Below are 68,041 nucleotides of genomic sequence, written 5' to 3'. Positions count from 1 at the left end.
TCTTCAGAACCTGGTACATGCATCAGGTGTCTGTAGCTGCTCTGTACTTGTGATGAAGGCTTATGAGCGATATTTGGAAAAGGCAACAACTGTAAATGATGAGTCGAGCCCCCTCTTCCTTTTGCCCTTTAATGAATGGCTTCAATTTCAATTATTTCAAGGGACTTCCCAGAACTGGATATTTGCAAGTGCAAGACTCAAATTACCACGACAACCCCATTGTCAGGGTAGTAAGACAATTATTAGGGATTTGTTTTGCCTTGAAACCTAATTAATTGGATTCATTGACACTAAAAATCTACTCTTTGACACAATTTTTACCATTATAGCTTTAACAGAAGTAAATATGGGTTCTGCTGTATTACTTCAAATGGTGGCGGCCATTTTTAAAAACACATATATTTCAGAAATGAAGAGTGATCTTATTTGTCTCTTTGGATCATTTATTTCTTAGTGCCCTAAGGTACTTCCATACCAAAGGGAAAAGTAAATCAAAGTTTTAGAGGAGGGGGGTCATGGCAATTAGTAAAGCATTGGGTATTTTGCATTGCAACCTATTTAATTGAATTTCTCAACCCCAAAAACGTACAATTTGACACCAATATTATTACTATAGCTCTAACAGGAGCAAAGATATGGGGTCTGGTATAATAGTGGTTAATTGTCGTCAGCCTTTTTTTTAAAAACGCCTATATAAAGAAAATGAAGGGTGATCTAACTTGTCTCTTTGGATATTTTTTTTCCTATGGCCCTAAGGTACTTCCATGACAAAGGGAAAAGTAAATACAAGTTTTAGAGGGAGGGGGGGTTAAGTTACCCTGTTTTTAGCCGCTTGCTGAAAGCTGGCGGCTCTACAGACAGACTAAGACCTAGTCCGACACCCAAGCGACACCTGAGTGACACCTAAGTGTCATTGGCTGTCCTGGCTGTCCTTCACTCCTTTAAGCCAATGGCGTCACGAATGGGGAGACGGCCCGCCCCCCGCAGTAACCGTGCTCCGCTGCCTCCCCTCATTCACAGACAGTGCAACTTTTACTGCAGCCTCAGGCAGGAGGGTTAGCCTAAATGCTAGCGTGCTTCATTAGACCTAGTTTGGCTATTAAGTTATAATTTGGCCATGTTCACACTGACTTCAATCTTAGCTATTGTTGGGAAGACCCGTGTGGTGTCACAAAATGTTGCCACCACTTATATAAAAAGCATTAGAGCGTTTAGCGTCGCAGATTCTGTGACGCTAAATGTTGCCAGGTTTGGCGAGAGAAACAAGCAATCCAAAAAACAAGTAATCAGGTCTATGAAAAGATTGGGGCAAAAAATGCCTGCCGCAAGCGGCTATATTATGACTTTGGTCATTTCTTGTTTTTTTAATGAAATTAGCATATTTTACCCCCCGCTGTCATGGCAATTAATGAGGTATTTGTTTTTTTGCATTGAAACCTATTTAATTGAATTCCTTGACCCCAAAAATGTTATATATATATATAAATATTATTATTATAGCTCTAACAGAAGCAAATATATGGGGTCTGGTGTAATAGTGGTTAATTGTCGACGGCCATTTTTAAAAAACGCCTATAAAAAAAAAAAGAAAGGTGATCTAACTCGTGGCCCTTAGGTACTTTAGGTACTTCCATACCAAAGGGGACCTTTGCATCATGACTTGAAGTTAAATGTGTCTTAGCACCTCCACTACTAATGCACGCAACTGTTTCGCCAGGTTTTATTTGTGTTGTTTCTCATAAGCGTGCATCTGTTGTCCGTCAACAACACAGCTGTCTGTGCCTTCACTTCAGAGCACTGACTCTCTCCCCACCCCACCCCCCCCGCGCTTCAACAACACAGGAAAAGGCTGTTCTGTGCGACACCTCTGTTATACACTATATTATATTATCAATTCATTAGAACTCTTTCGAACTTCTCCGTGCTGTGTCTGTGTGGCAAGGGGGCGGGGGCCAGGTGAAGTCAAGGCACAGACGGGTCGCCTATGTTGTTTACGGACAAGGCATGCACGCTTATGAGAAACAACAAAAATAAAACCTGCCTTAACAGTTGCGTGCATTAGCGCACAATCAGGCTAAAGGAAACATTCAGTCTAAATCACTAAATGTCCAGTTTGCTAATTCACAACTACTACTACTACTTTTCTATTTGAAACTTTCAATTTCTCTCAATATTATACACTTTCACGCCAGCCTACCCAGCCAGCACGCCCACTGCGTCCCATATGGTTTCAAGGTGGGCTAAACCATATGGGCCCCATGTCGGCAATGTGAGCGGGATCCACTTGGGTCCCAACTGGGATGCCCATGTGGGATATAAGTGGGTTCTATCTGGCCCTTAGGTGGGTCCCACCTAGGCAATTCTATGTGGGACCGAGGTGGGTACTAACTGGGTTGCCCATGTGGGTTATACATGGGGCCTACCTGGGCCCATGTTGAGCACCAACTAAGCAAGTCTATGTGGCACTGAGTTGGGTCCTAACTGGGTTTGCCCATGTGGCCTTTAAGTGGGTTCTACCTGGGCCCTAGGTGAGCCCCAACTAGGCAAGTCTATGTGGCACTGAGTTGGGTCCTAACTGGGTTTGCCCATGTGGCCTTTAAGTGGGTTCTACCTTGGCCCTAGTGGGCCCCAATTTGGCAATTTATGTGGGACTGACATGGGCCCCATATGGTTTCAAGGTGGGCGGAACTATATGGGCCCACTTGGGCTTGCCCATGTGGGCTATACGTGGGTTCTATCTGGGCCTTAGGTGGGCCCCACCTAGGCAATTCTATGTGGGACCGAGGTGGGTCCCAACTGGGTTGTCCATGTGGCCTTTAGGTGGGTTCTTCTACCTGGGTCCTAGGTGGAACCCAACTAGGCAATTCAATGTGGGACCGAACCTTATTCGACAGACAGGGGGACAGACACACAGGGACAGAGGAAGAGGGGAGCGCAGGACACTCAGCGTTGCCATGTCCTCTGATTATAAGCGCATTTGCCTTACTTTTCACCACAGTGTTGCCATGTCCCAAAATTATAAGCGACTTCGCCCTACTTTCACACAATACTCTCGCTCACACTGTGAGGTGGCTGTAAGGTGGATCTGCGATGCGAAGTGTACGACGCGTCACGCTAGATGTGAGGGCCGCGCAGCGGCCCGAACTTCTAGTTGGTTCAAAACGGGACGATGGGACTGGTCGTTAACTTAGCTAATTATACTATTAATTCTAATTTATTGATTGGCGTTTTGGTAACGCGTTACCACAATTTGGTAATATATTACAGTAATGACGCGTTACTGTAACGAGTTACCCCCAACACTGTCTAGTCTAGATTATAGTCCTTACAGAGGAGATACACTCTGACCAAAATTACACATCACCCCCATACTGGCTTCCCTTCATTGACTCCCAGTCAAACAATAGAACTGATTCTAAAATTGTATTATTATTTTAAATCCCTAAATGGACTGACACCATCCTATATATCTGAGTTACTCCATCAACACCACCAGGTCACTGAGAACTGCTGACCTTAATGCTCCTGACTGAAGCTAAAAGGAGACGTGGCTTTTCAGGTCGCTGCTCCAAAACTGTGGAACTGTCTACCTTTAAATCCAGACATAAAACACGCCTGTTCTCCTTGCCATTTAGAAAAGTCTTCATGCCTACACAGATAAATTACTCTTTTTTTTTTTACATATTGCTACTGTTATGTAGTAGCAATTTTATGATTTTATGATATTTATGTTCCTTTATATTTGTACGCTGTGACTCTTACACTCTTGCCTGATGTATTTAGTATTTGTATGCTGTGCACCACTTTGGTAAACCTTGTTTTTAAACATGCTCTATAAATACAATTACCACTATGACCACAGCATTATATGGAGTTGGTACAGGTTCAGTAGGTTGGACCAAGGTAAGACAACCAAACACAACTCTAACCAGCCCCGGCAACTCCACCCCATGCCAACCTGTGCCAACCACTCACCTATCTCCAATCAAGCTGACAACTCCTCCCCTGCCAACCACTGGGGTATTTAAACCCAACTTTAAAAGATGGTGGTGTGCATAGTTTCCAGTAACCCTCCCTCCCTTCTTTTCTACCTCTATCCTATTCTACAGGTTCCAGCCAGCGTCCCTCAACCAAGTAGCCTACCTCCACACAGGCTTACGGCCTCTTGTCACATTATTCTGCTCCTGTAGATGGTCACACATTTTCATTTTGCACACTAATACAGTAGATCTGTTTTCTCTGCATTAGTTTATCCACTGTTATTTAAGTAATAAATACATGAATAAATATCAGTGAGCCATGGATCAGGTGCACCTGGCTCTTAAAGGGTTAAAGACATGATAGTATTTACCCAAAACACACCTATGGATAATTCAAAATGTCTCATTTCGTACGTTAATCCTAGGTTACACGCTGTATACCCAGCAGGACATACACTGAAGGCTCTGGAACCACTGCAGACCATAGACGGGTTTCATGTTTGTAAACATGAGAGGATATGACCGCGCAGAGCCGGGGGAAGCCTGTAGAGGGCGCCATTACCCGCAGCAGCTCTGGTCAAATGTCCATTCATAAAAGAAATGATCTTCACGGGGTTTAATGAAAGTAGATTAAATTATGCAGTTTGTAATACCTTGTTTACTCAATAAAAATGATTTGTTGGAAGTTGGATCTGTTTGTATATAATAGCAGCATTATGCCTATTATGCCTATAATAGCAGAATTATGGCTATCTAACTCCCGAACATAACAACAGAGTGAACGGCGCAACAATTCGTTTCCCCCGAGCATGCGCAGATTTCGCATTCTGCTCTGTGATGACGTCGCGCGGAAATCCGTCTATAGAGCGTCTACATGTTAAAGTTAATATTAGTCTTAATGTTAACATTAATGATATAGTCTTAATATTGATGTAGAGAGAAATAAAGCACTGATATGTTGCATTTAAAAGCTATACTGGGTATTTTATTATAATTGAATAAAAGAAAAAAAAACAATAACACTGTATATTAAGGTTTGGTTTATAATACATCAGTTATAAAGTGTCTTTGTTATAAGTTGTTATGCATAATTATATACATTTATATCAAGTGTTATGAAGCCATATAAGTGCATTATAAGTGTATTATAGACACAACCTTTAAGTAAAGTGTTACATAAAACAAGTTAAAACAAGGTAGTGAAGGTACAAGGAAATGGACATGAGACAGAGTATAGTAATAATAGTAATAAAATGTGTTTGTACTCACAGACTAGAAGGCAGAGAGATGTTCTCTATAATAATAATAATAATAATAATAATAATAATAATAAAGTGTGTGTACTCACAGACTAGAAGGCAGAGAGATGTTCTCTATTATAATAATAATAATAATAATAATAAAGTGTGTGTACTCACAGACTAGAAGGCAGAGAGATGTTCTCTATAATAATAATAATAATAATAATAAAGTGTGTGTACTCACAGACTAGAAGGCAGAGAGATGTTCTCTATAATAATAATAATAATAATAATAATAATAATAAAGTGTGTGTACTCACAGACTAGAAGGCAGAGAGATGTTCTCTATAATAATAATAATAATAATAATAATAATAATAATAATAATAAAGTGTGTGTACTCACAGACTAGAAGGCAGAGAGATGTTCTCTCCATGCTGTGTTGTTGCTCTCTGACTGACTGACTGTGATGACACACTGACTGACTGATGACTCCTCCTACTGGGAGGAGCTACACTGGAGGTGGTCCACTGATGAGGGGGGGGGGGGGGCTGCAGGAAGACATGCTGTAATGACACCGTTATATTATACCTCTATGAATGACACAGAAATACCATATGATAGGTGTTGTCAGAAAGACTAAACTTACCACACATATTGCAAATAATACACTCAAACATATAACATCATATTCATGTAATAAAATGCTTCTTACTGTGAGGTGAGCAGAGTGAAGAGTGAAGAGCTTCTTTATTGAACTCTGTCTCAGCCAGAAGAGAGTAGATCTACTCTATGTAATATCTGAGGATAAAGAAAGACAAAGAACATTTTCATCAGTTATTAAAATTACACAGACATTGATATTGTTCTCAATTTTGTTCTGCTGACAAAGATCCGCCAGGGGAAAAAAATCAACATTAGCAGCCCCTCACCCTATTCAGTTGTAGCCGACCACAGAAAGTCGCCTTTGTTTTCAAATGGGGCTCATTTGCATTCAGCCGAATTGTTAATGAGTGGCCATTAAAAAAACAGTTTAGCCGTCAAACCGGTTTCCTGCCAGGTACACAGTATAAAGTGTACCGTCCTTCTCTCCATTGCGCAGAGACGGCCACCTCTCTCCATTCAGAAATGGAATAGAAGAAGAACCGTCGCCCTGAAACACCCTCGGCACAGGTCTAAACCGGCGGCCTCAGTCCGCGAAAAAAAATGGGGCAGTGTGTTTTGGGACGAGCGTTCCGTTTTCTACCCGGAATGTCTCCGTAATTCTCAATAGATTTATCAGCCGTTGTTGCACCCCCCCCCCCCCCCCCCGGTTTTGGCCCGGTCAACGTTAGAATCCATCAAATGCCACTGGCCAGAGTTACTTAATTGTGCAGTGTAATCGGATGCCATCTTCTGCCTTCTTCACTGACCACTGATCACTTGTCAAAGTTGAAAAGGTGACGTGACTACAGGTGGCAACAAGTCAAAAAGTATTCTTGTCATAAACGTATTTATTTTGAACAGTGGTGGAAAAAGTACTCACATTTTTTACTTAAGTAAAAGTACCAATTCTGCAATGTAGTAATAATCTGCTACAAGTAAAAGTCCAAAAGTACAAAATCTACAAAGTAACTAGTAACTAATGTTTTCAAATAATTATAGTGGAGTAAAAAGAATATTTGGATCCTAGATGTAGTGGAGTAGAAGTAAAAATATTGGAAATTGGAAATAGTCAAGTAAAGTACACAAATACCTCAATTGCACTTAAGTAAATGTACTTACTTACTTAGTTACTTTACACCACAGATTTTTAATTTCAATGTTATCTCTATGCAAATTTAAAAGAGCTTTTAAAAGCGTAAAGTGTGCTTTTTTTCTCCCCAGGCCCCTGCTTTGAAACTTCTTTTTTTTTTTGCCTTTCGAGATGTAAGCGTTTTAAAGCTCAATTCTAGCCAATCAGAGCACAGCATGATCTGAGTAGGCGCGGACTAGTTCATTCAGCCAAAAAGAATGTCAGCCCTCTGCTCGCAGCAGGCGTGAAGATAGGTTTCCGAAAGAAAAAACTTTTTTTTTTAATAACGGCTGTATATGTAATATTAAGTAAAAGTACCAATTCTGCAATGTAGAAATAATCTGTTACAAGTAAAAATCCTGAATTCAAAAAGTAAAAGTACAAAAGTACAAAAAAAGTACAAATAAAAGACAACCAGATCCAACTATGAAATATAATTTTTATTGAGTCTTTGAGTATTTAACAATATTTTACAAACTATAATTTAATCTACTTTGATTAAACCCGGTGACCATTTTTTATAAAAGTAGATTTGGCCAGAGCTGCTATATTTCGTCCGTACAACTGTGTTGCGCGGTGAGCATAACCGATCTAAAAGACCTCAAAGCCCTGAGGATGCGTCGCATTGTGGGCTTGTAGATCGGCTAAGTTCACCCTGTGACACTGTCGTACGGACCAAAGTACAAACCAGGTTTTGCCGTAATTCCTCCAACAATCGTGCATGGTTCTTTACCGTATATGAAACCCATATCTTACACCAGCAAGCAACCCTGGCTGTGGCAACCAGATTCTTTGTAGCCACAAATCACAGTATAAAAATAATATAATTAATACTTTAAAAAAAAAATACATTCATTTATTAATACAAATTTCCTCTGGTGGTCAAATTAAATCATTACATCTTTCAAATTGGAAAAGTTTTTAGGAGATAGGCCAGTGCAAAACCTCTCCCAGTGTGTGTGTGTGTGTGTGTGTGTGTGTGTGTGTGTGTGTGTGTGTGTGTGTGTGTGTGTGTGTGTGTGTGTGTGTGTGTGTGTGTGTAAAATGATAATGCGTGTAAAAACAAAATCAAACATTTGGCACATATAAGGCCAAGTCTTGACACATACACTGGAATGAGTAATCTATTACATTGTATCAGACACAGAGCAGTGTAGCAGACAGACAGGTCTTCATTGTATCAGATAGAGAGCAGTGTAGCAGACAGACAGGTCTTCATTGTATCAGATAGAGAGCAGTGTAGCAGACAGACAGGTCTTCATTGTAGCAGACAGAGAGCAGTGCAGCAGACAGACAGGTCTTCATTGTAGCAGATAGAGAGCAGTGTAGCAGACAGACAGGTCTTCATTGTAGCAGATAGAGAGCAGTGTAGCAGACAGACAGGTCTTCATTGTATCAGATAGAGAGCAGTGCAGCAGACAGACAGGTCTTCATTGTAGCAGATAGAGAGCAGTGTAGCAGACAGACAGGTCTTCATTGTATCAGATAGAGAGCAGTGCAGCAGACAGACAGGTCTTCATTGTATCAGATAGAGAGCAGTGTAGCAGACAGACAGGTCTTCATTGTAGCAGATAGAGAGCAGTGTAGCAGACAGACAGGTCTTCATTGTAGCAGACAGAGAGCAGTGCAGCAGACAGACAGGTCTTCATTGTAGCAGACAGACAGGTCTTCATTGTAGCAGACAGACAGGTCTTCATTGTAGCAGACAGACAGGTCTTCAGGTGAAGAGTTTCATCAACTTCAGACGTCAGATCATGACACTAGGAACAGGTCTGGACAGAAGATAGAGGGGATGGTGGGGGGGGGGATATACAAGCTCATAGTAGATCTACTATTTCATAAAATTTGCGCAAATCTTTGAATATCTATATTTTTGAACATTTTAAAAATCAAATCTTTGCTTCAGGGGGTCCCTGGAACAACATATTTTCAAATGGGGGTCCATGGCCAAATACATATCATTCTGGGGGTCCTTGACATGTTTGAAACCACTGATATAGAAACATATGTTTTTAAGGAAACAGTAAGGATTTAGAAGACATTTGTAATGGGTTAAAGTGTAGAATAATTCAACCTTTTATTATAATGTGATGAAAGATTGATTGTAAATAACAGAGAGATGAGTTGATATGAAATAAAACATGAAACATTCTGTTCCTGTTCTTATTACCAGATGCATCTGCAGAATCTGAGAACAAACGTCTTCGTCTCTTATAAACCAGGACACATGTTGATGGTGATGATGATGATGATGGTGGTCATAGGACCCAACCAGGGACCAGGTCCAACTGAAGAAGACGCTAGAGACACAGAATAAAAGAAGAAGAGGAAGAGAGAAGTGTAATAGGAAGAAGATTTAGTTCAGATTGACTCCTTACAACTATTGTTACAACTCAATCAATAGCTTTTATAGAGTGATTTACCACTCAACATGATACACAAGTATGTACGTTCCTGAATAAAAATACATCTTTTAAAACTTTTCACCAACAATAGTTACACAATTTTGATACAAATAACATGTATTGATCAACGACACATTTTTGCAGGTGTCTTTGCCAGACCCAGGGGGTCGGCCTACAGAAGGCTTTGTCTGTCGGTCTGTCAGTCTGTCAGTCTGTCCCTCTTTTCCTCCCCAGCCATTAGAAAGTCCATTCAAACTGTAAAAAATCCAGCTTACTGTGTAACATGGGTGCTTGTATTTTTAATTTTGAAATAATTTGTAGTTTTTGAAATATTTAACTTTAAACACCCCAAAAAGACCCCGTCAACGACAGTCAAGTTTTTCCTAGCCACGATGCCGGCGCTACTAGTAGTAACCTCAATCAATGTTGAGGGCTACACCAGAACGAAGGCTGATGTGCTAGCAGCTAGTTGCAACGGAAGCGACATCTTCTGCATGCAGGAGACCCACCTGGGTCAGACGAGCAACCGGCCAATACTACCAGGGAGGAAACTGGTAGCTGAGATCCGTCACACCAAGTACGGATCAGCCATGTTTATGAAGCCCCTGCTGGACGTCAGGGACATTCACGTTAACAGCTCAGACACCAACATAGAGACTGTTACGATATGCCTGCCAGAGATCTCTATTACCTCGCTGTATAAACCACCTGCCAGCCCCTTCGAATGGCCTGAACTACCACCTAAATGCAGGAAGAAACATGCCGTGGTGATTAGGGATTTTAATTCCCTTCACACAATGTGGGGATATGACTCAACCAACAGCGATGGCGAACTAGTCGAAAGCTGGATGGAAAACACAGGCCTGCAGCTGGAGCTTATTCACAACTCTAAACTCCCCAAGTCTTTCAACAGCTGTCGCTGGAGAAGAGGCTACAACCCTGACCTGTGTTAAGTCAGCCAGAGCCAGACGATTATATAAGTAGAACTAAAATGAGTTCAACCATATTAACAATGTAGAACAGTAACACTTTTGTTTACACGTTTATTATAATTTCTCAGAACAATTGTCTTACCAACAGTGAGTTGAACGGTGGATTTCTTCTTGAATTCAAGGACTCTGCAGGTGTAGTTTCCTTCATCAGATGGTTTCACTCTGGTCAGTTTGAGGGACACGTTGCCTTTCTTCACTTCATCCTGGAAGAGAGAAGTTCTTCCCACGTAGGAAGGATCCTTATCGTGAACATCTTCACCCCCGTTCCTCTGGTGGTACACAAGTTGATCACCTGGTCCGGTCCACTCTACAGTCGGGTCAGTGAGGTTGATGGTGGGATGAGTGGTAGGATCAACCTCACATGGTAGAACAGCATCATCTCCAACTGATGATTTCACTCCCACACTATGTCCTGATGAGAAAAGAAAAGAAAAGAAAAGAAAAGAAAAGAAAAGAAAAGAAAAGAAAAGAAAAGAAAAGAAAAGAAAAGAAAAGAAAAGAAACATCTTCATTGATACCTTAAAGGGACATACTGGTGTCACAGCAACAACAGCAATAAGAATGAAACACAGCAGATGTTCAGGTTAGACAAGAACCAAACAAGATAAAATACAGTTCTGCCAATTTTGGTTCATGATTCTTATTTCTATTTAGTTATTTACACTTCTTAAAAAGCTTTGTGAATTAGACCAGTGCTTCTCTATGTTAGACCATGTTTTCAGGTCCGCCACACCCAAGATAATCATATTTGAACTGTGACCCCCAACCCTGACAAGCACTTGAACTGTAGGAGTTGAGGTATTACATTTAGTTTGACTCGGTTCCATTGTGAAAATAGCCGATCTACAAGCTCACAACGCCTCGCAATTTCTGCCTCTAATATTTGCCAATTTGGCCAATGTTTGACAATTGGCCAAATTAAGACAATTTAGATTTTTAGAGGAATTAAAAAGGTCTTAAAAGTCATTAAATTGTCACTTTATAAATGTGCAAATACCCTGTGTAAACTTATACTGTATGTTGGTTTGTTTACTGTTGAGTGAGAAAACTATGTTGCACATTAAGATAATCATCTGGGGACCCCCTAAAATCATATGGGGACCCCCTGGGGGCCCTGACCCACGGGGCGGTGAGATAAGATACCAAGAACATTACAGTAGTTAAACTAATTAATACAAATAAATATAATAATAATATGATTACACAAAGTAGTGTAGATACATCATGATGGAAAGACATCACAGTCAAAGCAACACCATCAGTAAGGTGGCAAGACAAAATAAAAACACAAATTATGCACTTAAAATATACACAATACAACACTATAGACACAAATATACACAATACAACACTATAGACACAAATATACACAATACAAAACTATAGACCCTCAGTGTCTGTTGAACTGCTTGATTCCTACAAATGACTGACTGAGCGAAAGTAGACGTTACATCTTTTAAACACAAGGGGGCGATATTAAACAATGTAAGTAGTGTACATGTAACAATAGCAGCAGATTTGCCCACATAGGTGTAGAAATGTCTGCCTTTCTTTATCTCTATCTTTGTTTATGTTTTATTTATATTTATATTTATCTCTCACAGGCCAGAAGGCAGACATGAGCCCTGCAGTTATCAGTATTGATTCATTTCACATTGGAGTGTTTATATAGACTATTCACAGATAGGGGCAAGGGCGCCGATACCGTGGGTGCTTCGGGGCTGAAGCACCCACATGAAATGGGGAGCACCCACTGGGTGCTGGTCCCCAAAAAAAAAAATATATATATTTTTTTTTTATTTTTTTATTTTTTATTTTTTCAAAATCAGTAGTGGTGGGTGCCCGGATTTACAGTACCATAACCATTACAGTAGCTACTAGCTGTCTAGCTCGGAGATCCACTCATTGGTGGGGGGGGGCGCGCCGCGCGCGAGTATGAGGGGGGGGGTGCACGCGCTCATACTCGCAGGCAACGCGCAGCCGCTCGTACTCGCAGCGCGCTCCCATTTGTTTACGTTTTGCCGGCTCTAGTAGACAGTCTTCACCTAGCAGGTAGCAAGATGAAGCCACCAGCACCTTCAGCAAAGTCGAAGAGATTCACCCAGCAGAAACTCAATTTCCTCAAACCCGCCAAGGCCGCCGAGGCGAACAGCACAGTCAGATCCGCCGCGGCGAGCAGCAGCGGTAGCCGTGCCCGTGACCCGGCCAACAGTGAGGAGGAGGAGGAGGAGGAAGCGGAGGATAGCACAGCCAGCTCCGCTGCTGGTGGTCGTGCCCGTGACCCGGCCGACAGGGAGGAGGAGGAGGGGGAGGCCGACAGTGAGGAGAAGGGGGAGGCCGACAGTGAGGATGATGATGAGGAGGAGGAGGAGGAGGAGGCGGCGGCGGAGGATAGCAGCAGCAGCGAATGCGATGGCCGTGCGCCGGCGGTTCGTGCCCGTGACCTGGGGGTCCCTGGCCCTGCCGAGGCATACAGCACAGCCAACCATACACCCAGCGGCCCGAGCAGCAGCAGTGCCCGTAAAGATGGGCAGAGTAAAGGTCGTCAATATCAACGTTCTTGGAAAGAGAAGTATCCATGGATCAAGTATGACTCAACCAAAGAGAAAGTTTTTTGCGAGGTTTGCACAAAAGCTGTTGAAATGGATGCCCCACTTCCACGCTTAGGAGGACGTCATGAAGATAGTTTGAAAGCGTTTGCACACGAAGGTTTTTCCAGCTGGAGCAAGGCACTTGAAAGATTTGGAGTCCACGAAAAAGTTGATGTGCATCGGGCTGCCATTCAGGTCGCTGCTATTGTTAATGCCCGTGTAAATGTTGTCGCTTCCATGTCTGCTGGTAAACTAAAGAATATGACTGATTCAAGACGAGCTTTGCTGGCAATTTTATCCTCTGTTGAGTACCTTTCAAGCCAGGGAATGGCCATTAGAGGAAAAACAGACGCTGACTCCAATTTGATCAAATTACTAAAGTTGCGTGCCGGAGAGATCCCAGAGCTGAAAGCTTGGCTGGCTCGTAAGGAGAGTAAATGGCATGTCTCTCATGACATCCTTAACGAAATGATAGAAATTATGGCTCATGATTTGCTGAGACGACTTCTTAAGGAAATACAGTCTGTTGAGTGTTTCTCTGTGATGATGGACGAGACAGCTGACATTACAGTCAAGGAGCAAGTGTCGGTCTGTTTTCGTTTTGTGACTGACATGCTAGAGACAGAGGAACTTTTTGTTGGATTTTACGAGACATCGACAACAACAGCAGAGACACTGTTTAACCTGTTAAATGACGTCTTGATAAGATTCTCACTGCCAGTAAGTAGGTGCAGAGGGCAATGTTATGACGGCGCTGCAAATATGTCCGGCATCAGAACAGGTCTACAAGCCCGCATGCAGCAGCTGGAGCCCCGAGCGCTATATGTTCATTGCACCGCACATGTTCTGAATTTAGTTGTGCAGGACGTCGCCCAAAACGTCACAGCGTGTCGTAACTTCATGGGAGTTGTTCGTGAGATAATAACACTGATCAGAAATTCGCCAAAGCGACTCGCCTGGTTTAAGGAGTACCAAGACAGCAACGCACCTTCTTTGAGACCCCTTTGCCCCACACGCTGGACTGTGAAAACGGCTTCGTTACAATCCATTGCTTCCAACTACAGTGCACTAATAGAGTTTCTCGAGGACCTTTCTGCACAAGACAGAGGTGACGCAGGATCTAAAGCCAGTGGTTTGCTTATGCACCTAGAGAAGTTTAGCACCTTTTTCTCTTTGCAACTCATGCTGAAATTCTTTTCACGCATGGAAGCGGTCAATGCTGCACTCCAAGACCCCAAGTTGCACCTTCAGAAAGCTAAAGCGATGGTGGACAGACTCAGAGGAGACATAACGTCTCAACGTGAAGGATTCCAACAGTTTTGGGGAAGCACTACTGCAGCAGCAAATGACCTGAACGTGGACCCCCCAGCTTTGCCAAGACCAAGAAAGGTTCCCCGCAGATTGGACAATGGAGGTGCTCCTCCACACATCTTCCAAACACCCGAAGACATGTACAGACAGGAATACTTTGAGGTCATGGACACAGCGACATCATCCCTGAACTGCAGATACAGTGCTTCTGTGTTCAAACACATGCAAGATGTCGAGGATTTTGTGGTTGGAAAGGGCGATTGCAAACGCATAGTGCAGTTCTATGGAAAGGATTTGGATGAAGTCAGGCTGACACTGCATCGTGACATTTGCATTGACATGGCAAAGACAGATGGACTTCGCCTGTCTACTTTTAATGATGTAGTTGAGTTCTTGAAAGGTGATAAGGGAGAGGGCAACAGAGCTGTTTGCTCAGAGCTCACAAGACTGGTGAAACAAGTGATGACTATCCCTGTAACATCATGCAGCTCAGAGAGGTCATTTTCAGGCTTGCGGAGACTGAAAACCTATCTGCGATCCACAATGGGTCAAGGAAGACTCAATCACCTTGCTCTTTTACACTGCCACAAGCATGTGGCTGAGGAGCAACTGGACCTAGATGTCATAGCCAATACCTTCATCACCCGCTCATCTGCAAGGAGTAGCACCTTCCTCTTAAAGAAATAAATGGTAAGTGAAAAACAAATTATTGTTTGTTTTACCGCATGTACTTTATATGCTTTGTTCTATTCACTACATAATAGGCTAATAGGCTGTAATTTACTTTAAAATATATTTTTTTCTTTTCTTTCCATTTTATTTCTTAATTTTTAGTCCATGATATGCGCACGACTCCAGGGAGTGAAGACACAGTCAACGAGAGAGACCAGAGAGAGGGAGCGAGTCAGCGAGAGAGAGAAAAAAAAAAAGAACATGAGCGTTCTGCTGTTTGCATTCAGTGCATTGTCATTGTCGTCAGCATTGTTATCTTTTGTATAGCTTATGGACGGTGCTGAAATGTTGAAACATACTGAAAAGTCATGAGTGAGTTTGAGTTGACATTCATTGTTGTAAAATCATACCAGTACCACTGTACTATTGGCAAACTGTTAATAAAGTACCCAATGAAAAATAATGCCTTTTCTTTCGGCCGCGGGTGGGGGGGCGGGGCGCCACGGGGGAGTTTAAACATACTCAGTTCAGAGTAAATTCTGTGTACTGAATAAACCGAATTAACCGAAATAAAGTTACAAAACCCCCCCAAAAAAGTTAATTATCCGACCCAAACCCGCAAATGTTTTCGCGCACGCGCGAACGGGCCCCACATGCACGCGCGCTGCGCGCGCGTGCATGTGGGGCAGGTTGGGCACCCGCAGGTGTTTATAAATATCGGCGCCCTTGGTTAGGGGCCTTCTATGCATCTGGGCAGACAGTCTGTATTACTTTTCATGTTGTCATATTAGACTTTAATAGTTTAATACAGTTTAATAACAGGATTAAGCTACATGAGGACACATGAGGAGAGTGGTTTTAGAACACTTAACCATGCTGCTGTTATAACATCATTTTAAACTAAACTACTGTCTTATTGTTAAACCAGAGATTCATTTATTTCACATCATTTAGAATTTCCATCATTTAAAATGACCTGTTCTCCTCTCTTTCAATGTAAATGTAATGTAAGGGAGATGTTTAATGTCATTAACAGTAGGTTAGTTACAGTGTAATGATTTACCTCCAGAGATGCAGAGATGAGACACAACTAACAGCAGAATGAGATGTGATGAATGAGAGTAGATCATCTTCACATCTAGAAACAGACAGACAGACAGACAGACAGACAGACAGACAGACAGACAGACAGACACTTAGTTATACCATGATCATGGAGAATACTTGAATCTGATTGGCCAGAAGATGTGAAGCTTGGATATAGTGACCTGATCACTGTTCTAAATGAATGAGAATAATAACTATGTTACTGTATCAACTAAACTATCCTTAAAAACAACTTTCAATGTTTTGGGGGAACATAAAATGAATGTATTATTTATTATTTATTATGTGTGTGCGTGCGTGCGTGCGTGCGTGCGTGCGTGCGTGCGCGTGCGTGCGTGCGTGCGCGTGCGTGCGTGCGTGCATGCGCGTGTGTGTGTGTGTGTGTGCCAGTGAATCATACAGATACTGGCCCTCATTTATCAACGCAGCGTATAAACCAGCGTATATTTCTCCATATATTCGGCCGTACACCAACGTCGAAGTCACATTTATCAACGCATCCTACACAGCTGATCCGAGCGTACACTTGGTCCCAGCGTTGATAAATGTGACGGCTGAACCGAGCGTCATTTAAATAACACGCCCTTAAAATATTCTCAAAACGCCCCGATTTTACGACATGAAGACGAACCAGAATACGACCAAAGACATGAAAAGCCAATAAGAAACAGTCGCCCCCCCCCCCCCACTGGCCTCGCCGCACACGCACACGCCTGACGCCTCTCTCTCTCGCTCTCTCTCTCTCACACACACACACACACACACACACACACAGTCACACACACACACACACACACACACACACACACACACACACACACACACACACACACACACACACACACACACACACACACACACCCGCCCAACTTTGTCTTTCATGTCCGTGTCCGTAGTGTAGCGGTACATGAGACTCGGGCGGAATGCAGTGATTCCGTGCCGCCACGTTAATATTGGAGCGTCGGGTTTATATATCCTTAACCCAGCCAGGTTGTGTAGCCTACATAACTCTCTATGACATAACTCCATAACATAGGACAAGCTACTGTAAGTTTGTAGACCTCACTGTCCATGACAACACACGCTCATTATTCGGGCTGCACCACGTTGATAAATGAGGCCCACTGTATTGACATAGTTATAATGAAGTGAGCCTTTCTGACCATTAGAGGGCGTGTAGGACTGGTTCATGTGCAACAAGAACCAGTGAGGAAGTGACAGAGTTCACATCAGGACACAGAGGGTGTGTTCAGGTTCAGTCGTACAGAGTTCTAAATAAAACACCTGCATTAAAAATAGACATCTTGTTCTGTCAAGTTATTACACTTATTAAATCCCAACAACAGCTACTAATCTAAACACATATTATTCTTTATTATTTATTATGAGAGATAGAGAGAGCAGGATGTTGTGGTTAATGTTTAAATTGTACTACCTCTCTTTTTTCACTACACTAAATCTCTTTGCCAAAATTAGCTGACCTTCTAGATCAGCTATTTTCACTTTATTTATTTTTTTACAGTATGTAAATATCACTATGAATACTGTATATAACTGTGTTCACTACACAACATTATGCCCCTGGATGCAGTGTGAGCTTGTAGATCAGTTATTTTCACTTTTTTATAGCATGTAAATATCACTATGAATACTATATGTCACTTTCAATTCAATTCAATTCAATTTTATTAAAGTGTCAAATCACAACAAGTTGTCTCAAGACACTTTACATGCAGAGAAGAGACCCGACATCCCACCCTGAACAAACAATTTTGCGACAGTGGCAACGAAAAACTCCCTCTTAACTGGAAGAAACGTCAGGCAGACCCTAGGCTCTAGGGTGGGGGCCTTCTGCCTCGACCGTGTCGGGGGAAAGAAGAGAGAGAGAGGGAGAGACAGAGGAGAGACAGAAAGAGATACAGTACAAGTAGTAACAATAAAAAAAACTTTGTTCACTACACAACACTGAATACAGTGTGAGCTTGTAGATCAGCTATTTTCACTAGATCTTAAATAGGCTAAAGCTTAAGTGGTTATTTCATCATTTCACTTTGAGAACCAGTCCTAGTCTGTGTCTGTGTGTGTGACACTGTTGATGTGACACTGTTGATGTGACACTGTTGCCTGACGATAGCTGAGAGGGAGACGTCCCTCGTTTGCATGCACGTGCACACATAGACATCAAAGGGGGCTTGAGCCCCTGCCCTTTTGTCTGTCGGTAAAAAGTGCCCTTGTCTCCTCTGACTGTAAACTGTAGAAACCCCTGCGTGCGCCCGTTGGCCTCGCACCTGCAGTAAAGCTTACTTAATTGAGCCCCGTGCCGTGCAGTGCTCGCGCAGAATTATAGTTGATTTACAAGCTCACAACGCGTCGCAACGCCAGGCATTGTGAGCTTGTTGATCGGCTATTTTTTGTGTGTGCGATACCGCCCGGCAAACGAAGTATATTATACACTATCGAAACCTAACTGAGGGCACAACTGAACGCAGTGAATGCACGCAGAACACGGACCAATTGTTTGAGACAGATTAGGTATGTATGGACAAAAAATATATATATATATAGCTGTTAATTTGAAATTACAAGCAGGAGCCTATATATATCTCTCTCTCCCTCTCTCTCTCTCTCGCTCTCTCTCTCTGTGTCAGCAGCAGTGGTGGGAAAAGTACTCAATTTCTTTACTTAAGTAAAAGTACTCATTATACAGAAGAATAAGTGGCGTCGTTAGGCGGGGGCTTCGGTGGCTATAGCCACCAATGTTTTATCCAAAGCCACCAATAAAAAAAAATATTAAAAAAAGTTTTTTTTAATAATTTTTTTATTATATATCTATAACCCTAACCCTAAAACCGAAATAAAGTAACAAAAAATGGGTAAAAAAGTACCCGAATCCGACGAATATCCGCAAAATTTCGCGCGCGCGCTTCGCGCGCTCGCAGGGGGGACACATGCACGCGCGCGCGTCCGTGCATGTGTCCTTTTGAAATTCCAGCCCCTGCCTCTCCAAATCTCTCTGCACGTCTCTGCTCGTTTCTATTCCACATCGTAACCAGTGACATCCGTTCTATAGTTTGATGTTAGCACTTAGCACTCATTAGCATGTTCCATATAACAAGTATTACAAAACAGCTCCAAACTAACTGCTATCTTTGTCAACGAAGACGCTCACAGAGGCTCTGCTTTTGCCAAATGCCCACTTTAACGAACTTCTGGGCTTACACATCTGGAGCAAATACATTAACATATGGAGCAACACGCATTCAGCAGCGTTTAGGCCGCAAAGACACACACTCCTACTGAGTCACTGAATGAGAGACGACACGGCAGAGGAGGAGAAGAGAGACAGTGGAGGCCGAGGCTCCACACACACACACACACACACACACACACTTCCGCAGTACTGTTAACAAAAGACGATCTAAAGTGTAACTTACTCAAACGATGTAAAAAGGGAAAGTTGAGCCAAAAGGTTGTAATCCAGTGACTGATCTGTTCACTTCTACCTTGTGTCTGATGAAGGCAGAGTGACTGACACCATCAAGTTAGGTCTCGGGCAACACTTTGTTTAGCCTGGGCAGCGTTCCTTTTCCGGTCGGGAGCGGAAGTAGCCCTACGTCACCGGGCGCGTCATCCGCGTCATCAGCCAACCGGATCGCGACAATCTGGAAAGACGTCACCCCAAAATAGGTCCGTCCCACACACACACACACACACACACACACGCAGCACTGTTAACAAAAGACGATCTAAAGTGTAACTTACTCAGAGTTGTCACGATGTAAAAAGGTAAAGTTGAGCCAAAAGGTTGTAATCCAGTGACTGATCTGTTCACTGCTACCTTGTGTCTGATGAAGGCGGAGCGACTGACACCATCAAGTTAGATCGTCTTATTTTACAACACTTTGTTTGAGGCGCCTCCCCCCCGCCTCGGGGGGAGGCGGGGGAACTGTAAAGGGATGTATTGTTTGTCAGATATTTGCCGTGCTAAGCTGCGGGCCACAGGCCAGTTAGTACATGTCGGAAGCGGGTGGCTCTGACACCTCAGAGAATGTTCTGGAGCCGCGAGCGTGAGGTCAGAAAAACGCACGCACGCACGCACGCACGCACGCACGCACGCACACACACACACACACACACACAAACACACACACACACACACACACACACACACACACACACACACACACACACACACACACACACACACACACACACACACACACACACACACACACACACACACACACACAGATGTGTCCAGTGTTGCCAACTTAGCGACTTTGTCTTCTTCTTTCCAGACCCCCCCAGCGACTTGTTTAGTGAAAAGATCCACATGCCTGGCAGTAACATCAAAGCAGATGCATTTGTGGTTAGAAAGTTTCCAAAGAGCTCAAACCACATGGACAGTGTGTGTGTGTGTGTGTGTGTGTGTGTGTGTGTGTGTGTGTGTGTGTGTGTGTGTGTGTGTGTGTGTGTGTGTGTGTGTGTGTGTGTGTGTGTGTGTGTGTGTGAGAGGCTCAAGATGCGCCGTTGTGACTCTGTGTTTGAAGTATTAAAGAAACACATCTGCCTCACACATTAGAAGGACAACATCAGTCACCAGAATCAAGGACGGGTGTTTAGCCATGAATCTATCATCATGGTTAAAATGGAGTTTGAAGTTACAACGGGTTTGTATAGGAAGGGGGCGTGTCTGGTAAAATGAATATCAAATATCTAAATACTGAATCAAGCAATTAAACTGTCTGTGGTGAAACACTAAAGCCTGAGTAAATGTTAAAATGAACTCAAACATGTTAGAAAGTGAAATATCCCTTTAAACATGCTGTACAATGTAGCCTGCATTTTATCTGCTGTGGTAACACTTTATCAGCTGCTTGTTGACGTCTAGAAGATTCTGGGACTGAAATATGAGTTGAAAGTTAATTAGATGAATATGAAATGGTGTGTAAGAAAGTCACTGATGATTTTATTCTACAGAGCTTTCATAGAGTCTGTTATTTCATTTGCTGCCATTTGTTGGTATGGAAACCTTGGCGTTAGACAGAAAAATGCCCTTAACAGGGTTGTGAGGGAGGCTAGCAAGATTGTGGGGCTGTCTGAGTCATATAAATGACCAGCAGGTGCTTAAGAAAGCATCTTCTATTATAGCAGACAGCTCTCACCCCCTAAATCCTGAATATGAATTATTGCCTACCGGCCAAAGGTTAAAGACCTGCAGCTAAAAACAACAGGTACAAATTCTCATTTGTACAGGTTACAGTACTTCCATTCAATAATGGAAGCAGGAGGAGGTAGCTAGTAACTATTATTATCTGGATCTTGTGATCATGTCTATGTCTATGTCTATGTGTATGTATGTTTAGTGTGTTTTGGAGTTTCCTATCATTATCTGCTGTAACATAAATTGCCCAGTTTTTCAATAAACTTGAACTTGAACTATGTTCAGTCAGGTGTTTTCATATCAGTTTGTTGACAGGGTTTTGTTGTTCACTGAGTTAAATTATCATTCTATCTTAATAATTCACAGATATCTCTGTTTACTGAACATTTATTCAACAACCACTTGACCTCAAATTATTAATAACTTTAAATATTATGTACTTACCTTTTTCATGTTCACGAGATTGAGGGAGTTCTTCATAGTCACTTGTGTATCCTAAAGGTAAATAAACAAACCTATTGTCAGATATAACGTTTTTAATTCCTCTAGATTCATATTAGAACAACTGAACTAGTTGTCAGAAGTTCCATAAACCAACATGATTGGTTGACAGACTGACCGTGCTGCAGTGTATCGTACACATCATCAGGAGACCCACTCTGATTGGTCATCTGGACTGCAGAGGATCCCTGATTGGCTCCCTGAGACTGATCATGTGTCTGTAATTAAAAGATATACAGTATAATTAACATAAATGAAGTATTAACTAGATGTAATCTATTCTACTGTCATGTTGATGAATATATATATCTTGTACGTACCTGACACAACATAGATCTGTAAATAAAATAAAAAAGGCCACATGCAGTTAGTTATATGTACATCTTTAATCCTTCATAATTGCTATGCCAAGTGTTTGCACACACACTGGATGCCAGAGCAGAACCTCTGCCCCAAATCTTTCACATGGGCCTGTTATAACGCCACCAGGAGGCCGATTTGTGCATAGGCGGAGACCTGTGCACACCTTTTCTAGTTATTATTATTATTATTAATTAGTTTGACACAGCCTTATGTATTCATAAAGAGGGTCTTCAGGGCTGGGGAGAGGACATGTGTGAATGTAAATTAAACTGACATGAAAACTGAACCAAACAATGACAATGTAAGCATTTAGCAACCCTGTATAACCCTGTATAACCCTGCCTGTAATAACCTGCCATGGATCACACTTCATCTGTAAATCTAAATATAATGCTACTGGCTATTCAATTCAATTGAGTGTGATACCAGTATCTACAAAAATCAGAGTAAATAACAGTCAAAGGATGTCATTTGTTAGGTCATATAAAGTGTGTGTTTGTACCTCTCACATCCATCCTGCTCTCTGGTGACTCTCCACGGTCAGAGATGAGACACTTGTACATTCCTTCATCAGACTTAGAGACAGTGTGGATGGTCATCTGTCCTGTAGACTCAGTGCTGAGGAGGAATCCATCTTTATAGAAACCAGCTGGACGATCAGAGGACTGTGGACAGTTCACAGGTTTGTGAACTGTCCACAGCCCTCCTCAGTAGACAGACATGATGTCATATTATAATGAGCATTAGTGAGGATCAGTTATATGACGTCCCAGGTGCATCCAAGTGATGTTTTTCTTTATAGTTATTATATTTATAGTGGCTCATAGGAATAGACTAAGTGACAACCAGGAATAGTTTGGTGACCACCGGAGAGACGGGTGACAGCTCCCAGCCTGTGTCCTCCGTGAGGAAGAAGCCCAACAAACCCACGGTGAGGCCTTTAGGAGGGCCATTAAAGCAGTACCACCACGGCCCAAGAAACCATCACACCAGAATGAAATGTTTGGAGCGGGGGAGTCTGGTGCAACACTCAGGTCCTGGACCTGATGAGACGAAGGAGGAGCCCGGCCAGGAGGCCATCCACAGAGCCTAGTCCCTCCACGTGCCAGAGCCTCCCCCGGGTCCCAGCAGAGTAGTTCTGGAGAAGCAGACTGAGTGGCCCTGTCTTTCCCTAAGAGGACTGACCGTGGGTAACTACTGGGACATAAGTCTGTCTTTCCCTTAGAGGACTGACCGTGGGTAGCTACTGGGACATAAGTCTGTCTTTCCCTAAGAGGACTGACCGTGGGTAGCTACTGGGACATAAGTCTGTCTTTCCCTAAGAGGACTGACCGTGGGTAGCTACTGGGACGTAAGTCTGTCTTTCCCTAAGAGGACTGACCGTGGGTAGCTACTGGGACATAAGTCTGTCTTTCCCTTAGAGGACTGACCGTGGGTAACTACTGGGACGTAAGTCTGTCTTTCCCTAAGAGGACTGACCGTGGGAAACTACTGGGACGTAAGTCTGTCTTTCCCTAAGAGGACTGACCGTGGGTAGCTACTGGGACATAAGTCTGTCTTTCCCTTAGAGGACTGACCGTGGGTAACTACTGGGACATAAGTCTGTCTTTCCCTTAGAGGACTGACCGTGGGTAACTACTGGGACATAAGTCTGTCTTTCCCTTAGAGGACTGACCGTGGGTAGCTACTGGGACATAAGTCTGTCTTTCCCTAAGAGGACTGACCGTGGGTAGCTACTGGGACATAAGTCTGTCTTTCCCTTAGAGGACTGACCGTGGGAAACTACTGGGACATAAGTCTGTCTTTCCCTAAGAGGACTGACCGTGGGTAGCTACTGGGACATAAGTCTGTCTTTCCCTTAGAGGACTGACCGTGGGTAACTACTGGGACATAAGTCTGTCTTTCCCTAAGAGGACTGACCGTGGGTAGCTACTGGGACATAAGTCTGTCTTTCCCTTAGAGGACTGACCGTGGGTAACTACTGGGACATAAGTCTGTCTTTCCCTTAGAGGACTGACCGTGGGTAACTACTGGGACATAAGTCTGTCTTTCCCTTAGAGGACTGACCGTGGGTAGCTACTGGGACATAAGTCTGTCTTTCCCTTAGAGGACTGACCGTGGGTAGCTACTGGGACATAAGTCTGTCTTTCCCTTAGAGGACTGACCGTGGGTAGCTACTGGGACATAAGTCTGTCTTTCCCTTAGAGGACTGACCGTGGGTAGCTACTGGGACATAAGTCTGTCTTTCCCTTAGAGGACTGACCGTGGGTAGCTACTGGGACATAAGTCTGTCTTTCCCTTAGATAGTCCCCCCAGGAAAGCGCGGAGAAAAAGTCTAGATTCCGCGGAGAGCAATTCTTGATTCCGCGGCTTATCGTTAATATTCCGCGGGCATTAAAAAACAACCTGAAATTACCAGTTATCAAGCAAAAATAGATTACGTTTTAATAATCAAGTAAATTCCATAATGAAATAAATACAATTAATTGTTATACCATTCTAAAACACTAAAATACCGTGGAACATAGTAATTGAGTCAATGTTACTGGTTATAAATAGAGATGGTCCGATCAGGCCGATAGCAATCACCGATCCAATCATTTTTTATTTTTTATTATCTTTGTATTTATGCATGTAGAATGCATTGTTACCATTTATTTTGTAGAAATACAAGACTATGTCTCAAACACTGGTTACAGTTGAATTATTGGCAACTAAAGAAATTAAGACAAATACTGACTGCCTCTGAACATTGGCTTGCAGTTATTGCACATAGCCAAATGCAATAATAATATTTAGGCTTGTCATTCAGTATGGGAAATAATAAAGTTGTCCTTTTGAGGAGAAGTAAAACTTAGAAGTCACAATTGAAGTTGAACATGAGGGAGAGGGTCCCTCTACAGCAGGGGTCTTCAACAGGGGGTCCGGGACTAGGGAGGTCCCCCAAATCTTTGTGTGATAAGATTTTTTTTTTTTTTTTTTTTACATTAACCACTTGAATCCTAGTATCCCTTTTCTGAGGAGAACTTTAGCCAAAAATAGCAGATCTACAAGCTCACACTTGTGAGCTTGTAGATCGGCTATTTTTGGAGTTATAGGTGTGTAGAGGGAAAAAAGAGCAGCAAAAGTTTATCTGAAACACAATTTTATACAATATAGATGGGGTCCCTGCTTCATCTCTCTCTCAACTAGGGGGTCCTTGGCCTGAAAACACTGAAGACCCCTGCTCTACAGGGAATTATTTGATATCTGGCTGCACGACAGACACAAGAATCACAGCTGCCATTAATTAGTGCTGTTCAGTGTTGATTGCCTAGTGGTCAATTTGGGGTCAACGAGCCATCGTTAACTTGCTTTGAAGTTGGGCTGTAAGTTGCGCAGCACTCTGACTCTCTCCCTCTAGCAGCACTCGCACTGCCCTGAGACAGAGAGAGAATACTTCTCCATACGGCGGTGTTTTACCGAGATTTTTCTTGTTTTCTGCACTATGCCTCGTAATCCGCGGACGGCTTTGAAATCCACGGATGGCCTTCAAATCCGCGTTAATTTCCGCGATCGCGGAATCGCGGATTCCTGGGGGGACTACTTAGAGGACTGACCGTGGGTAGCTACTGGGACATAAGTCTGTCTTTCCCTTAGAGGACTGACCGTGGGTAGCTACTGGGACATAAGTCTGTCTTTCCCTAAGAGGACTGACCGTGGGTAGCTACTGGGACATAAGTCTGTCTTTCCCTTAGAGGACTGACCGTGGGTAGCTACTGGGACATAAGTCTGTCTTTCCCTTAGAGGACTGACCGTGGGTAGCTACTGGGACATAAGTCTGTCTTTCCCTAAGAGGACTGACCGTGGGTAGCTACTGGGACATAAGTCTGTCTTTCCCTTAGAGGACTGACCGTGGGTAGCTACTGGGACATAAGTCTGTCTTTCCCTAAGAGGACTGACCGTGGGTAGCTACTGGGACATAAGTCTGTCTTTCCCTTAGAGGACTGACCGTGGGTAGCTACTGGGACATAAGTCTGTCTTTCCCTTAGAGGACTGACCGTGGGTACAGTAACTACTGGGACATAAGTCTGTCTTTCCCTTAGAGGACTGACCGTGGGTACAGTAACTACTGGGACATAAGTCTGTCTTTCCCTAAGAGGACTGACCGTGGGTAGCTACTGGGACATAAGTCTGTCTTTCCCTTAGAGGACTGACCGTGGGTACAGTAACTACTGGGACATAAGTCTGTCTTTCCCTTAGAGGACTGACCGTGGGTAGCTACTGGGACATAAGTCTGTCTTTCCCTTAGAGGACTGACCGTGGGTAACTACTGGGACATAAGTCTGTCTTTCCCTAAGAGGACTGACCGTGGGTAGCTACTGGGACATAAGTCTGTCTTTCCCTAAGAGGACTGACCGTGGGTACAGTAACTACTGGGACATAAGTCTGTCTTTCCCTAAGAGGACTGACCGTGGGTAGCTACTGGGACATAAGTCTGTCTTTCCCTTAGAGGACTGACCGTGGGTACAGTAGCTACTGGGACGTAAGTCTGTCTTTCCCTATAAGAGGACTGACCGCGGGTAACTACAGGGACGTAAGTCGGGGCTTGATCAACCCCGGCTGGGTCACCTGGGTGAGGGTGTATGTTGTTGCGAGACCCGAAACACCTGTTGACCCCAGGCTACAACACTGATGATACGTCCCAGGTGCATCCATGTGATGTTTTTTCATTATGAAGATAATAATATAATATTATAAGGAGCATTAGTGAGGACCAATTTAACAGAACACTGTATTGATGATGTATTGAACATACCAGTCACAGTGAGTTGAACAGAGTCACTCTTTCCCTCTGGAGACTCACACGAGAAAACTCCTGTGTCTAGTGAAGGGTTCATGGATCTGACGAGACATCCTGTGTTCTTCATCCTCCCCCAACGACCACCATCATCTCCACACTGTGAGGTTTTCTCATTGTTGGTTCTCTACAGTCAGCTCCTGGCCGTTCCTGATGACATGGACATGGTGAGGTGTCAGGTCTTCTCTGGTCCATTTCACTGTAGTGTCAGTGAGTGGACCAGTGAAGACAGTCTGACATGGTAGAACCACATCTCCACCTTCCACTGCTCTGACCTGATGAGGTTCTGTGAATGACAAATCACACTTTCATTCATTGAGTTTCATTCACATCAGTGGAGTTTACGCTACATACATTATTACATTAGTCTCAGTTACATGTTTGTGTCAATGCTGTGCTGCTTCTAAACAATGATAATTTTCACTTATACCAAAAACTAAGTTCTCTCTATTTATTTAGTAGCATGCTGGACCTGGGTTTGAGGCCTTAACACACAGCAGACCTCAGTAACAACAGAGCTACTCAATCAGTATATCATATAATATTATTATATTATATTATATTATATTATATTATATTATATTATATTATATTATATATATTATTAGTATAACCCTCAGTAACAGAGCTACTCTATCAGTATATCATATAATATTATATATATTATATGTACAAGTCCATACCCGGTGAATAATAAAAATAAACTTTATTTATATAGCACCTTTCATGACAAATGCAGCGCAAAGTGCTTTACAGAACAAAACAAAAACAAACAAAAAAATAAATGTATAAAATACACAATAAAACAGTGGCAAAAAACACTGGCATAAAATGAATGGCTAAAACACCACAAACACCACCCGCCACTGCTTAATGCATATAGGGGAAACACTGTATAATATTATTATATTATATTATATATATTATTAGTATAACTATCAGTAACAACAGAGCTACTCTATCAGTTTCGTTGCTGTCAGGTAGAAACCTTGTAAGTCCAAAAGAGAGACTTAACCACTTTAACTTTCACTTAAAAATAGCATATTATCTACAACGCATCACATCACAATCTGCTATTTTTGCTACTTTTGTGGGACACTGTAATATGATGAAGTAGGGCATACATTTTTGGGGAAAAAAGTTGAAACATGGACATTCATGTACTATGAACTATTACAACAATATAAAACTAAAATGAGTTCAACAATGTAGAACAGCAACACTTTTTTTTACACAATTATGCTTTCTCAGAACAATTGTCTTACCAACAGTGAGGTGAACAGAGGATTTCTTGTTGATTTCAGGGAGTGTCCGAGTGCAGGAGTAGAATCCTTCATCAGATAGTTTCACTCTGGTCAGGTTGAGGGACACGTTGCCTTTCTTCACTTCATCCTGGAAGAGAGAAGTTCTTCTCATGTAGGAAGGATCCTTATTGTCAACAAGTTCAGCCCCGTTCCTCTGGTAGTAGACATATGGATCACCTGGTAGGTCTGGTCTGGTCCACTTTATGGTCAGGTCAGTGAGGTCAGTGGTGGGAGCAGTGGTAGGATCAACCTCACATGGTAGAACAGCATCCTCTCCAACTGTTATCACCAGACGTCCTGAAAGAAAAGAAAAGAAACATCTTTATTGACATAGAGGTAGGGGAGGGCGATATGGAAAAATATGATATCACAATATCTTTTCAGCCAATATCACGATACCTTTGTTCGTTTTTAGGATTATTATTGTTGTATTATGCTTATTAATAACATATATAATTATTAATTACAGTATGTGATTTATTAATTATTATTATAAGATATATGATGATAATCATGGAGCATGTATAATAATGATATAATAATCATATAATATAATGAATCATCATATATCTTATTAATGAACGATATTATGATAAAAATGCAACACATAACCATAACATTTATTCTTCACAGTACATAATGCATACTTACTGATCACTTTAATGTTATGAGTCTGTCTCTGCACTCGGCCGTTTATCTCCACAGAATATATTCCACTGTCGTTTATGTTCACATTGTTGATGACCAACTCTCCAGTGTCTTTATTCAATGCAGTGCGGTTTCTATATGTCCCGTAGTAATCCACTTCAGGACCAAAGCCCTGATCCCATTCTGCTACCTTATTGTTGTCATGTTTCCAAAGGATGCCAGTGATGGGTTCAGCAACAGACTTAGTATCTGGAAGTAATTGAAGGACTCCTCCCAGTGGAATGTATTTCACATCTTGTTGGTCTGTGAAGAACATTATTTCAGTCAAGTTTAACAGTTAAAACAGTCAATATTTAAACAAAAACTTAGAGAATAGAAGAAGCGTAGAAAGAAGGGGTTGAATTTCCATCATTTAAAATGACCTGTTCTCCTCTCTTTCAATGTAAATGTAATGTAAGAGAGATGTTGTTCTGTCATAAACAGTAGGTTAGTTACAGTGTAATGATTTACCTCCAGTGATGCAGAGCAACACAACTACCACAACTAACAGCAGAAGGAGACGTGATGAAGGTCTCTGATTGTAGATCACATGTGAGATCACCATGTTCACAACTAGAAACAATAAGAAAGAAAAACAAGATATTTAAAAATATATTATACCAGGTTGCTTATTTCTCTCACTAAACATGGCAACATTTTTTGATCCCATATGGTTGCTTATTTCTCTCACTAAACATGTCCTCTCTGCAGACTGATACTGTATTGACATAGTTGTAATGAAGTGAGCCTCTTTGACCATTAGAGGGCAGTGTAGGACTGGTTCATGTGTTTCAGCTACTAGAACCACTCAGGAAGTGATAGAGTTCACATCAGGACACAGAGGGTGTGTTCAGTTCAGTTGTACAGAGTTATGAACAAACCACCTGCATTACAAATAGACATCTTCTTCTGTCAAGTTATTACACTTATTAAATCCCTTACAGCTTCTGATATAAACAAATCTTATGAATCATAGAAGGTTGTGTTTAAACACACACACACGCACACGCACGCGCACGCGCACACGCACACGCACACGCACACACACACACACACACACACACACACACACACACACTCAAAAAAGGACCTGAGATCCAACTGTACTTGGTACAGTACACTTTTTTTTCACTACTCTAAATAAATTTAGGGGCGGCCATAGCTGAGTGGTTAGTGAGTCCGCCTAGGGAGCCAGAGGCCCTGGTTGCCGCAGGTACGATTCCCGGCCAGGCCAGCATATGTGTCGATGAAATGAAATTTGTCCCTGAGCAAGACTCTTAACCCCTAATTGCTCACAGGTTCTCATTGGAAACAAGACCGCAAGGACTTTCATGAACGACCTGTTAAAAGGAACTATCCTTATCCTTAAATCTCTTTACCAAATACAGCTTCAACAGCTTCATTCCTCTCATAGTGTTATTGAACACCTTTATTTAATTAGAGGCAATGCTCTTGTGAGCTTGTAGATCAGCTATTTTAACTTTATTTAACAGTATGTAAATATCACTAACTATGAATGAACAGCTCAGAGTATCTTCAAACCGTATCTTCAAAGCTTCATGAACAGAGCAACAAGATACACAATAAGATAAATAACATGATTAAAACTGACACAAGACATTTACTGGATGACAACATTGATGAAAACATAAACTAACAGACAGAGCTCTGGAAGGTGTTTAAACAGTTAGGCTACAGTAAGAAACAGAAACCCAGATCTACAAAATAAACATCAACATTAATTGATGGCACACTCATCACAGATCAGCTGGATGTGGTTAATCGCTTAAACATCTTCTTTACAACCACAACCTCAACACTGGTTAACAAACTGTCCTCTCACTCTGGGCTGTATGGTGTAGAGCATTGGTTCTCAAAGTGGGGTCCGGGGACCCCCAGGGAGTTCCAGGGGGTCCCCAGCTAAATGATGGATAGTTAGGAACCAAATGGACCCTTACGGGTCTGTAACTCTGAGAGTGTACAAATGGAACCAAATGGACCCTAACGGGTCCATTACCCTAACGGGTCCATTTGGTTCCATTTGTACACTCTCAGAGTTAAATTAACATTGATTTCACAATATAAATTGGGGTCCCAGAGATAGAAATGCCATTAAATGGGGGTCTGTAGCCTTAATGCATGTCAAACTGGGGTCCTTGAAATTAAAATGGTTGAGAATCACTGCTAGAGCCGTAAAAAATCTTCTCTTATGGGGGTCCCTGGCATATCTCTTCAAATGGGTGTCCGCGGGCGAATAAGTGTCAATTTGGGGGTCCTTGACATGAAAAAGTTTGAGAACCACTGGTGTAGAGCACATCCAAGCTTTCTATGAAAACCTAGGTGTACGCAAATGTGATTTTAACCTCACCATGGTGACAACTGATGATGTGTTTAAAAACTGAGCTTCCTACAACAAAACAACAAGATCTCCTCTAAATTCCTCAGAGACTCAGTACAGCCTCTATTGCTCCAATCATCATCACCCATATAATAAACCTCTCTATCAGACAGGAGCATGTCCAGCAAGAGTTCAACTAGTGAGAGTCACCCCTCTGTATAAAAAAGGAAGCATATTAGACCCCGACAAATAACATCCTGTTTCTATTCTATGTTCTATCTCCATGGTTACAGAGAGGTTAGTATAGGAACAGGTCCAGAAGTATTTTGCTGAAAACAAATTACGTTTATAATACGAATTCCAATCTGTCTTCAGAACATCCCACTCCTCTGACTCCTGTCTACTTTATTTACAGGTGATTATTGATAAGTGTTGGAGTTTAGAAACACTCAACAGTCCTACCACCTGTTTATAAATGTCACATGATGCAGGACGTTGTGTTATTGAAAACGAGCGCTTCTAAACTCTGACATTTAGAAACATAATCACCTGCACAGAATGTATTGACATAAAGTAGATCATAACATGTCTCTATGGTGGATTTTATCAAGCTAAAGCTTGACAGATACAAAGAGGATAATCCAAGCTTTCTGTACAGCTGTAATGTTGGTGAGTTTAACGTTGTTTAATACAATCAGATCAGACTTTTCTGTTCTGATGTTTGGGCTGTTAAGGGTTGGTCTTGCAACTCTAGAATCCAGATATTAAGAGTTGCTTCAGAATCAGAATCAGGTTTATTGTCACATCACAGGTTTACAAGGTAAAAAAGTGGGTGAAATTCGTTTTTGTACAACACTCCTATCGCAACGTTAAATTCCGTAGAAAGAAGAGTGGGAAGAGAGAAAAAGAAGAGGGGTAGGGGGGCAAGTGGGAAGGAGATCAACAAGAGAACAATAGAAGGCCAAAAACAAGTTATCTACATATTTACAAAGTACCTGAGATAAGAGACAAACTAAGGTGCCTGAGCATAGCAGCAATGTATGTATACTGTGCATGATATACTTATAGACGCTAAGGTGTTAGATAGGAGAGATCTATGGCTGTGTATTTGGAATACATGAAATGTATGTAATATCACAGACATTCTAGAGCATTGGTTCTCAAAGTGGGGTCCGGGGACCCCTAGGGGTACTTGAGGGGGTTCCAGGGGGTCCCCAGCTAAATGATGGACAGGAACCAAATGGACCCGCATGGTTCTGTAACTCTGAGAGTGTACAAATGGAACCAAATGGACCCGTTACTCTCTCAGAGTTAAATTAACATTGATTTTACAATATGAATTGGGGTCCCAGAGGTATAAATGCCATTAAATGGGGGTCCGTAGCCCTAATGCATGTTAAACTGGGGGTCCTTGAAATTAAAATGGTTGAGAATCACTGCTAGAGAGCCGTAAAAACCTTCTCTTATTGGGGTCCCTGGCTTATCTTTTCAAATGGGGGTCCGTGGGGTAATAAGCGTCTATTTGGGGGTCCTTGACATGAAAAAGTTTGAGAACCACTGTTCTAGAGCTACATTCATGCTTGCATGTGTGAACGTAAGCTTTGGTTAAATCTCTCAAATCTTTGGTATTTTATGTCACTAATCAGTCATAAATACAGGCTGTATGTCACATACTGTACTGTAGAGCTGTGGTTCTCAAACTTTTCAGGCCTAGACCCCCCAAAATAATCATATTTGAACTGGCTGGGGACCCCCACAATAATTATATTTGAACTGGGGACCCCCCACTCTGACAAGAACTTGGAATGTAAGAGTTGATGCATTTAGTTTGACTCTGATAAATACTGTGAAAATAGCAGATCTAGAAGCTTGTAGATCTGCTATTTTCACAATATTTGTCTCGTTCTCATATTATTTGACAATGTGTCCAATGATTAACTTGTTAGTTTGTTTATTACAGGGGTTAAAGGGTCTTAAAAGTCCTTAAACTGTCACTGTACTGTCTCTGAGGAAAAGAGAACCTCTGCTGTAAGGGAGAGAGAGAGTGTCTGTCTGTCTGTCTGTCTGTCTGTCTGTCTGTGATACAGTACAGGAAATGAATACAGTATTCTTCCTTTTGCAAACGTTCTGTTCAACATAAATTACGTTCTAATAAATTACAATATTTCCAACAATACGTTAAAACACACACACACACACACACACACACACACACACACACACACACACACACACACACACACACACACACACACACACACCTCTGGTCCACAGCGTTAGAACTTAAAAAAAAAAAAAAAACTCGAAAATCGGCAATCGAAAACCGATGGGCGAAAGTGGCAGTTTTCAATATGTTTTGGTCATTATCTCTGGAACAGAAGGTCTAATCTGATCAGTTCAAAGCTTGTTGGATGCCTGACTTTGAAAACATTAAGCATTAAGCACACATTGACACATTTTCAGGTTGTTTGGGGTTTCTAGGGGAGGAGAGATCTTAGTTGGGCAGGAGACCGCCTTTCTCCTCCTCACACCCGCTACGACAGCCTTTCGTCTTTAGTGGAAATAAAACATTTCTCTATTTACCAAAACAAATAGAGTTGAAAGCTCTACTCCACTCTTCGTGGGAACACTGAGCCCCCCCCCCCATCACGTCTAAAATACACCTTTTTAGACACACACACACACACACACACACACACACACACACACACACACACACACACACACACACACACACACACACACACACACACACACACACACACACACACACACAATTCTCCACTGCTGTTAACAAAGGACGGTAAAGTGTAACTTACTCATAGTTTTCACGTTGTAAAAAGTAAAGTTGAGCCAAAAGGTTGTAATCCAGTGACTGATCTGTTCACTTCTTGTGTCTGATGTAGACATAGCAAAAATAAAAGATAAAAGCAATATAAGGGTCAGACCATAGAGTTATAATATAAGGCATTGGTTCTCAAAAGAGGGGTCCGAGGACCCCCAGGGGTACTTGAGGGGGTTCCAGGGGGTCCCCAGCTAAATGATGGACAGGGACCAAATGGACCCTTATGGGTCTGTAAGAGTGTACAATTGGAACCAAATTCCATTTGTACACTCTCAGAGTTAAATTAACATTGATTTTACAACATAAATTGGGGTCCCAGAGACATCCATGCCATTAAATGGGGGTCCGTAGCCTAATGCATGTCAAACTGGGGGTCCTTGTAATTAAAATGGTTGAAATCGCTGCTAGAGAGCCGTAAAAAAAATCTTCTATTGTGGGGGTCCCTGGCTTATCTTTTCAAATGGGGGTCCGCGGTCTAATAAGTGTCTATTTGAGGGTCCTTGGCACGAAAAAGTTTGAAAACCACTGATAAAAGGGTCAGACCGCGTCAAGAACGAATTTCAAGGCAAATAAAAACCGTCTGGGCTGCCTGCTGCCAAAGTGCCAAAAGAGTCGCTCGATCTCCACCTAGCCTCTGTCCCAGCCTCACACACACACACACACACACACACACACACACACACACACACACACACACACACACACACACACACACACACACACACACACACACACACACACACACACACACACACACACACACACACACACACACAATCGCTTAAACATCTTCTTTACAACCACAACCTCAACACTGGTTAACAAACTGTCCTCTCACTCTGGGCTGTATGGTGTGTAGAGCATTGGTTCTCAAAGTGGGGTCCGGGGACCCCCAGGGAGTTCCAGGGGGTCCCCAGCTAAATGATGGATAGTTAGGAACCAAATGGACCCTTACGGGTCTGTAACTCTGAGAGTGTAGGGGGGGGGGGGGGGGGTTACAGAGAGGTGGACAAAGGATGTGGTCCACTGTCATTATCGGAGGTAGCCAATAGGCTCTATTCACAGCAGCCATATTATCACTTCCTTCCCAGGTGTTACCAATGATACTAATGAAGGCTCTGTTCCATTTAGTGTAGCACCGTGGTTTCCACGACCCCCATAACTCTGAGAGTGTACAAATGGGTCCATTTGATTCCATTTGTACACTCTCAGAGTTACACACCTCTACGGGGCCATTTGGAAGCCCATGATGAGGGTCCCTGGACCCCAACTTTAGACCCACTGGTGTAACAGAGTGTTTCCAGTGGGCCAACATGCACAATATCAGCACCCTGACTCTGTTTGACCAGAATGGAACGGAGCCTTCATTAGTATCATTGGTAACACCTGTGAATCTCTTCACAATATGGCTGCTGTGAATAGAGCCTATAGACGGGTTTCATGTTTGTAAACATGAGAGGATATGACCGCGCAGAGCCGGGGGAAGCCTGTAGAGGGCGCCATTACCCGCAGCAGCTCTGGTCAAATGTCCATTCATAAAAGAAATGATCTTCACGGGGTTTAATGAAAGTAGATTAAATTATGCAGTTTGTAATACCTTGTTTACTCAATAAAAATGATTTGTTGGAAGTTGGATCTGTTTGTATATAATAGCAGCATTATGCCTATTATGCCTATAATAGCAGAATTATGGCTATCTAACTCCCGAACATAACAACAGAGTGAACGGCGCAACAATTCGTTTCCCCCGAGCATGCGCAGATTGCGCATTCTGCTCTGTGATGACGTCGCGCGGAAATCCGTCTATACTGCGAAGAGAAGAGCCAGATCACGACCTAAAGCAGCGAGTGTCTCTAGGGGCCCAGCGTGCTCTCCACCAGGGAAACCACCACCAGGGTTGCCAGGTCAATGAAAACAAGCCCAAAATAAGTGAATATAGCCACATGAGCACTTTAAACCTGCATGCAGTTTACTATCGGCTGTTTGAAAATAGCCGATCTACAAGCTCACAACACGTTGCACGTAGATCTGATATTTTAAAAAAAATATTGGGAAAAATGTGAAATATTTGTTAAACATTTTAACAACATAAATCTGGTACAGGGTTTTTCGATTTGATTGATTGAATACTTTATTAACAGTTTGCTAATTTGTACAGAGGAACAGTTTCTGTTTACAATGATTGTTAAAGGATAACATAAAAAGACCTGGGTGTGTTTCCATTGTGGTCCACTCCTGTCAGTATTCAATTCATTAAGACATTTAAAGATATACAATAATAAAAAAGACATAATCAGTAGCAACACGTAGTCCTATGTACAGTAAACAGTTGGGGGGGGGGGGGGGGGGGGGCCTAGGTATAAAATAGAGCTAAAGTGGTTAATGTATGTTTTATAATATAATAATTTATATCTGCAAAGTAACTAAAGTTTTCAAATAATAGTTTCTTGTCAAAGACTTGTTTCATGACTAGAATACGAGTTTTAGGATCCCATCTCCAGGAGACCGTAGTTTAGGACAGATCCTATAGCCTGAAGGGACAGTCAGCTGAGTCAGCCGTGGGTTTTATTGGTTGTTGTTGGTTGTCAGGGCGATATGACAACCAATCGGTGGACGGGCGCTGACTGCCCTCGTCCGCAGACAGACAGACAGGCAGGCAGACAGGCAGACAGGCAGACACAGACAGACAGACAGTAAGTACCAGTGACTTCATGCAGAGACTGTGGCTTCGGGCCCCTGAACTCTTGGGCCTTGGACCTGGAACCATAGACCTGTTGGGTGATGGTGATCCACCCCATGGTTCAGCTGCATTTGTGGTTAGAACGATTTCTATGAGCTCAAACCACGTGGACAGGATGTGTGTGTGTGTGTGTGTGTGTGTGTGTGTGTGTGTGTGTGTGTGTGTGTGTGTGTGTGTGTGTGTGTGTGTGTGTGTGTGTGTGTGTGTGTGTGTGTGTGTGTGTGTGTGTGTGTGTGTGTGACAGACAGACAGACAGACAGACAGACAGACAGACAGACAGGACATGATGCATTAGTAGAGCAATTGTTTCCGTTTTAACACCTTTGTGTTCTTTAGAGACAGATAGGAAGGACCATGCTGTTTGTTCACATAGTTTTGTCCTGTCACTCACAATGTCTTCAGTTTGTCAGTTTCTCTTATTTATATGAATGATAAAACACTTTGATCATGAAACAACACATGCATAGTTACTAATATTATGTTATGCAATCAATGCATTGTTTAATATGATCAATATGATGTATAATGTTATTATATTAATGTTCTACAATAAACACCTTAATAATACCATCTCAGGTCTAAGCACATGACAGGCAGGAACATCAAAGCAGCTGCATTTGTGGTTAGAAAGTTTCTATGAGCTCAAACCACATGGTGGGTGTGTGTGTGTGTGTGTGTGTGTGTGTGTGTGTGTGTGTGTGTGTGTGTGTGTGTGTGTGTGTTTTCTCTAGGTCTTCAGCAGAGACCATGTGACTCTGTGTTTCTGACACTGTGTTCAGCTTAGCTTCTACAAGCTGCTCACATTACTTATAGAAAGATGATAAAACATACATAGATACACACTAAACTACTGCAGCCTTTGTTTTATCTTCCCTTGAGATTAATTCATGTTGTAAACTTTAAATATGTGAAATAAATAGAAACAGTAACTATAACATATGACTGTGAGGCCTATTGTTATTTTATTTACACAATCAGAATCAACATTATTGTCACATCACAGATCCATGTTTTTGTTGTTTTCAGAAAAAAAGAAAAGAGGGGGGAGGGGACAAATCTAACCGTGAAAATAAAAACATGTGAAGAAGAGTCAATAATCAAAGATACACTATATATATATATTACATGTATACACACAGCATAAAGCCTACAGTATGTATATGAGGTTATACAGTGACAGGAGGTTATGTCTAACCCTTAATCCTAACCTTAACCTCAGTAAAACTATGTCTAAACCTAACCTTAATGTAACCAGATGGAGTCACCAAGTACTCCTTTATACACAGTGTGACTACGCCACTCCCAATTACAGGGTGGGAGACCCGAGGTACATGTTATTATATCCAGTTAACTTCCCCAAAGGTAAGTGTTCAGTCTGAGTGAACAAATAATGGTCGGTTTGGAATGCAAAAATGTATTTATTCACAATTGATAAAGTACAATGTATTAGTAGATTTAATGATTAAAACTCTTTCCACATGTCAACCAGTACCAAAGTGCATAGGGCTACTAGAGAGACAAAAAGCTTGGCCAAATAGCTGTACTGAAATGTAGGCCTACTCATTGAAGTCTGCACACACACTAGTTAAACACTGCAAATCAGCAAGATATAAACACTCAGAGCCATGTGTAATTTGGCATTAAAGATCACTGCAAATGTACACTCAAAAAGGCCAAAAGCCATGAACACCACAAAAAGAGACAGCAATCAATTAAGTGCCAATCTGCAGTATAACTATTAGCCAAGGATCTTATCTGTCTCAGGCCGTAGCCGAACTAAACCTGTGGTTGGTTAGACAGCTTGTTGTGACGTTTATAGCCGCAGGGGCTGTAGCACTCTTACTAGCAGTGCACAAATAATAATAAAAAAGGTAGCAACATAAAGCATAAAAACAAAGGTTAAAAGAACAGCGGTCAACAGTACAACAGGCACAATCTGTAATAAAAACAAAACCTTGCATTAGTCTCACGCTCTACCCTGGTGCTATAGATGTTCTGTTGATGTCTGGTTGCAATCAGAATCACATTCTGACTACCACTTCGGCATCAACTAAACATCTATAGTAATTCACAAGTACCAATAAAATGCATTTAATGTACTTTACAAAGTTTATCCTTAAAATCAACACATACCCTGTTAACATGTGAGGGAATGCCCAGGTTGTTGTTGGTGCAACACAGTGAAAACGGCCAGCTTTGTCCTAGCACCGCCTGTATGACAAAATAGACCAGCGTGAGAACTCATTCATTTCATTCATAAAAAGAGTTGTACTGTTGCGACAAAAGTCCGCCTACCTCTAGACCCGTGTGTGAACGCATACACACACACACTCTAACAGGGCTCTAGTTGGCGCACGTCTAAGAAGAGATAAAGACATACATAAATAACCTGTAGCATGTTGACATATGAAACTACAAACATATCACGCTACATCATTAAAACAAAGGCTTACCTCGACGCTATGAGCACAACCAAACGACCCGCCGTGAACAATGGAGTGGGCGGGGAACCTGGACAAACGCAGTCTGACACTCTGCCTGGCCAGCTGACTCTTATAGTGCTCTTAAAGGGGCGGCGTCGCTAAGCGCACCAGTTACCAGTCCCACTGACTACATTGAGTGGGTGGAAGAGGTGGAAGGTTGTTTAAGGGCAAGGCACATGTCCACCATTGACAAAGCATTATTTGTGTACGATCAGTTGGAGGGTGCTGCTCGCACTGAAATTAAATTCAGAGATCAAAGAGTAAGGGAGGATTCCAGGCAGATCATTGCAATATTACAGGAGATCTATGGGTGCTCAAAATCCTATGTTTCTTTACAACAGAAATTCTTTGACCGAAAACAAAAAGAAGGAGAATCACTGCAGGATTTCTCCCATGCTCTTATGATGTTAATGGAACGAGTTACATTGTGTGACACTCAAGCTATGTCCAATTCCCAGGTTTTGCTGCGAGACCAGTTCTGCGAAAATGTGAGAGACCATATGCTGCGTAGAGAGTTAAAGAGGATGGTGAGGCAAAATGGAGCCCTGTCTCTACTAGATATTCGCAAAGAAGCAATCCGATGGGTTGAGGAGGGCCAACCCACCAGAGAAAAGTATGTACGCCCCCTCCCTCAAACATGTGAAGCTCAGGCCACTGCTACTAGTGAATCCGTTGGTGTAGGTAAATCTGAACTGGCAGAGTTAAAGAGCATGTTTATCAAACAACAAGCGCAACTGGATTTGATTACACAGAGTTTAAATTCTCATGGGGGGGCGAGTAGAGACAGATCTTTCTCCAGGGGAAGTAGATTCCAACGAGCCCCCGACGGCCGACCCATCTGTCTTAAGTGTGCGCAGCCAGGTCACATAGCTCGCTACTGTACTCAGGGCAACTCACCATCACAGACTAGCACTGCCCCCGCACAGACTAGGCGTACCATGTCGGAAAACTAGAACCCTCCATTGTGCAGAGTCACACACTGGGAGGGGGGTTTCCTGACTCCAATACTGTACACCAAGAGGCAATTCGCAAGTTAATTGGGCCTTGCTCTGTGGTAGTGGTGTCCATGGGTGGTGTGGATGTACCCTGTTTATTAGACACGGGCTCCATGGTCACCACCATTACAGAAAGCTGTTTTTATGAACATTTTTCGCACCTGTCTAAACGTGAACTGCGTGATTGTAGGTGGCTTGGTCTCAAAGCAGCTAATGGGTTGGACATACCTTATTTGGGCTACATTGAGCTTGATGTAAAAGTACTAGACACATGTTTGACTAGCAGGGGTATACTGATTGTAAAAGATCCCCCTGAGGGTGTCCTCACTAGCCGTAAGAAAGCCACGCCTGGTATTCTTGGCATGAACATTATCATTGATTGTTACCGTGAACTATTTGAACAGCATGGCACCAACCTATTTCAGAGTCCCCCTTTGCAGGCAGCTGCTCTGGCATGGAAGCAGGCCTTTCGGCACTGTGAGAGGGTAGAAGCAATAGTAAGTTCCTCTTCTGCATTTAAAGTGAGGGTACAGGGTAAACAGTCCATATGTATTGCTGCTGGAACACTTTCAATGGTCCCCGTTACTTGCCCCCAGGTCCCACCTATGGAGTTTTTGCTGGAACCCCTGGGTCCATTGGACGGTTGCCTCCCGGAGGGTTTGCTCGTCTCCCCTGCTTTAGTCCATGCTGAGAAAGGTACCCTCTATGCCCCTGTCACTAATGTAGGACGGTCTGATATATGGCTAGTGCCACGTAGAGTTATAGGAACGGTACAAGTGGTCGAAGGGAGGGATGTTGTAACTGGTGATTCACCACACATAGAACTCTCTCTGGATGAGTCCACCAGAGAATGTACAGCTTATGTCTCAGTGCAGTCCGTGGACATTCACAGTAATGTTTCCAGCGAGGTAGAACAGTTTAACTTCCTTGGCCTTAATCCCGATGACAATACTGAAGCTAGACGTCTATTAACTAAATACCAACATGTATTTTCTAAAGGTGAGGGAGATTTAGGATGTACTAATCTTATTACCCACGAGATCCCACTTTTAGAGGAGGCACCAGTACGACAACCCTATCGCCGCATTCCCCCTTCACAGTATGAGGCAGTCAGGGCACACATTAAACAATTGCTTGACAGCCAAGTAATAAGAGAGAGTTGCAGCCCTTATTCTTCCCCCATTGTGCTGGTGATGAAGAAGGACGGGGGACTACGCATGTGCGTCGACTACCGACAGCTAAATGCAAAGACACGGAAGGACGCCTATCCTCTTCCAAGAATTGAAGAGTCCCTAGACGCCTTAACGGGAGCAAAGTGGTTTTCCACGCTAGACTTGGCAAGTGGGTACAACCAGGTGGCAATGGCTGAAACCGATCGAGCCAAAACTGCATTTTGCACTCCTTTTGGGCTATTTGAGTTTAACCGAATGCCCTTTGGTTTATGTAATGCGCCCGGGACCTTTCAGCGCTTAATGGAACGCATGTTCGGGGACAAACGGTTCCAGTCGGTCCTGTTGTATCTTGATGACATCATCGTGTTCTCCTCTACAGTTCACCAACACTTGGAACGTTTAGAGGAGGTGTTTTCTCGTCTTGACCAACAGGGTCTGAAAGTAAAGCTGTCCAAATGCCACTTTTTCCAAAAAGAAGTCAAGTACCTTGGCCATGTTGTCTCTGAACAGGGGGTAGCCACAGACTCAGACAAGTTGGCTGCAGTGCGAGAGTGGAGGCGGCCTTCGCATTTAGCTGAGTTACGCTCTTTTCTTGGATTCGCGTCCTATTATAGAAGATTTGTGGAGAGCTTCGCCAAGTTAGCGGCCCCCCTCCACCACCTGGTGGCCCGGTTGAGTGGACCCAACAAGAAGGGTAAGACCCCAAAAACCCCCTTGTCAGCATTCTGGGATGAGCACTGCGAGCGTGCATTCCTTGCACTGAGGGAAGGTTTGACTACAGCCCCAGTTCTAGCTTATGCAGATTTCCAAAAGCCTTTCATCCTTGAGACTGATGCCAGTCATGGGGGGTTGGGGGCAGTCCTTTCCCAAGACCAGGATGGGAAGCGTAGGCCGATAGCTTTCGCCAGTCGAGGCCTGAAACAAACAGAGAGAAACATGGATAATTACAGCTCCATGAAGCTTGAGTTTCTTGCCCTTAAATGGGCTGTTACAGAAAAATTCAGAGAATACCTCTTGGGCAACAAAGTAACGGTCTACACAGATAACAATCCCCTCCGGCACCTTCAAACTGCTAAGTTAGGGGCACTGGAACAAAGATGGGCCTCACAATTGGCTTCTTTTGATTACACTTTAGAATATCGGCCAGGTCGTAGCAATGGTAATGCCGATGCGTTATCCAGACAGTACCTTGATCGATTAACCACTGGCGTGGATGTTCCCCCAGCTCTACAGGCCGACTCGCCTGTCCTCCGGGAAACCCACAGTCTTGAGATTTCCGCTATGCCTGGTCTTTCCTTACTTGAGTTGTCCTCATTACAACAGCAAGATCCAGTTATTGGCCCTGTGCTGAAGTTCTGGCGTGAAGGGCGGACCCCCGTACGGGAAGAACGTGAACGCCTGAGCCAAGAGAGCAGGGAACTACTCCGCCAGTGGGGACGCCTAATGGAGAAGGAAAGGGTACTGTATCGGAAAATCTACCCTCCAGGTGGGAGTAAAGAACTGCTCCAAATACTATTACCTCAGTGTCTCAGAGAAAAGCTCTTCCAGAGCGTGCATGATGGCCATGGACACCAGGGCGTTGACCGCACCTTACAGTTGACACGGGATCGTGGATACTGGCCAGGTATGTCAAAGGACATTGAAAATTGGTGCCGAAACTGTGGAAGGTGTATCCTAGCAAAGGAAGGTCCTAGGATAAAGGCATACAGGGGAAGCCTTAAGCTAAGGCATCGCGACCTAACGAGCTACTGGCTATGGACTTTACTATACTAGAACCAGCCAGTGATGGGCGAGAAAACGTCCTAGTACTTACGGATGTCTTTTCCAAGTTTACACAAGCCATACCAACCAGAGACCAGCGGGCAAGCACAGTGGCAGATGTCTTGGTGAAGCACTGGTTCCACCTGTTCGGGGTTCCCAGCCGTCTGCATTCAGACCAGGGCAGAAATTTTGAAAGCAAGATAATCAAGCAGCTGTGTGATACCTACGGCATCAAGAAAACCAGGACGACCCCATACCATCCGGAGGGTAACGGGCAGTGTGAGCGGTTCAACCGCACGCTCCATGACCTCCTCCGCACTCTGCCACCAGAGAAAAAGAGACATTGGCCACAGTATCTGTCCCAGGTCACCTACTCTTACAATACCACTGCCCATCAGACGACTGGTTTGGCTCCCCACTACATAATGTTTGGCCGTGAACCCCAGCTCCCGGTCGACTTTCTCCTTGGTGCTGACGAAGGCTCAGAGGAGGAGGCCCCAGAAGAATGGGTGAAGAAACATCAAGAATCCCTAAGGACCGTGTATGACCATGTCCGACAACAACTGGATGCCAAAGCGGAGCTAAGGAACCAAAAGCATAATCAGCAGGTGACTGATCCTGGTCTTGAAGAGGGTCAACTCGTCTACAGGAGGAATCGCCAGGTCAGAGGGAGGAATAAGATCCAGGACCTCTGGCATTACTGCCTTTATCGAGTGGTGAACAGACCCCAGGACCAAGGGCAAGTGTACACCATCACCCCTGTCCACCAGGTTGGCCCCGCTCTGCGAGTACACCGGACTGAGCTGCGAAGCGCACCCGAGAGGGAGGGACCCGAGGCCCAGCCGGCAAATCCAGTACGTGTTATCCAGGACTGCACGCCTCCGGTTGCTGCCACCAGTGACTCGGAGGACTCCATAATTCTGGTCCTGGAGGACAATGGGAGGAGAGGCCCAGGGGTACGAACACCAGAAATGGAGAATCAGGAGAACCTTTCGCAACCTGGCAGTCCGGGACCAGACCAGGAAAGTGACCCAGAAGCAACGGAGAGCTCAGACGAAAACCTACCCCCAACTGCCCCTGGTCTACGCCGCAGCGGTCGACGCAATGCTGGTTTCCATTCCAACCCTCACCGGCTGCCAAACCGACAGCCAGTATGTCACCAGCACAGTGGGGGAGAATAAGTGGCTGTTAGTCTCAGTACCAAGTGGTCAGGTCACTCCGTTGGTACATCGTCGGGGCGACGATGCATTTCGGGGGGGCGAATGTAGTCAGTGGGACTGGTAACTGGTGCGCTTAGCGACGCCGCCCCTTTAAGAGCACTATAAGAGTCAGCTGGCCAGGCAGAGTGTCAGACTGCGTTTGTCCAGGTTCCCCGCCCACTCCATTGTTCACGGCGGGTCGTTTGGTTGTGCTCATAGCGTCGAGGTAAGCCTTTGTTTTAATGATGTAGCGTGATATGTTTGTAGTTTCATATGTCAACATGCTACAGGTTATTTATGTATGTCTTTATCTCTTCTTAGACGTGCGCCAACTAGAGCCCTGTTAGAGTGTGTGTGTGTATGCGTTCACACACGGGTCTAGAGGTAGGCGGACTTTTGTCGCAACAGTACAACTCTTTTTATGAATGAAATGAATGAGTTCTCACGCTGGTCTATTTTGTCATACAGGCGGTGCTAGGACAAAGCTGGCCGTTTTCACTGTGTTGCACCAACAACAACCTGGGCATTCCCTCACATGTTAACAGGGTATGTGTTGATTTTAAGGATAAACTTTGTAAAGTACATTAAATGCATTTTATTGGTACTTGTGAATTACTATAGATGTTTAGTTGATGCCGAAGTGGTAGTCAGAATGTGATTCTGATTGCAACCAGACATCAACAGAACATCTATAGCACCAGGGTAGAGCGTGAGACTAATGCAAGGTTTTGTTTTTATTACAGATTGTGCCTGTTGTACTGTTGACCGCTGTTCTTTTAACCTTTGTTTTTATGCTTTATGTTGCTACCTTTTTTATTATTATTTGTGCACTGCTAGTAAGAGTGCTACAGCCCCTGCGGCTATAAACGTCACAACAAGCTGTCTAACCAACCACAGGTTTAGTTCGGCTACGGCCTGAGACAGAGAAGATACTTGGCTAATAGTTGTACTGCAGATTGGCACTTAATTGATTGCTGTCTCTTTTTGTGGTGTTCATGGCTTTTGGCCTTTTTGAGTGTACATTTGCAGTGATCTTTAATGCCAAATTACACATGGCTCTGAGTGTTTATATCTTGCTGATTTGCAGTGTTTAACTAGTGTGTGTGCAGACTTCAATGAGTAGGCCTACATTTCAGTACAGCTATTTGGCCAAGCTTTTTGTCTCTCTAGTAGCCCTATGCACTTTGGTACTGGTTGACATGTGGAAAGAGTTTTAATCATTAAATCTAGTAATACATTGTACTTTATCAATTGTGAATAAATACATTTTTGCATTCCAAACCGACCATTATTTGTTCACTCAGACTGAACACTTACCTTTGGGGAAGTTAACTGGATATAATAACATGTACCTCGGGTCTCCCACCCTGTAATTGGGAGTGGCGTAGTCACACTGTGTATAAAGGAGTACTTGGTGACTCCATTTGGTTACATTAACCTCAAACTAATGTAATAATCTATATCTAGTTACATACACATGTCAGACAGGTGCAGCATGCATTCTGTGGACACAAACCCTAAGACCCGTTTTGGTGCCCAGAATACCCCTAATGCCCACTCTTCTGAGACCTGGTGCCCACTCTGTTTAGGTGCCCAGATGTCCCTCATGCTCACTCGTCCTAGGTGCCCAGGTTTCTCTAGTGCCCAGAATGTTTTGGTGCCCACCTTTCCTGTTACCTTATGATGTCATGTAAAGCACTTTGCGCTGCATTTCATGTCATGAAAGGTGCTATACAAATAAAGTTTTATTATTTATTATTATTATAACAATGTAGGTAACAGATCTGACATAAAGAAAAAAAAATCCCACCCTGTGTGAAGGAAGCGGTGCCTTTGGGGCGGGGCTTAACTAATTTCAGTTTGTCCCTATTGGTGGTCTGAGTCCACTTACCACATTTGTACTTGGTAGCATGCTGTAAACTGGAATAATGGCTGTTTAAAGCCCAGCCAATGGGCAGACAGAGGGGGCGGGGCTTAAGTAATTACAGTTCGTCCCCATTGGTGGTCTAAGTTAGGGCTTTCACCAACTAGTCGACTAGTCAACTAGTCGACTAGTATAACCACTAGTCGACCTTGTTGGTACTAGTCGAATAGTTGAAAAAAAAAAAAAAAAAAAAAACTTTTTTTTTTTTTTTTTTAAATTTTTAATGCTATAGTAATGGCCCATCTTATTATTATTATTATCCTCCTGACTTTATTTTTTATCAAAAGGGGGTCAAAAGCATGCCCAATAAAAGCCTAGTATTGGGCAATGGGGATAAATGGTAAAATGGTAAATGGTGCATTTATATAGCGCTTCTATCCGAAGCGCTTTACATTGATTGTGCCATTAACCCATTCACACACACATTCATACACCGATGGCGGAGGAAACCATGCAAGGCACCAACCTGCTCATCGAGAGCAATTAGGGGTTCAGCATCTTGCTCAAGGACACTTCGACACTAACTCTAGGGGAGCGCCCCAGCCCGGGATCAAACTGGGAACCTTGCGGTTTTCCAGTTCACTCTACCCGGCCACTCTACCCCTGAGCCACTGCCGCCCCGCCCCGCCCCGCCCCGCCCCGCCCGGGATCCTTGGAGACGCTGCTGTGGTGCTGTGCTGCTGTGCCAGAAGCGCTTCCCTTAAAACGCCATAAAAATAAGGGCAGGAGGATAATAATAATAGTAGTAATATAGTAGTAGGATGGTATTAAAACAGTGCCACCCCAAAAAAAAAAAAAAATCTTTTTTTTTTTTTTTTTTTTTTTTTTTTTTTTTTTTTTGTAATTTAAATTTCGACTAGTCGACTAGTCGACTACCACTGGGTCAAATTAGTCGACCTGTAAAAATCTCTAGTCGTGAAAGCCCTAGTCTAAGTCCACATACCAAATTTGGACTTGGTGGCATGCTGCAAACTGGGCGTAGGGCTGTTTAAAGGCCAGCCAATAGGAAGACAGAGGGGGCGGGGCTTAATTAATTTCAGTTCGTCCCTATTGGTGGTTTTAGTCCATGTAAAAAAATTGTACTCCGTAGCATGCTGCGAACTGGAGTTATAGCTGTTTAAATGCCGTGCTCATACGCCGTGCTCATACGCCGTGCTCATACGGACTTGTGTGTGTGTGTGCGTGTGTGTTCGTGTGTGCGCATGTGTGCAGTATTGGCTTGTGTGTGTGTGTGTGTGTGTGTGTGTGTGTGTGTGTGTGTGTGTGTTGAAGTGGCGCATGTGTTGCTACCTTGCCGTGTTCAAACATACGGACGGACATAACATACGGACGGACGGACGGACGGACACTCACACGGACAGAGTCAAATGTAGAGCGGTTGGCACCGCTAAAAATATATATATTTGATGTATGAAATGAAAAACAAATGTTGAAATATGTTCCTGCAAGTAACATATCTGTGTATAAAAATATATAAAAAATATATATAGAAATATAAAAATAAAACTTTCTGAGCACATTTATTAATTGAACCACTGTGATGTAAAAAATATAAAAATATAGATTTTTAAGCACATTTCTTATTTACACCTGCATCTGTTGTAACCAGCACCACAGTGAAGCAGTTAGTTTATGTTTAATGACTAAACTAAGAAAGTGTGTTTGGGAGACGCTGTTCCCACTGAGCTTCACAAAACAAATACATAATAAAATGCTTCACTTAAAATGCCCTCAACAGCGCCCCCTGCAACCAGAACAGCTCGGTCCTTTATCATTCAGGAGAGAAAGAATCGTCACGTTTTATGAAACAACCTTTAGAAACACGTTGGAAGGACCTTAAAGCTGTAAGATGTAACCTTTGTGTTTGTAAATACAATGTTGTTGTTTTTTTCAATTTGTATGGAGTATACAGGGGCGTCAATTGGGTATGGCAAGGTGCCACACCTTGGCTCACGTTTTTTTAATAATTAATTTAATTAAAAGAAATCATGAATAGTAGCCTATTGCAGGTGTAAGACCATTGTGTTTGTATTGTGTTATAGGTATATAGTTTTCTATGCATTTCGGGGGGTTGGGGAGGTTTGACCCCTCAAAACAGATTTGGCCGCGCGGCTTTGCCACGCGCCCAGGATAGGTGACCCTTATTTTAATCTCTGGGAGTTGGCAACCCAAACCTTGCCATACCTTAGCTTTTGCTGAACTGACACCACTGAGAGTATGTAAATACAATACAAAATAGCTGGTTGTTTGTGTCTATTGAGACATTTAGATCCTGTGTCTGGTTTCAGTGGCTCAGTGGCCTTGTGGTTAGCATGTCCACCCTGAGACTGGGAGGTCGGTTCGATTCCCCGGTCGGGTCATACCAAAGACTCTAAACATGGGACCCAAAGCCTCTCTGCTTGGCATTCAGCATCAGGGTTAGATTGGGGGGGGTAGGTCCCTGTGACATACTAGCGTTATGTCCAGAGGATGTACTCGTACATCAAGCCACCTAACACTACTGAACCCCCCCCAAAATAATCCTATTTGAACTGGGGACCTCCCAAAATAACCATATTTGAACAGGGGACCCCCCACCCTGATTAATTGTTTGTTAGTTTGACTCGGTTCCACAGATAAATATTGTGAAAACAGCCGATCAATGCGAGGCGTTGTGAGCTTGTAGATCTGCTATTTTCACAATGTTTGTCTCTTTCTTATATTATTTGACAATTGGGCCAATGTTTGAGCAGTTTTTATAGTTTAGTCTTTTTTTCATTTATTTCTTCTTTTCTTTCTAGGTATTAAAAAGGTCTTAAAGTCCTTATATTGTCTGCATTAGAAGGACAATATCAGTCACCAGAAGCAAGGACTTGTGTTTCTGATTAATCTAACATGGTTAAAATGGAGTTTGAACTTACAATGGGTTTGTATAGGAAGGGGGCGTGTCTGATAAAATGAATATCAAATATCTAAATATTGAACCATGCAACTTTTGACTGGGGTGAAACGTAAAAGTCCAATTAAACGTTAAAATGACCCCAGAAGTGTTTTAAAGTGAAATATACTTTTAAATAGCGACATGTGAAACCATTGATGCAGAATACAACACTATATCACTGAGCTCATTGGTTACATTGTTGCCATAGCAATGTGATTACAAACATGTTTCGATACCACTAAAAATACACACTTCTACTGAAGGACAGTGTGTGTGTGTGTGTGTGTGTGTGTGTGTGTGTGTGTGTGTGTGTGTGTGTGTGTGTGTGTGTGTGTGTGTTAAACAGGCAGTAACCAGGCCTTTAGAAGTCTTCCCGTCTTCTTCACTCAAACATCTGCACCTGTAACAATACAACAATAAAACATAAAGTGTAACATTACAGCACTTTTTACTTCGATTCACTACAAACTCTGCCCCCTGACTGAGTCTCCCCCTACCTACCTCCCCATTCCCCTTGTGGGGATATAAATATAACAGTTCATGCATATATTATGCACCTGTCTGTGCAAAATATATATATATATAAAATATATATACAGTATACAAGTAAGACGCGTGAACGCGGGAAGCGAACGCAGCTTGAAAATAATAGCCCCCCCCCCCCAAAAAAAAGCGTATTTATTTGACTGTATCTGGCTCTGTTTTTCTTAAAAGTGCAAATTGGTCTTTTGGAATCCCATGTTACAGCATAGCTAGCTAGCAAGAAGAAATCTCAAACTGTTCTCAAACTAAGGCGTTTTCAACTTGCCATCTGGCCTGAAATATGCACAAATGACATGGAATTCTTAGATATCGCAATAGATGAACTTGTGTAGATGCTTTTTGATGTGTTATTTTTGACTGTAGCTGCTATATTTCTCTCAGAGGAGTGTAATTAGTCACCCAGGGGCTAGTCTGGGAGTCTTCGGCTCAGAACCTGGACAGTAGGGGTGCGGCCACTGCGTTCTGATTCATCTCTTCTTCTTTCGTGTATCATGCCATCACGCCAATGTCTCTGGTCCCACTTGGAAGAGGCCGTCCTCTGAAGGAGGTCTGTACAGAGGACAGGTGGTGATGATGTGGTCGGCAGTCTGCTCAGTTCTGATTCAAATCAATAGCCAATGAAGAAAAGGGGGCGGGTTCCACATGCAGTGGGTGTTGCATGTAAATAGGAGCGACGGGAAGCAATTTCCCCTTGAGAAATTGCGGCCGCCATTGTTGTGTACTGCTGTTTGCCTCTCGTCGGACTATTTAGACGAGTTGCACAGCTCTCAGACTGGTAAGAGGCAAGCGCAAGTTACATCCCGCCCACAAATACAGGGGTTTTGGCCCAGAAGTTCGCCCTTCCCGTTTGTATGCGAGAGCTGGCGAAAACGTCTGGGAACTCAGATTATTAATATCTACTGTCCTGTCCAAAAAAATAATATATATAATAATAATAATAATAATAATGAAACTTATATTTAAAAAAAAAGTTGACTGACCAGTGTGTTTCTGAACAGTAGAGTAGATGTCTGGTCCTGTAGAACTCTGGTGTGACTGAACAGTGTGTTTCTGTACAGTAGAATAGATGTCTGGTCCTGTAGAACTCTGGTCTGGAAACATACACAATACAAACTTGATACGTGTGTGTGTGTCTGTCTCTCTCTTTCTCACTTGTAATGTCGAAGAAACTTTCAGAGCTGAGCCGCTCTGTTTCACAATCACAGGAGAACCTACTGTGAAGTTCCATGTGGAACTGTCTTGGAAAATTTAATAAATACACACAGTTATCTGACCACAAATCAAGAACAATGCACAAGCATCAGAAACAACAGCTGTCTATTTCAGCGTCAGGTCCTGTAGCGTGCAGGTTAAGCCAGGAAGATGGAATCCATGCATGGTCCCGACTCCCGACCCGTAAACAAACATTAAGTTCTTTATGAGGAGAGTCAGGAGACTGTAACCCTAACCCTGTATATCAAGATCAGATCACCACTAAAGCACATTCAACTTTCCCAAAGTTGCATAACAGATGCACGGACGCACTCCATCCCCACATATACAGTAATTATGTCACCATACGACCACACCTGTGAGTAGCCTATATTTTGATTCATTTCTGGCCATATGAATCTATCAACCTGCACAGACCTGACTTTCAGGCTATTGCTCATTATTCTGAAGAACATGTGTTGTGTTAGCATGAAACTAATGATGCAACATGTTGAGAAATCATTACGCACACAGCCTTTACATTCAATTCATTTTCACTGTTATTATTAGCTACGTTTGTGCACCTGCTAGTCATTCATGCATTCAAAATGATGTCCGTTATTCAGATCAGATGTCTGATACATTTGAATCATTCCGGTCACTGTGACCGGGAGTTTAGGGGGGTAGGTTAAGACTTGGACATGGGCCATTTTCAAATTGCAGCCTCCTGAAGGTGTATCTTTAAGGCAGTTTTGAAAGTGAGTAGGGTTTTACACTCCTTTACTCCTTTTGGTAGGGCATTCCACATTTTTGATGAATAGCATGAGAACGAGTTCATTCCCTTTGTTGAGCCAAATCTGGGTTGAACATGACTTGTGGAGGTGCCTCTGGTGTTATGATCATGGACTTCATTAACATTTTGGAAGTATTTAGACAAATACAGGGGCAGAAAGGTCAAACTGAGGGTCAAATGAGGCCATAGCCTTCATGTCTGTTCCAATGTTCTATGAGAATATCAGAGAACATTATGACTGACCTGTGTTGACCTGTACAGTGGAGTAGAGGACTTGTCCTGCAGAACTCTGGTCTGGAGAAACACAACAAAACAAACACTAAATGTTAAAACTGTTACATAAATGTGTTAATAAAAAAGTAAACAACAGAATAAGTACATGTGATCACAGTGTTTATGTTATAGAGAGACTTTACCTCTCTTCTTCTTGTGAGGATCAGCCTGCTTCACTCTCACATCAGAATACGTCACATCTACACACGCACGCACACACACACACACACGCACAAATACACGCACACACACACACACACACACACACACACACACACACACACACACACACACACACACACACACACACACACACACACACACACAATTAACTCTAATTACTTAAAAACAATAATTTTATGTTTACATTGTCTTTGATGAGGTCAATGTAAATTACTCCCGTAAACTCCCGTCAAAAGGCAATGTTTCTGAATCAATGGAAATACTAAAATACTATATGTTTGACAAAGTCGGGTCCGTAAAGCCTGGTTTATTCCGTTCCATGAACGCCAAGCCAGGCTGAAAAGGAGCGACTTTGTCGAGCTAGGCCTTGTCAAGCCAGGCTGTGTCGAGCCAGGATGGTAAATCCAGGCTTCACGTATTCCTATAAAAGACCATGAAAGTCGATAGCAGAATACTTGAACTTGACCAATCATGGAGCCCAAAACCAGAGCGACGTTCTTCTCTGTGGCTGAACAGCAGCACTGCAGCAGCTCATGAAATCATACAAGGACGTAGAATGTAATTGTAATAATTGTAATAAGCAAGAGAGGAAACACGACCACAATAAATGGATCCAGGGAGAAAGTATTGCCGACAAATTAAATGCACAAGTCGTCCAAAAATATATACGATTTATATATATAGTCCATAAATATATAATTCAGTTAGGCTTAAACATGAGGAGTTTAAGTGAATATCGCCTACTAATCTACAATGCTATTATATGCGCCATGCATGCAATGTTGAGATTACATGGAATCCATCTATGTATATATCTGCAGTGCCGTCCACGGGGTTAACGGGGGTCCCCGGGGGGTCGGCGGGTGGCCGTTACCCGCGACGGTAACAGGGGGTTCCCCGTTGTGGTAACGGGGGTCGCGGTTACCTGCGGCGGGACGGGGGGTCCGGCCGCCAAAAGGTATAGCCTTCGTTTTTTTCTTGTGTAAGTCTTTAAAAAAAAAAGTAATAAAAAAGTAATTCAAGTAAAGACACGTTGTCTGATTATTTTAAGTACTTATGTGTGGGTGAGTCTATGTAAAGGGCTCTATGTAAATAATAGTAGTGGTGTAAACGTACAATAGTTGCCTCTGAGATGTAGTGGAGTAGAAGAGAAAGTACTGAAAATACTCAAGTAAAGTAAAAAATACCTCAAAAGTGTACTAAAGTACAGTATTTGAGTACATGTACTTAGTTACTTTACACCACTGGAGGTTAGCCCAAGACACACAGGCGCACGCACACCCCCCGCACCCCCCCCCCCCCCCCCCCCCCCCCCCCACACACACACACACACACACACACACACACACACACACACACACACACACACACACACACACACACACACACACACACACATACACATTAGCAGACGCTTTTATCCAAAGCGACTTACAATAAGTGTATTCAACATTGGTAGGCAAGAAAACTACTAATCACCAGAAGTCTGAAGTGCATTTCCTGCAAAAACAAGCAACCAAGAGTATACCTAGCGCTAAGGTAAAAGTGTAATATATCAGCTTCCTACTGTCTTAAACAGATGAGACAAAAATGGCAAAATCAAATGAGCACGAGCTAAAACAAATAAGTGTATCGACTAAACAAGATCCAATAAAACAATACAAAAATAAAACAAGAGTTCGTACAACTAGTTAACAACAAGTAGGCCAGGCAAAGAGGAAGGGTAGTGTTTCCTGAAGAGGTGGGTTTTCAGCCTGCGGCGAAAGATGGCGAGGGACTCTGCTGTCCTGACATCAGTGGGAAGTTCATTCCACCACTGTGGGGCCAGAACAGAAAAAAGTCGTGACCGTGTCGATCGACCAGAAGGACCGTTGAGTGGGGAGGGAGTCAGTCGCCCCGAGGTGGCAGACCGGAGTGGTCGGGCAGGGGTGTGGGCATTGACCAAAACCCGGAGGTAAGAAGGAGCTGTTCCTTTCACTGCCCTATAGGCTAGCACCAGGCTTTTAAACTGAATGCGAGCCGCTACGGGGAGCCAGTGCAGAGAACGGAGAAGGATAGTTGTGTGGGAGAACTTGGGGCGGTTGAACACCAGACGAGCTGCAGCTTTCTGAACAAGCTCCAGAGGTCTGATGGCAGATGCCGGAGCACCAGCCAGGAGGGAGTTGCAGTAGTCCAGGCGGGAGATGACCAGAGCCTGGATGAGCACCTGGGCTGCCTTCTCCGTGAGGAAGGGGCGAATTCTCCTGATGTTGTAGAGGAGGAATCTGCAGGACCGTGTCACTGATGCGATGTTAGCCGAGAACGACAGTTGATCGTCCAGGGTCACACCCAGATTCTTCGCAGTCCGAGTTGACGTCACCACAGCGTTCTCAATGGTGATGGCCATGTCTCGGTGAGGACAGCCCTTCCCTGGGATGAACATCTAAGCTCTAGCCTTTGATTGCCTTTCAATAAAACCACATTTGTTAGACATACGTATCACCTACTGATTAGAGAGAATTTTATAGTTCAGTTCATTATTTCCTGCGTAATCGATGAATAAAACTGACGTGGGTAATTTGGAGAGCATTGCGTTGCGCAATGCACAAATTGTCTTCTTTAAATAGACTATCATCTTATATAAACATAATAGACACAAGGAATTGACACTCTCCCTTCTGCTGATTATAGGAACATTAGAATCACAGAGATGTGTTGACAATAATAGCCTAGTAGAGAGAGGTGCGCGCTGTGCGTCCTGGCCACAAATCAATTGCAGACTGTGCACTCTTGCGGGTGGTTTTAGAGTCCGCTGTGCGCTTTCCCAAAGGTGTGTGGGCAGAATAGCAATTTTGGGGATATAGCAGCAACACGCCCACGGGCACGCCTCCACCCGCAAATAACGGAGTCGGCGTAATAGAGAGCGGGTATAGCAGCAGGAGCATAATAGCGTTTAGGGACAGTGCCAGTTCCCTTATCCATATTTCACGGGTAATGGGTAGAAAATCACGGGTAATGGTTAACGGGTACGGCTTTAGATTGGTATGGAATAGAGCCGTACCTCTCTTCTTCTTCCTGTGAGGATCAGCCTGCTTCACTCTCACATCAGCATACGTCACATCTGTACTCTGTCTGTCTGTCCTACCACCTGTAACACACACACACACACACACACACACACACACACACACACACACACTTATAATTATGTATGTAATTATACATTACAATAAGTTTATATATGTAGACTGACTTAGATAAATGGCAGATAAGGCAATAGTAAAGTTATCATGTCAGCTGCTTGTACTTGATTTATTCTTGCATACCTCTGCATTTCTTCCACAGACACAGACCCAGGGTGTTGCATAGACATATGGAGGGAGAGAGAGGGGGAGAGGGGGAGGGGGAGAGAGAGGGGGAGGCAGAGAGGATGAGGGATGGGCTGGTTGGTCGTTGTCTTTGGAGGCCGGAGAATCTGAAGAAGGATTTGACACATATTCCATTTAAACAGACATTTTAAGAACTGTGAATCTATACATTTTAAATGTCAATCATTTAAGTTATGTCTGAGCATAAGTTATATTTAGGACACGAGTAGTAGAAGAGAGAGAGAGAGAGAGAGAGAGAGAGAGAGAGAGAAATCTTTTCGAGTACAGAGTACTTTGTCCTCCACTAACTGGAGAGTAGTACATTTTTGGACTGACGGTGATATGTTTACTATCTGATTTATACTTCATTACAACGGGGCTGAAGCTGGGGGGACACGCGTGCGCTACTCATTTTTTCCCCCTCATTTTCCTCTAAATATTAAGACGGGAGACGGGCGTATAGAGACACACGGGCGGAAACGGAAGGCCTACAAATTCACGCCCACTTTTGAGATAGCGCCGCTACTCGAGGTCCGTTAGAACGACGAACTGCAGCTCTCAATGCATTTCCTATGAGAGGATATGAGAATTAGCCTACTTTTAAAATTATCCTGCATTAACTGGAGACGATATTGATTTAAATAAAAATATGTTTCCAAATGTATGGAGTGTCTTTGTAAACATATCTTCTTGTTTTCTTAATAGTTGATTTGTTTCACATTTAATTTGCCACTTTAACGAGTTACCCATAATGTTAACACAGCAGAGGGTAGACGGCAGACAGACAAGTTGTCGCATTTCAGTGACATCACTGTCTTTACGAGCTCCGAGCGCCGACCAGTGGTGTACCCACACTGTACCAAGTAGTAACGGCTGCAACCTTGGAAGGCAGGACAGGCGGTCGCCTGCCCAACTAAGATCTCGCCTCCCCTAAAAAAAAAACGAATAACCCGAAAATGTGTCATTGTGTGCTTAATGTCCTCAAAGTCACGCACCCAACAAGCTTTGAACTGAGCAGATTGGACCTTCTGTTCCAGAGATAATGACCAAAACATATTGAAAACGTCCACTTTCACCAGTTTTCTGGGTATTGAAAACCTCAAGGGATGCGTCCGTGACGTATATACCATGCGACCACTTAAAGTCTAGATCTCCGATGCTAGCGGTTTTGACATACTGATGGAGTATATTATAGTATATTGTGGGCAGTATATCGAGATGACAGATATGGGACATTAAAAAGGACAAATCAAACAAATGGGACACTTTATTAGAACACCAAAAAAGTCGCTACAGCCTCAGTAGTTAACCAATGAAATGACGGTATTTTACAATGCCTCTCATAAAGATTGCATTGAGAGCTGCAGTTCATCTTTCTAACGGACCCCGAGTAGCAGCGCTGTCTCAAAAGTGGGAGTGAGTTTGTAGGCCTTCCGTTTCCGCTAGTGTGTCTCTATTTGACAGGTGTCACAAAGTGGTTAATGCATGTTTTGTAATAATAATCAAAATCTACAACGTAAATAGTAACTAAAGTTTTCATATAATTGTAGTGGAGTAATATAGTACAATATTTGCCTCTGAGATGTAGTGGAGTAGAAGTAAATTTGTACTGAAAACTGGAAATACTCCAATAAAGTAAAAATACCTCAAAATAGTACTTGAGTAAATCTACTTAGTTACTTTACACCACTGCACCCCCCCCCCCCCCCCCCCCCCCCCCCGCACACACACACACACACACACACACACACACACACACACACACACGCACACACATTTTCACTGCGCCTACGTCTTTGATTCTTTGAGTCCCAAGGCCCAAAGGTAGGGTCACCATACGTTCTCTTTTACCCGGACATGTCCTCTTTTTCGGGGGCTGTCCGGCCTGTCCGGGGGGGTTTATAAAATCCTTCAAATGTCCGGGGTTTTGAGAGTTTGGGTAGCGTGTACTGTATCTCTGTATCCATAGATATATATAAAGGCTAGATGGCTCAAGGGGGCGGCGCAAGCGTAGCTCAACCGCGGCCATCTTGCGACGGTCACTCATAACATTATGTCTATGGTGCATATACTTTGAAATAACCATAGCGTGCTCAATTTTCATCCGATTTTCAAACGGTTTGGTGTTTTGTAAACACCAAAGATGTAGTTATGATACTGCATACTTATAATTATAATCATGTTTTTTTTTTTAATACAATAATATCATAACTACATCATTGGTGTTTACAAAACACCAAACCGTTTGAAAATCGGATGAAAATTGAGCACGCTATGGTTATTTCAAAGTATATGCACCATAGACATAATGTTATTGTAGTGAACCTGCACTGAGTGACGTGGACAATGACGCGTGTCAATCACAGGCTGATGCCACACACCTGATTGTGACTGACAGATGCCGATCAAGTACGGCTGGACATGATTGTGTTGAGGGTGACGGGACACTATAAAACTGTGAACTCAGAAGAGACTCGGGGTGTTGGAGAGCGGAGCTCAGTCCAAGTTACAGGCGAAGCCTGCTGAGCTATTTTGTCGTGCACTCACTGCTGGGGGGTGGTGCTGCTCGCATGCTGTGTAGGGCTGCCGGCGGCGAAGATAGATAGGAGGGCCAGGGACAGGTTGCTGTTTAGGCAGGGCGAGAAATTAGTATAGCGGGGACTAAATAGGAGTGCTCTTCCGCTCTTCATATGTGCGAGTGGTCTCCTACAGTCAACGGAGACTGCTCACGGCGTTGGACGGGCAGAGTCGACTCACACAAAACTGACTGTCAATCAAAGTCTGCTGACCCAGCGCCAAAGTCCAGACCCGTTGGGGGTCGCATTCCTCTGGGAAAGTTAAGTAGTAGTTTTAGAGTTTATAGCCAATGTCTATGTTTACGTTTAGGGTTTATGAATTCATGCTCGAGCTGTTTTAATTAGGACTATTTAGTTATCGGATATCATTTAATGAATTATAATGTCAATTACCTCTTGCCTTTTATTGTTGCTGCTTTAGTATAGTTAAATAAAGTATCCTGTTAATGTCCATGGGAAGTATAGTGACGATTCAAACAAAGATTTCGCCACTCGGCTGGGTACAGGGATTATCCGTTTTTGACGCGTTTCCATTACAAGTGAATGTCCAAACCATTTATTCATTTAGACAGAGAATTACAGCAATTTTGTATATGCATGTTAAAACGGTAAAAACCGTGTGATCTCCTCCTGTGTACCCAAACATTTCCATCATTAAGAGGCTTGTTGCACCTGTGCCTATTTGAACCTGCTGGTTGCCACGGCAACCCCCTCAAGGTGAACCCGCCCACACCAGGCTTAAAGGCACAAAGTCAGAATGGCTCCTTCACCGCGGCCCCTAATTGGGAAAGTATGGTGAACAATTACAAAACAAACAAAAAAAAGGAGCCATAATTCATAGTTAAACGTTAAATCATAGTGCTTCTTCCACTGAAGCCCTGACAGGGGTCTTCACCAAGCATCTCCACATCGCCTTTCTAAGGCGGCCTTTGACCCAGAGGCTTAGTCTTCTTCCCAGACATGACCAGCTTAGACAGAATGCTGCGGTCTCCACTGAACACTGCGGTGCCGTTGTGGTCTATCTTAAAGGCCTGCGCTGTAGGCTCCCACTTCCCTATGGCCCACAAAGGCTGGTGGAAGCCGTCAGACAGCCCTCTGCAACCTGAGAAGACATCCAGGACATTATCAGGATCCCCCTGAAAGTCCACGTACTGCCTGTGATCTGGATTTTTAGGATGTACTGTCGTGGCTGCACAGGCTGGCTTAGTTGAATCCATCTTGATCTGACATTTTTCCTTCCGAAAATCATCTTCAACAACTTCTTTAACCTCTGTAACTTCCCTTTGTCCATTTGTAGCTTCTCCATTCACATTGGACTTGAAACCTTTACAATTGGGGAACATGGATGTGATGGTGGGCTGTTTCCCACTGTTCCCTGTGACCCTGGCAACAGCAGGAGACCTTTTGGGGTCCGAGTCTGCCTTGCTCCTGTGTCCTCCATTCCTTCTGGGCCTATTGGCGTGTAGGGTTGAGCAGCTTTTCTGGCAACCACTATTGCCCCTCAAAGGACCGTTGATGACCCACCCCAATAGGGTCCTCACGGCATAAGGTCCATCGCCTTGTCTGTTGATAATTTCCCAAGGTTCTGTAAGTTTCGGTACATTAACACCGATCAACATTTCAACATCAGCGTCCAATTCTGGGATCTTAACATCCTTCAAGTATTCCCAATTGTCAATATCCCGTTGTGTGGGAATGTTTCTCCTTGACACGGGGATTGTGTCATGTGTAAAAGTCTCTGGGAGCTCCACAAATTGGTTACTGTCCAATTTAGACACCTCCAGTCCTGTAAGGATTTGGCTGCTGACAATCTTTTCTTGTCCCATAGTACGCAACAGAACATTGGTCTTTGTGCCCTGTAGATTCAGCTTCTTCATGAGGCGATTAGTACAGAATGTTGCTGTACTTCCGGGGTCCAAGAAGGCATAGGTTTGCAGCACCTTATCTCCCTTGTTAGATCTTAACTGTACTGGCACAATGGAGAGGGTACAGTCTTGGTCTCCGGCCCCAGTACAACCATATGCCTGAAGAGAGACAAGTGCACTGCTGACAGATGTTTCTGGTGTATTGTCTTTGTTGTGGACATGCAGGATTGTCGGGTGGTTTAGATTGCATTCATCACAATTCAGGCGGCTTCTGCATTCCATACTCATATGGCCAGCCTTCAAGCACCCAAAACAGATTCCTCTTGCCTTCAGGAATTCAATTTTCTCCCTTTGAGAAATCCTATTCAATTCTGAACACCTGGATAATGGATGTGACTCTCCACAATAAAGACAGACCTCTGAGTCCAACTCCCTTGATGTTATGGATTGGTTAGTTGTATTGTGGGCTGCAGGCTCAAGAGGTGCAGTATGGTTGTTAGCTACGATGGTTGTTGTGAAACTGCTTTTCCTGCTATTACTCCTGGGTAGCGGGCTGCTGTTAGTTGCAGGCTGTATTGAGGTGTTTGGTGGTCGTGCATCTGAAATGTCACCAAACAGGGGATGAGACAAGATTTTGACTTGTTTCTCCAGAAAGTTCACCATATCTGGGAACGTAGCCCTGTAGCCTCGCTGGTCTTGTATTCCACAAGCTGTAGACCTCCATTTTTCTCGCAGCTTGTATGGCCATTTCATTATGACCTGCCTCATGTTTGATGGAATGTCCATCTCCTCCATGTACTGTATCCCATCATTGCGTTACAGCACCCTCTTAAGAATAATGCAAATTCCTGCAATGCCTTGACGTCCTCAGTTTTAATAGCAGGCCACCCAAATGCTTTGTCCATGTAGGCTGTTGCTATGATGTATTCATTGCCAAAATGTTCTTTCAGAAGCGCTTTAGCCTTTTCGTAACCTTGTCGTGGCAGCATATGTAGGCAGCTTCTCACCAGTGCTCTGGGCTGCCCCTGGGTGTATTGCTCCAAATAGTATAAACAGTCTTGGTAAGTGCTTGCTTTCGCTTCAACACAATGTTCAAAGTTTCTAATGAAGGAAGTAAAATGTAATGGATCACCATCAAACACTGCTATGTCTCTTTGTGGTAGAGTGGCTGACATTTGTTGTTGTACAAGCATTGTGGTGATTTCGTTTTGTCGTTGCATGATTCCACAGAGTGTATTCTGGTCAACTGAGCCTTGTAATGATGCAGAATGGGGCCTGTTTGTGTTTTGTTCCTGTGGACAAGGTGCAGTTGTGGAGGATGTTTTGACAGTCTGAGTGTTGCTCCTTGGAGTAGCTGCTTGCGACAGTCCATTGTTTGGTTGTGGCTGCTGTCTGAAGGTGGAATGCTTTGGTCGCACATCAGGGGTGTATGAAACAGGTGGTGCCATTGAGTCTTGATTCAAAGTACGGGTGTCCACTTTTGGCACAAACTCCTGTGCTTTTGGATTAAATGTAAGGCCTTGCCTTCTAAGACCTTTGCTCACATAAGAGCTCATTGCATTTGAAGGGGCTTTTCCTCCAACATCACTGCCCTCCAGCACAGAAACCCTTGCGTCAGCGGCTTTTATTTGCGTATCAAGCTCCAATTGCTCCTTCATTTTCCTCAGCTTTTCCTGTTGTGCCTCTAGTTCATGCCTCCTTTGCAGAGCAGCAGCTTGCTCCATTAGAGCTGCCTTGTCTGCCTTTGCTTTCATGCATGCAGATGACACACCAGAACCTTTACTAGAGGTCTTTGACCTCTTTGACCCCCTAGACACATTGGACACACTGTCCTCAGGATTAATTTCATCTCGACCCTCAAAATGTACAATTTCACCAACAACATTGTCACCCTCATTTGCATTTCCATTTTCCTGCAACCATTTTGACATCTCCTCAATGAACAGATCACTGCTTGTCCTTTTTGAATGAAACCATGCATTTTGTTTAGTCTGCTCCTCCTCAGGCATAGGATATTAAGTGAGCAGTGTGTTATGGAGTTCAGTAGCCTTTTGATACAAGAGTTTGAACCTTTCCAAATTTTGTTGGACATCAGAGACTTTTTCCTTAGAAGCCATGAGAGCAGTGATTTGTGTCTTTAATTTGCTTGCCTGTGCCACATTGCCATTCCTTTCCGTTTGAAGCTGTTCCATTATCATTTGGATTCCTTTGAAAGTTGGTGTCCTTACCCTTTTTACAGAAACACCTTGCATTACTGCAGACCCAGTTTGTTCAGTAATACTCATTTTTCATTTCAAGATTCAACCACCAATAAAATACACATTTGTTTTCCACCAACAATAAAACAGTGTATTTGTTTTCACTCAAAAAATAAAATACACATTTGTTTGCAACCAACAATAAGACAGTGTATTCATTTGCAACCAACAATAAGACCTTAGACAGTGCTTAGTTTTCAACCAAAAATAAGACCTTAGACAGTGTAGTTTGCAACCAAATAAGACCTTAGACAAGTGCTTAGTTGTGAGAACGCACACTGCTGATAGTGAAGAGCGTTTGAGAATTCGGACAGTCAATAGTCAATGGCTTTAAAGGAACACCTTCGTTCCTCAAAGCAGCCTATACGGCCACAATCAAAGTCATTATACGGCGCGATGCCGTTCCAAACAAAAAAATGTGTGGGTGTACTGTATGTACTAACCAGCAGCAGTCTGGTCTCCCGTGGCTTGTGTCCGTGTCGGCGATCCGTTGTCCGTTCCTTGTAGAGCGGCGGCGGCAGCAGCAGCGGCGGCAGCGGGGCTGCGGAGGGCGGCGGTGGAGTGGCGGGGCGGCGGCAGCGGGGAGGCGGGGTTCTCCGAGCTCTTGCACTGCGACCCAAAGTTGTCCAGTAACCATCTAAACTCTTCTTCCAGGGCGCTCCACTTGTCCAGGAAGAGAGCAGGATCGATCCAATGTCCAGATGAGATGATAGATGTTTATCCAGGGTGTGATGACTGTCTTCATTTGTCCAAATGAGATGAGGTTTTTACTTGTATAGTGACGATTCAAACAAAGATTTTGCCACTCGGCTGGGTACAGGGATTATCCGTTTTTGACGCGTTTCCATTACAAGTGAATGTCCAAACATGTGCTGCTGTTGGGTGAGGTTCCCATTTATTCATTTAGACAGAGAATTACAGCAATTTTGTATATGCATGTTAAAACGGTAAAAACCGTGTGATCTCCTCCTGTGTACCCAAACATTTCCATCATTAAGAGGCTTGTTGCACCTGTGCCTATTTGAACCTGCTGGTTGCCACGGCAACCCCCTCAAGGTGAACCCGCCCACACCAGGCTTAAAGGCACAAAGTCAGAATGGCTCCTTCAGGAAGTTCTGCCTCCTTTATTAATGCTTACAGTATAAATATTCTGTGGGCGGGCTCTTTACATCTCTCATACCTGAGACAAGGTTTATTACACTGGTGGCAGCGGTGGGATCTTGTATCTCCCAAAACTTAACACTTGGTAAAGTTAGCCCTTAGAATGTCGGAGGCAGATGATAACCCGTTGGTGGGGGGCAGTAATGGGGAGGGTAATGAGAATGTACCCTCTACTAGCACTAATCACTCTGTGCGTCCTGTGGGTGGGCAGACACATCGTCCAATCTTTATGCCTGAGACATTCACGGGAGCAGGCCGTGAGTGGTCTGATTGGTCGGAACAGTTTGATTTGGCAGCTGAAGTTAATCATTGGGATGAGGCACTTAAGCTCAAGTCCATGTCTCTCTTGCTGTCAGGGCGCGCCCGAGACATGTATAGTGGACTACCTAGGGAAGCTAAGAACAACTATGCCCTGTTAAAAGCAGCTATGTCACGGTGTTTCGAGCCATGTGACAGTGATGATTGGGGCAGGGCTAGCTTCACTGCACGCCGCCGGCGCCAAAATGAGACTGCCAGGGAATTTGGTAATGCATTAAGGAGGCTTGCAAATAGAGCATATCCCTCAGCTGATGACCGCACACGTGATATGTTGGCCAGAGACCAATTCATATTACATTTAGCTACAGGTGATTTTCGAGTCAGCTTACGAGCTGCAAAGCCTAAAACCTTAGAAGAGGCCATTGAATTGTCTGCTGAAATGGAGTTACTTAGAAATCTGGAACAGTCTCACGTGACTCCAGAGGCTAAAGTGATGGGTGTGTCGGTTGCTAAATCCAGCAGCGAAGAGCAGATGGGGGTGTTATTGGGGGTGGTGGAGGGGTTGAGACAGGATGTTGCGTGTCTTCAATCAACTGTTAAAAACCTGCAACTAGCCCCAAGGGCACCAAAGCCCTCGCAGTCCATTGAGCACCCCAGTGGGGACCGTGGGCGTAGTGCGCCACCTAGTGGGGCCGCCAGTCAGGGGTACAGGGACTATGGAGGGGGTTGTTGGGAATGTGGGTGTACCAGACACATCAGACGTAATTGCCCATACCTACAGGGAAACTAGAGGGGGCAGGTACCGCAGGCCAACTGCCTGCCCCCGAGTGCATTAAGACAACTGTGGCCGTTGCAGGTAATCATGGGAGTTCTGGGTATATCGCAGCAAAAATAGGGGGGGTAGACTCACTCCTATTAGTCGATAGTGGTGCAACATTCTCTGTGATTCCAAAAGGAATTTGGCTAAATATCACTAATGGGGGATCAAAGTTGGGTGGGCACCAGGGGGAGGTATCTGCTGCAAATGGTGGGGGGATGGGAATCCTGGGGAAGTGGCAAACAGTCTGTCAGCTTGACTCACTGGCAGTAGTTGCTGAGTTTTTGGTTGCTGATGTGCCCTCTCAGGAGATCTTACTGGGGTTTGACTTTCTCCACAAGTATGGAGCTGTAGTGGATTTTGAAAAAAATGAATGTAGAATAATGGGGAAACGCTTTCCCCTTATTGTGCCAGCAGACCTGGAGAAACCCCAAGTCGTCACAGTCCCTGTGGACACAGTAATTCCCCCCCGCAGTGAAACGATCATCGAAGGTAGAGTAGGAAGCATTATGGGTTCTGGGCGGGAGGGGATGTTTGAGCCTGTTGAATCTGTGTCCGAACATTGTAATGTCATGGTGGCCCGGGTAGTTTGTAGGGTAGAACAGGGCTCCCTGCCAGTCCGGGTCATCAATGTAACTGACGAGGCGCTCACTTTGAAGGGAGGGGTGAAAGTGGGTATGTTACATACTGATGTGGAAGTGGGGAAGAGGGCAGAACATTTGGGGGTGGGAGACAAGGGGGGTGGTTCACCTGTGTCTTGGTCAGCTGACTCACTATCAGACCATCTGGGGTTAAAACAGAAGGGTTTCGAGGCCCCCGAGTTGGCAGTTATCCATGATTTACTGTACCAGAATTTAGCAGCATTCAGTACAGGAGATAATGATTTGGGGAGAACTCACTGCACGGCGCATCAGATTGATACAGGTGAGGAGAGGCCGGTGAGGTTGCACCCTCGTCGTGTCCCACTCCATTTACAGCATGAAGTTTCAGAGCAGGTAAAGCAGATGCTTGAGAATGACATTATTCAGCCCTCTCACAGCCCCTGGGCAGCCCCTGTAGTTCTGGTTCGCAAGAAAGACGGCAGTCTCCGTTTTTGTGTTGATTACCGTAAATTGAATGATTTGACTCGAAAAGATGCGTACCCCTTGCCCCGCATTGATGATGCCCTTGACATCCTGAGTAAGTCGTGTTGGTTTTCCACTCTCGATTTAGCCAGTGGGTACTGGCAGGTCGAGATGGACCCCCAAGACAGACCTAAAACAGCATTCACTACGCGCCAAGGCCTTTTTGAGTTTAATGTCATGCCTTTTGGCCTTTGTAATAGTCCGGGTACATTTCAGAGGTTGATGGATCTGGTGTTGGCAGATCTGCAGTGGGTAACCTCTTTGGTGTACTTGGATGACATTATTGTGTTTGGCCGGACATTTCATGAACACGCTGCACGCTTGGATGAGGTGTTAACTAAATTACGGCGGGCTAATCTCAAAGTAAAACCAACTAAATGTAACCTATTTGCTACTCAGGTTAAATATTTGGGCCACATAATTTCCGAGCAGGGTGTGGAAGCTGACCCTGCCAAGATAGAGAGTGTGAGACAGTGGCCTGTACCAAAAAACCAGACTGAAGTCAGAAGTTTTGTTGGGCTAGCGTCCTATTATAGAAGGTTCACAAAAGGTTTTGCCGACATTGCCCGCCCCCTTCATCAACTCACCGAAAAGGGTAGACGGTTTAAATGGACAGACGGCTGTCAGGCAGCATTTGAATCCCTAAAGCTCAGTTTGATGTCAGCCCCCGTTCTGGCGTACCCTGACCCCCACAAACCGTTCATTTTAGACACAGACGCTAGTGATACAGGCATTGGGGCAGTATTGTCACATAGTCCAGGCGTTTCGGGCCATATTTTGATGGAATCGTGCACTTTACGATACAAGCATGAAATTTGGCACACAGTTAGGGCATGCCATAAGGAACATTTTTGGCTATAGGGCCATTGCAGATTTGTCCTGTGGTAACCATGGCAGCCATTTTCCAAAATGGCCTCCATCTGCTGTTAATAACTCAGGTTCTAGACCACCTAGGATCTTGATTCTGGTGACTAATCCTACATTTTCAAGGATGAGGAATACAGTGGTACTATTTAGATTTGTACTGTGGTAACCATGGTAGCCATTTTTCAAAATGGCCGCCACCTGCTGTCATTTTACCAATAACTCAGGTTCTAGACCACCTAGGATCTTGAATCTGGTGACTAATCCTACATTTTCAAGGATGAGGAATACAGTGGTACTATTTACAACATGCTACTACCTAACTACATATAGTTAACCCAATAATAGTATAATAATAGTAAACCCATCAAAATATGTAATGATGTAGTACAGTACATGTTTTCAAACTGACACGTGAGAGTCAAGAATGCAGTACTTCACTGTTTATTTTATTAGTAGTAGTATTGCATAATTATTTTCAATGGACTATAAGACACAACAAAGGCAGAGTACTCATGAGTCATAGCCTAATGGCATATAGACCAATTATTTGTTTATCAACATTGAGACTGGATGCACAGGTGATTGTTTCACGCAATCAATTCTCAACCTGTTGTTTTGGGGTGCGCTGATTTAAGCACACCCCAACCCCCTCTTGTGTGTTGGCTAGTGAGGCGCGTCCTAGCGAGACCTGATAGAATGGGTTTCATTGCGCGCATACTGGTTCCGCGCATACTGGTTCCGCGCATACTGGTTCTTATCAGTGTGACGTCGTCTGTTAAGGGGTCTATTCAATAAAGCCAGATAATCTACACAATGTTAGTTGCACAGTCCACCACAGTAGCAAAGGGCAGTACACTGAAGTGCTGCCTTGACACATCTGCATTGTCCACTGCATCCCTTTTTGCAACCACAGCGGAGGAGTTCCCGACATGCCAGGCTCGCTTCAGTGTGGTCCAGTGCACTTACCATCCTCCTGTCAACATTAGAATCAGCTTTATTGTCAGATCACAGGTTTACAAGTGTAAAGAAGTGGATTAAATTATTTGTATTCACCTGTCCTTCCTCTTCCACCCCCATTCACCTGGGGATGGGAATTCAGGGGCTGCAACCATCGCCTGTCCCCAGCAGTGGCCAGCTTGGTAGGCTGCCCTCTTTGTATGTTGAATCAGTGCAGCTCGTGTTGGGGGGAGTCCATCAATTGTTCTGCCCTTCTGGGTGAATAGCTGCTTCCGTGCCCGATTCACTGATGCCTGGCCGCTAGTGCGGTCATAGAGCAATACCACAATTGTCTGGGGTGGCAGCTAAGGAACTGAAGGCACGTGTGACACCATAGGTTTTCCAGGTCTCCCATGCCTTCTTATTGCCGCTGCCTCCAAAAGATGACATTGTGTCACATCCAGTAAAGGCATGGAACATGGGTAAGGCTAATCATCGATCTGGGCCTTATGCCCTTGCCATCTCATGAGCTGCTAAGTT

The 68,041-nt window shown here is 43.6% G+C and overlaps 1 protein-coding gene across 1 annotated transcript; it reads right to left on the bottom strand.

The window, feature by feature from the left end:
* Positions 1-7,422: 7,422 nt before the first annotated feature.
* LOC311051684 (butyrophilin-like protein 2) lies at positions 7,423-36,913 on the bottom strand (the record flags this gene model as incomplete). Its single annotated transcript, XM_084066267.1, has 6 exons — positions 7,423-8,767; positions 9,166-9,295; positions 28,207-28,542; positions 28,897-29,196; positions 29,404-29,505; positions 36,817-36,913. The coding sequence occupies 5 exons, from the start codon at positions 36,911-36,913 to the stop codon at positions 9,207-9,209; spliced, it is 924 nt and encodes a 307-aa protein (XP_083922393.1). The 3' UTR covers positions 7,423-8,767; positions 9,166-9,206.
* Between the last annotated feature and the right edge of the window lie 31,128 nt (positions 36,914-68,041).

The sequence above is a fragment of the Gymnoscopelus microlampas genome (genome assembly GCF_963454915.1).
Source record: "Gymnoscopelus microlampas genome assembly, chromosome: 9".
In the NCBI taxonomy this organism is placed as follows: Eukaryota; Metazoa; Chordata; class Actinopteri; order Myctophiformes; family Myctophidae; genus Gymnoscopelus; species Gymnoscopelus microlampas.
Note: the sequence above shows the minus strand (reverse complement) of the source record. Positions and strands in the feature narration are given on the sequence as shown.